This window comes from Anolis sagrei, chromosome 3, assembly GCF_037176765.1.
Source record: "Anolis sagrei isolate rAnoSag1 chromosome 3, rAnoSag1.mat, whole genome shotgun sequence".
In the NCBI taxonomy this organism is placed as follows: Eukaryota; Metazoa; Chordata; class Lepidosauria; order Squamata; family Dactyloidae; genus Anolis; species Anolis sagrei.
Window position 1 is genome coordinate 32,663,516 of NC_090023.1, and position 57,988 is coordinate 32,721,503.

The 57,988-nt window shown below is 40.4% G+C and overlaps 2 protein-coding genes and 2 non-coding genes across 6 annotated transcripts; 2 read left to right on the forward strand and 2 right to left on the reverse strand.

Moving 5' to 3' along the window:
• Positions 1-12,492: 12,492 nt before the first annotated feature.
• On the forward strand, positions 12,493-29,517 carry USPL1 (ubiquitin specific peptidase like 1). 3 transcript variants are annotated; one of them, XM_060770867.2, is made up of 9 exons: positions 12,493-12,618; positions 17,411-17,566; positions 18,029-18,154; positions 19,436-20,063; positions 20,295-20,408; positions 22,488-22,617; positions 23,814-23,939; positions 24,160-24,320; positions 26,702-29,517. In XM_060770867.2, exons 2-9 carry the CDS (start codon positions 17,480-17,482, stop codon positions 28,552-28,554), a joined length of 3,225 nt encoding a protein of 1,074 aa, XP_060626850.2. In that variant the 5' UTR covers positions 12,493-12,618; positions 17,411-17,479; the 3' UTR covers positions 28,555-29,517. The 3 variants fall into 3 exon arrangements, with proteins under 3 accessions (XP_060626850.2, XP_060626851.2, XP_067322693.1); XM_060770868.2 differs by having other exon boundaries at positions 17,411-17,548; XM_067466592.1 differs by lacking the exon at positions 17,411-17,566 and having other exon boundaries at positions 12,533-12,618.
• A 5,007-nt stretch (positions 29,518-34,524) lies between these two features.
• TRNAV-AAC (transfer RNA valine (anticodon AAC)) lies at positions 34,525-34,597 on the reverse strand. The gene has a single exon. It is a non-coding gene; the product is annotated as a tRNA-Val (tRNA).
• Positions 34,598-35,159: 562 nt separating this feature from the next.
• Positions 35,160-35,233, reverse strand: TRNAN-GUU (transfer RNA asparagine (anticodon GUU)). Its single transcript has one exon. It is a non-coding gene; the product is annotated as a tRNA-Asn (tRNA).
• Positions 35,234-41,681: 6,448 nt separating this feature from the next.
• On the forward strand, positions 41,682-55,549 carry ALOX5AP (arachidonate 5-lipoxygenase activating protein). Its single transcript, XM_060766939.2, has 5 exons — positions 41,682-41,810; positions 47,600-47,699; positions 50,967-51,037; positions 53,719-53,800; positions 54,854-55,549. The coding sequence occupies exons 1-5, from the start codon at positions 41,741-41,743 to the stop codon at positions 55,014-55,016; spliced, it is 486 nt and encodes a 161-aa protein (XP_060622922.2). The 5' UTR covers positions 41,682-41,740; the 3' UTR covers positions 55,017-55,549.
• The last annotated feature ends 2,439 nt before the right edge of the window (positions 55,550-57,988 follow it).

The window sequence follows — 57,988 nt, forward strand, 5'->3', positions numbered from 1 at the left end:
CTCCTCAAATTCTGCAGCACTGCTGGTCACAGCTGTCCTCCAGCTGGAGCGCTCAAGGGCCAGGGCTTCCCAGTTCTCAGTGTCTATGCCAGAGTTTTTAAGGTTGGCTTTGAGCCCATCTTTAAATCTCTTTTCCTGCCCACCAACGTTCCGTTTTCCGTTCTTAAGTTCGGAGTAGAGCAACTGCTTTGGGAGACGGTGGTCAGGCATCCGGACAACGTGGCTGGCCCAGCGGAGTTGATGTTGGAGGACCATCGCTTCAATGCTGGTGGTCTTTGCTTCTTCCAGCACGCTGACATTTGTCCGCTTGTCTTCCCAGGAGATTTGCAGGATTTTCCAGAGGCAGCGCTGATGGAAACGTTCCAGGAGCTGCATGTGACGTCTGTAGACAGTCCACGTCTCACAGGCATAGAGCAGGGTTGGGAGGACAATAGCTTTATAGACAAGCACCTTGGTCTCCCTACGGATGTCCCGGTCCTCAAACACTCTCTGCTTCATTCTGGAAAATGCTGCATTTGCAGAGCTCAGGCGGTGTTGTATTTCGGCGTCGATGTTGACTTTGGTGGAGAGGTGGCTGCCAAGGTAGCGGAAATGATCAACATTTTCTAATGTTACACCATTAAGCTGTATCACTGGCATTGGAGAGGGGTTGGCTGGTGCCTGCTGGAAAAGCACCTTGGTTTTTTCAATGTTCAATGACAGGCCGAGCTTCTCGTATGCTTCTGCGAAGGTGTTTAGAGTGGCTTGTAGATCTTCTTCTGAATGCGCACAGACGACATTGTCATCAACATACTGGAGTTCTATAACAGATGTTGTTGTAACCTTGGTTTTGGCTTTCAGTCTGCTGAGGTTGAATAGCTTGCCATCTGTCCGATAGATTATTTCCACTCCGGTGGGAAGCTTCCCATCAACAAGGTGAAGTATGTGATTTTACCGCTTCTTGGCAGTGGGTTGGACTGGATGGCCCACGAGGTCTCTTCCAACTCTATGATTCTATCTCTGCTTGGACATTTATTCTGTCCACTTGGGTCAGAGCCGCATGCAAGTGAAATCAATTTAAGTATTTTAAAACAATGCAAAGTATATTACAATGAAGAGTAAATTAAACAAACAAATGTAAAATTTTTCTGTTATCTACAAGAAGTTAAAAAGTGAAAACAGGCAAAATTGCCTACATTTTGAAATAAATCACACATTTTCCGGGAAAAAGCCACCATTTTCAAGAGCATTTCCTTACAATAATGTACGCAGCGATTTTGCATATACTCAGCACCTATAACAACAAAAAAATCACTACCATGTAAACTGTCACAGAGATGTCTAATTGGGAGAGCCTTTAACATAAATTCCACTACCAACAGAAAAATGTTTATTGAGGGGTGTATCTACATTGCAGAATTAATGCAGTTTGGCACTGCTTTAGTCATGGCTTAATGCTATAGAATGCCAGGAGATGTCGTTTGGTGAGGCACCAGCACTTTTTGGCAACACAAGAAACAGCTTCTCAATGGAAGGTCTCAATGTTCTGCCTTCAGACTTGGTTTCCAATAATGTAGAAAAGCTGCTGGATGTTTAGAAGATGTTGTCCTCTTCACATTACCATTCTCTATCCCATGTACAGAAAGTAATGATGGAGGCATAAGACCACCCTGCTCCCTCCTGTTACAGATTCAAATTAAATATATACTAAAGTCCTGGTTAAACCACTGAGCTGCTGAACTTGCTGACCAAAAGGCTGGCGGTTCGAATCCAGGGAGCAGGGCGAGCTCCCACTGTTAGCCCAAGCTTCTGCCAACCTAGCAGTTCGAAAACATGCAAATGTGAGATCAATAGGTAGCGCTTCTGCAGGAAGGCAATGGTGCTACATGCAGTCATGCTGACCACATGACCCTGGAGGTGTCTACGGACAACACTGGGTCTTCGGCTCAGAAATTGAGATGACTTACTTAGGCAATCTCTCGTAATCTGAGGATGATGGTGCTCCAAATGTAGCATCTTGACGGTAGGTCTGTAGGTGGTTGTGGAGTCCTATTCTTGATCCGCATGTTGTCTCACAGTGAAGACATTGGTTTCCAGGTGGAAGGTGATCCTGATCACAGTTGGTTTGATGCACCTTCCTCTTGGCACGTTTCTCCCTTTCTCCCTCCATTCATGCCTCTTCGAATTCTGTAGCACTGATGGTCATAGCTGACTTCCAGTTAGAGCACTCAAGGGCCACCCCCCAGAGTCGGGCACAACTAGACTTAATGTCAGGGGAAACCTTTACCTTTACCTTTTAAAGCCCAAATAGCGTTTATAGGCTTTCTCTGTATAGGATGCCTGCAATCTAAACCATGAGCCCATGCAAAGCCAGTCATAAGGAGACTAATGCAATATGTTAACGTGAGGGTTGTATTTCAGGTCTATATTTAATACTGGCGAGAATACATAAAGCACAAATGCAAAGGACAGACACTTCACAAAATACAGTCTTGAATTACAGAATGTGGTCAAGGTCACAAAACACTTGTAGAGGCTTGGGGGATAGAATGTATGACCTCTACCAAAAAAAGAAGAGAAATTCATGTTGATGACTACAGCTGTAAGTAACATGGTATGCACATATGAATATGCAGAGACAAGATCTCAAGCCACCCAATGGCAGAAGCAGGTAGTGCTGTTTTTTTTAAAGCAGAAATTCACTGCTGAAAAGGAGTCCATTGAGATATGAGTCACTGGAATATAAAAGAATAAATGGGTATAGGAGATACGTGTGTGTCCTCAATCAACATCCTCAGTAAGTAAAATATGTTCCTAGGTCACCCTGATATGGTCAGCAAAGGAGGAGGGGAGACAAGGCATCGATTCATGCAATAAACATTTGAAAACATTTTAACTGATCGATGCTGCAAAGTCTATAACAGTGGAATTGCCTCATCCTCAATGCCTGAAATACTGAATCGCTAAATTTTATTCTGTCCTGTAATTTATATTACGTGAAAAGTGTACACAGGATATGTGGCCAGGCAATTATCAGAGAATAGTCAAAATGGAAAAGGTTATTAATGAGGAAGAGCATATGAATAGGAGAGGCTGTAGCAATTTACAGTCAGCCCTCTCAGGATTGTGGAGGATTGAGTCCAGAACCATTCCAGATACCTAAAACTTGGATGGTCATGTCCCTTTATATTAAGCTAGAGAACTACCTAGAATCATAGAATTGGAAGAGACCACAAAGACCATCCAGTCCAACCCTATTCTGCCATGCAGGAATACACAATTAAAGCACTCCCAGCAGATGGTCATCCAGCTTTTGCTTTAAAACCTCCAGAGAAAGCGACACCACTACATTCCAAGGAGGCAGCATATTCCACTGCCAAACAACGCCTCTTACCATCGGGAAGTCCTTCCTAATGTTTAGGTGGATTCTTTTTCCTGCAATTTGACTCCATTGCTCCGTATCCTAGTCTCCAAAGCAGCAGAAAACAAGCTTGCCTCCTCCTCAATGTGACATCCTTTCAAATATTTAAACATGGCTGTCATGTCACATCTCAGCCTTCTTTTTCCCAACCTAAACATCCCTAGGTCCTTAAGCTGTTCCTCAATGGACTTGGCTTCCAAACCTTTGATCATTTGATTACCCTTCTCTGGACATGTTCCATCTTTCAATACCCTTATTGAATTGTGGCACCTAGAACTAGACACAGTATTTCTGGGCAGATTTAATTAAAGCAGGACAGAGTGGGACAATTACTTCCCTTGATCTAGAAATGATACCACTATTGATGTATCCTAGAATTATACTGGGTCTTTAAGCTACCGCATCACACTGTTGACTCACATTCAGCTTGTGGCCCATTGGCCATCTTGCCAATGGTTGTAAGAATATCACCAAAGTCAACATCGACACCGAAATACAACACCGCCTGAGCTCTGCGAATGCAGCGTTTTTCTGAATGAAGCAGAGAGTGTTTGAGGACCGTGACATCCGTAGGGATATCAAGGTGCTTGTTTATAAAGCTATTGTCCTCCCAACCCTGCTATATGCCTGCGAAACGTGGACTGTCTACAGATGTCACATGCAACTCCTGGAATGATTCCATCAGCGCTGCCTCTGGAAAATCCTGCAAATCTCTTGGGAAGACAAGCGGACAAATGTCAGCGTGCTGGAAGAAGCAAAGACCACTAGCATTGAAGCGATTGTCCTCCGCCATAAACTCTGCTGGATCGGCCACGCTGTCTGGATGCCTGACCACCGTCTCCCAAAGCCGTTGCTCTGCTCCGAACTCAAGAACGGAAAACGGAATGTTGGTGGGCAGGAAAAGAGATTTAAAGATGGGCTCAAAGCCAACCTTAAAAACTCTGGCATAGACCCTGAGAACTGGGAAGCCCTGGCCCTTGAGAGCTTCAGCTGGAGGTCAGCTGTGACCAGCAGTGCTGCAGAATTTGAAGAGGCACGAATAGAGGGCGAAAGAAAGAAACGTGCCAAAAGGAAGGCGTGTCAAGCCAACCCTGACGGAGACCACCTTGCACCTGGAAACCAATGCCCTCACTGTGGGAGATGATGCAGATCAAGAATAGGGCTCCATAGTCGCCTACGGACCCACCCAGGAGGATTATCCTACTTGGACAATGAGGGATTGCCTAAGTAAGTAAGTAAGTAAGTGTAAAAACATCTAGCGCCCTCATTTATTCTGAAGCCTATTCTGATGCCTTTGACTATTCTGAAGCCTTTCACTGCGTGGATCATAAAAAGTGTGGTAAGTTCTTGGTGTTATGGGGATACCAAGCCACCTTGTCTGTCTCCTGAGGAATCGGTATAACGACCAAGTAGCAACAGTAAGAACAGACCATGGAACAACAATCTTGTTCAAGATTGGGAAAGGAGTACAGCAGGGCTGTATACTCTTGCCCTACCTATTCAACTTGTATACAAAACACATCTTGTTCTTGTGCTGGGCTTGACAAATCCAAGGCTGGAGTTAAAATTACTGGAAGAAACATTAATAACCTCAGATATGCAGATGATACCACTTTGATGGCTGAAAGTGAGGAGGAGCTGAGGAGCCTTCTATCCAAGGTGAAAGAAGAATGTGCAAAAGCTGGGTTGCTGTTAAATATCAAAGAAACCAAGATTATGCCAACCAGACTGACTGATAACTGGCAAATAGAGGGAGAAAATGTGGAGGCAGTGACAGATTTTGTATTTCTAGGTGCAAAGATTACTGCAGACGTGGACTGCAGCCAGGAAATCAGAAGCCATTACTTCTTGGGAGGAGAGCAACGTCCTATCTCGATAAAATGGTGAAGAATAAAGACATCACACTGGCAACAAAGATCCACATAGTTAAAGCAATGGTATTCCCCGTAGTAACTTATGGATGTGAAAGCTGGACAATAAGGAAGGCTGAGCGAAGGAGGACAGATGCTTTTGAACTGTGGTGTTGGAGGAAAATTCTGAGAGTGCCTTGGACCGCAAGAAGATCCAACCAGTTCATACTCCAGGAAAAAAAAGCCCGAGTGCTCATTGGAGGGAAGGATAATAGAGGCAAAGATGAAGTCCTTTGGCCACATAATGAGAAGGCAGGAAAGCTTGGAGAAGACAATGATATTGGGGAAAATGGAATGAAAAAGGAAGAGGGGCTGACCAAGGGCAAGATGGATGGATGGTATTGAGGAGTGACTGGCTTGAGGAGCTGGGGTGGCAAAGGCTGACAGAGAGGTCTGAAGTGGGCTGGTCCATGAGGTCACAAAGTGTCGGAAGCAACTAAATGAATAAACAACGACACCCTTGACATTTAACAGAGTACTAAGTGATATCAACTAGATTTTTCAGAAAAAGTATTCTATTATCTTTACAATTGAGAATGCCTAGTTGGTTCTGATTAAACAAAGTGCTTATTAGAATATGTTACTATCTACCATGCTCACTTGTCCTTTAAGCCCGAGACCCTGTTATGTGTAATACAATATCCATCCCTTCCGAAGTATTTAGTAGACATGATAAGTAGCAGTGATAAGGTTCAGGAAGACCTTTGTCCAAAATTGCAAGCTTCCCTCTCCAATATCGTGTTTTGGCCATTCCTACCAGAACTGTTGGTTATCATTTGGCTGACAACCATCACTATTTTCATCCAGAAATCTATATGAATTACCTCCTACAGATCACAGTCCAAATATAAGCCACCAAGATTACTTTGAAGGTCTTCAAAGGTCCCTCTTTTGCCCCTCTGTTGCATAGCCAAACCCTATTGCACAAAAGTTGGTTCAATGCTGCCAGGAATGCAAGGACAAACTTCAACTTTAGATTTTACTGGGGCAATTAAGCAAGTAACTCTTTTCAAAATTGCTGTGCTTCATTTCCAACACAGCGATAATGCTATAAGCCTACTTTGAAATTATGTTGAGAGGTCAAATGCCATATGTTAACCCTTAAACCTTGAAAAACACAAGACAGTGTGTTTCACTATAGAGTACATGTGGTGAACTGGCCATTACAAGCCACATTAATGACATTGTGGCCACTATGACGAGCAACACTATTCCAGAAAGTGTTATAAATACAATTTTACATGCAAACATTTTCAAGGTCAATAATAGGTTACATAAGAAGATATTGGAAGTAATTAGTTAAAAGCCACATCGTTGTCTGTTAATGACAAATGGGGTTTTGTGCTAAAAGCTAAAAAAAAATAGAACAAATTCCTCTACTCAGGCCATATACTTAAGAGTACAGTGAACAAACATGGACAAGTTTATACATGAATGTTGTCAAAGAAGTGGAGGGAAATACCTTTTATGTTGCCTTAAGATTCATTTAGATTCATTTAAATTCTCTGTTGACAAGAGTATGAGTCAGTTAGGAGATCAATATAGAAGATGATTCAAAATCACTTTGGTTCTGAATCCTTCATCAAATACTTCATCATAAGTAAACATTTTCAAAGGCTGCATGCCCTAAAGGGGTGCATTTCCTAGAAGGGGAAGTACCTATCCAGATCTTCTGCATCATTAGCAAATGCAACAGAGTGTGGGACAGAATTCAAGAATCAAATACTTTTAGTGCTAATGTCTACAGCAACTTTTCTCAACCATTTTACCTGGATCAACCCTTGAAATAATGTTCAGGTCTTAGGAAATCCCTAGATAAAAATACTGTTATTTCTACACTTATGGCGCAGTGAGTTAAACTGCTGAGCTGCTGAACTTGCTGACCGAAAGGTTGACAGTTTGAATCTGGGAGCGGGGTGAGCTCCCGCTGTTAGGCCCAACTTCTGCCAACCTAGCAGTTCGAAAACATGCAAATGTTAGTAGATCAATAGGTAGCGCTTCTGCTGGAAGGTAACAGCACTCCATGCAGGTAGGTTCCGAAGTATCAATTTGTGACCTCATGGACCAGCCCACGCCAGAGCTCCCTGTCAGCTGTCACCACCCCCAGTTCCTTCAAGGTCAAGCCAGTCACTTCAAGGATACCATCCATCCATCTTGCCTTTGGTTGGCCCCTCTTCCTCTTTCCTTCCATTTCCCCCAGGATCACTGTCTTCTCCAAGCTTTCATGTATTCTCATTATGTGGCCAAAGTACTTCATCTTTGCCTCTAATATCCTTCCCTCCAATGAGCAGTTGGGCTTTATTTCCTGGATGATGGACTGGTTGGATCTTCTTGCGATACAAGGCACTATCAGAATTTTCCTCCAACACCACAGCCTTCCTTATGGTCCAGCTCTCAAATCCATAGGTTACTATGGGGAATACCATTGCTTTAACTATGCGGATCTTGGTTGCTAGTGTGATGTCTCTACTCTTCATTATTTTATCGAGATTGGTCATTGCTCTCCTCCCAAGAAGTAAGCGTCTTCTGATTTCCTAATCTGCAGACTGCAGATTATGGCTGCAGTCTGCGTCTACAGTAATCTTTGCACTTAGAAATACAAAATCTGTCACGACCTTCACATTGTCTCCCTCTTTTTGCCAGTTATCAATCAGTCTGGTTGCCATAATCTTGGTGGAAGGCAGTAGGAAAAGATGAAGACTGCATTCGAGATAAAGAGCCTCAATCAGAGAAGCAAGACCTGAGCAAGGAAGCCACAATCCTGAGTCTGCAAGACCTGAGCAGGGTCAATGTTGTGTAAGAGGAGACTTGGAGAGCATTTACATTGTAGAATTAATGCAATTTTGACACCGCTTGAACTGCCCTGGTTCAATGCTATGGAAATTCTGAGAGTTGTACTTTGGAGAGGCACCAGCCTTCTTAAGTAAAGAAGCTCTTATAATAAAACAACAGCATTGAGCCATCGCAGTTAAAGTGGTGTCAAACTGTATTAATTCCACAGTGCAGATGCACCTTCAAAAGAGAGAAGGGAGGAGGTTAACATATAGAGACCTGCTGAAAAAACAAGGAGAGGCAATATTGAAAACCCAAGAAGATATAAACCAATTGGATAAAGAAATCTCCTAGTTTCAATATAGACAAATCAGAGAATATTACATCAAAGGTAAGAAAATGGATTCATAGAAAAAGAAGTATTTTGGGACAAAGTTTTGATGACACAGAATAAATCAATAACTAAAATATTTTTTAAAAAACCACTAGAATGATCCACAGAAACCAAACAAACAAAGGAATGCATGATCAAATGGGCGGCAAATATTGGACATTCATTTAAGTTAGAGGTGTGAGAAAATATGTGAAATAAGAAATTAAAATGGACATATCCCTATGGTTTAAAGGAGAACTGGTTAAAAATTATATACAGATGGTACACCACCCCTCAGAAATTGGCAAGAAGTTATCCAAAAACGAATGATAAATGTTGGAAATGCGAGGAGAAGTGAGTTCCTTCTATCATATGTGGTGGACCTGCAAAACAGCTAAACAGTATTGGAAAGGCATTCAGGAAGAGACTCAGAAGATATTAAAAACAAGTATACAATTTAAGCAGAGCATTTCTTATTGGGAATGATAGACATGGGAATGGAAGAAAATAAAGAAAGACTCGTCAACTACCTGGTGACAACGGCTAGAATGAACTATGCACGCTATTAAAAGAAATACCGACAAAGGCGCAGTGGATTTTGAAAATTATGGATATAATGAAAATAGAAATTTTAACACAGATAATGAGCATTAACCAAGCAAAAAAAAAGAGAAAAATAACAGACTGGTCACTAATCAAAGAATACATGACTCAAGAAAACATCACTTTGCTAGTGAATATGTAAGAAGATTCACCAAGCAAGCAATGTCATCAAAGGAGAGAGAAGAAAGAGAGAAAGCAGAGCAAAGTTAAAATATTGGGAAACAAAGGAAGATGAAAACACTAGAGAAGATGGGAAGTCAAACTCTTCAACCGCCCCCCCACCCATTCCCAAGTTATCACCCCAACTTCCCCTTTATAAATCCTCCATAGCCCCTCTGTAGATCCCCCTCTAGTTGTAGTCTTTGAGGCAGTGTTTCACAACCTGGGAGTTGGGACACCTGGAGAGGTTGCCAGGAGGTGTCAGAGGGGTCGCCAAAGAGCATAAAGAAAACATAGTATTTTCTGTTGGTCATGGGGGTTCCATGTGGGAAATTTGGCCCAATTCTATCATTGGTGGGGTTCAGAATGCTCTTCTCATTGCAGGTGAACTATAAATCCCAGCAACTACATCTCCCAAATGTCAACTCTGTTTTCCCCAAACTTCACCAGTGTTCATGTTTGGGCATATTGAGTATTTGTGCCAAGTTTGATCCAGACCCATAATTATTTGAGTACACAGTGCTTTCTGGATGTAGGTGAACTACAACTTCAAAACTCAAGGTCAATGCCCACCAAACCCTTCCAGTGTTTTCTGTTGGTCATGGGAGTTCTGTGTGACATGTTTGGTCCAATTCCATCATTGGTAGAGTTCAGAATGCTCTTTGATTGTAGGTGAACTATAAATCCCAGCAACTGCAACTCCCAAAAGACAAAATCAACCCCCAACCCCCAACCCCACCAGTATTCAAATTTGGATGTATCGGGTATTTGTGTCAAATTTGGCCCAGTGAATGAAAATACATCCTGCATATCAGATATTTAGATTATGATTCATAACAGTAGCAAAATTAAAGTGATGAAGTAGCAATGAAAATAATTTTATGGTTGGGGGTCACCACAACATGAGAAACTGTATTAAGGGCTCGCAGCATTAGGAAGGTTGAGTAACACTGCTTTAAGGGGACATCTCTAGATACACCCCACCCATCTTGATGCCTACTCCACCAAGTTAACCTAACTCCCTCTTTTTTTAACCCATATTTCTGTACACATAATTCACTAATAAAATTATTTCAAGAGAGAGAGAGAGAAGGAGGAGAGACAAGAACAGCAATATGATAGCTTACTTACTTATTTACTTAGGCGATCCCTCGTTGTCTGAGTAAGATTGTCTTCCAAGATCGATGTATTGCCCGTGGGTCCGTAGGTGACTGTGGAGCCCTATTCTTTATCTGCATGTTCTACCGTAGTGAGGGCATTGGTTTCCAGGTGAAAGGCGGTCCCGGTCAGGGTTGGCTTGACACGCCTTCCTCTTGGAACGTTTCTCTTTCATCCTCCATTCATGCCTCTTCAAATTCTACAGTACTGCTGGTCACAGCTGACCTCCAGCTGGAGCGCTCAGGGCTTCCTCAGTGTCTATGCCAGAGTTTTTAAGGTTGGCTTTGAGCCCATCTTTAAATCTCTTTTCCTGTCCACCAATATTCCATTCCGTTTTCCATTCTTGAGTTCAGAGTAGAGCAACTGCTTTGGGAGATGGTGGTCGGGCATCCGGACAACGTGGCCGGTCCAGCGGAGTTGATGGCGGAGGACCATTGCTTCAATGCTGGTGGTCTTTGCTTCTTCCAGCACACTGACGTTTGTCCATTTGTCTTCCCAAGAGATTTGCAGGATGTTTTGGAGGCAGCGCTGATGGAATCGTTCCAGGAGTTGCATGTGACGTCTGTAGACTGCCCATGTCTCGTAGGCTTATAGCAGGGTTGGGAAAACAATAGCTTTATAAACAAGCCCCTCGGTCTCCCTACAGATGTCCCGGTCCTCAAACACTCTCTGCTTCATTCAGAAAAATGCTGCACTCGCAGAGCTCAGGCGATGTTGTATTTCAGTGTCAATGTTGACTTTTGCGGAGAGGTGGCTGCCAAGGTAGCGGAAAGTGTCAACATTTCCTAATGTTACATGATTAAGCTGTATTTCTCGTATTGCAGAGTGATTGGCTGGTGACTGCTAGAAGAGCACTTTAGTTTTCTCGATGTTCAATGACAGGCCGAGCTTCTCATATGCTTCTGCCAAGGTGTTTAGAGTGGTTTGTAGGTCTTCTTCTGAATGCGCACAGATGACGTTGTCATCAGCATACTGGAGTTCTATAACAGATGTTGTTGTAACCTCGGTTTTGGCTTCCAGTCTGCTGAAGTGAAATAGCTTGCCATCTGAGGAAGAGCACTTTGGTTTTCTCGATATTCAATGACAGGCCGAGCTTCTCGTATGCTTCTGCGAAGGTGTTTAGTGTGGCTTATATAGGTCTTCTTCTGATTGTGCGTAGACGACGTTGTCATCAACATACTGGAGTTCTATAACAGATGTTGTTGTAACCTTGGTTTTGGCTTCCAGTCTGCTGAAGTGAAATAGCTTGCCATCTGAGGAAGAGCACTTTGGTTTTCTCGATGTTCAATGACAGGCCGAGCTTCTCGTATGCTTCTGCGAAGGTGTTTAGAGTGGCTTGTATAGGTCTTCTTCTGAATGCGCACAGACAACATTGTCATCAGTATACTGGAGTTCTGTAACAGATGTTGTTGTAACCTCGGTTTTGGCTTCCAGTCTGCTGAAGTGAAATAGCTTGCCATCTGAGGAAGAGCACTTTGGTTTTCTCGATGTTCAATGACAAGCCGAGCTTCTCGTATGCTTCTGCAAAGGTGTTTAGAGTGGTCTTCTTCTGAATGTGCACAGACGACATTGTCATCAGCATACTGGAGTTCTATAACAGATGTTGTTGTAACCTCGGTTTTGGCTTTCAGTTTGCTGAAGTGAAATAGCTTGCCGTCTGTCCGATAGATGATTTCCACTCCGGCGGGAAGCTTCCCATCAACAAGATAAAGTACCATAGCAACGAAGACGGAGAATAAAATTGGGGCAACAACACATCCCTGTTTGACACCTGATTCCACCTTAAATGGGTCACTTTGGAAGCCATTGCTGTCCAAGACTGTTGCCACCAAATTAGCTTTACTTCCTCTTTTGTTTTGACCCATATTTCTGTACACATAATTCACTATTAAATGATTTCAAGAGAGAGAATGCAATATTCCTGCTTCTTGGCAGGGGGTTGGACTGGATGGCCCATGAGGTCTCTTTCAACTCTTTGATTCTATGATTCTATAAGAGAGAGAGAGAAGAGGGAGACAAGAACAGCAATATGATAGCAAAGAAAACCTCGCCTCAGGAAGAGAACAAGCAAATGAGAGCCCGGAACGCTTCTGCGCGGGGAGCGGTTTCCGGGGGGACTTGCCGGAAGTGGCGCACAGCCGCTGCCTTGAACGCGCGTACAACGCTACTGCTTGTTCCAAACGAGGAGGCACCTGGACCTGGAGCCACTTCCTCTGTCCGCGCGCTCTGCTGGGGTTCTGCAGGTGAGGAAAGGCCTAAGCCATTCGGCTGCAGTCTTCTAAGCAGAGAGAAGGCGGGAGAGGCTGCATTGAGGCATTTGGTGAAGAGGTGGGCGAAAGGTTTGGGATGGGAGTGTCTCTGCACCAGGCCTGGGCCAACTTCGGCCCTCCAGGGGTTTTGGACTTCAACTCCCACAATTCCTAACAGCCGGTAGGCTGTTAGGAATTGTGGAAGTTGAAGTCCAAAACCCCTGGAGGGCCCAAGTTGGCCCAGGCCTGTTATGTTTTGCTATCCTGTGTTCCCTGGTGGGGATTTTCCAACATATATTTATCCAGAGCACTCAGATGCTCATAGATAGGCAATGCCCATAATATAGGTATGTATATAAAGTCAGAAATGCTGCAGTAGCAAAAGCAAAGTATTTTTATAATATGTAATGTTTAGTTTAAGAGGCTATGGTCTAAAACAGGCACGGACAAACTTCGGCCCCCCAGGTGTTTTGGACTTCAGCTCCCACAATTCCTCAGCCTTTTTTTTTTCGTGTCAGGAGCGACTTGAGAAACTGCAAGTCGCTTCTGGTGTGAGAGAATTGGCCATCTGCAAGGATGTTGCCCAGGGGACACCCGGATGGTTTTTAAAAAATGTTTTACCATCCAGATGGTTTTTAAAAAATGTTTTACCATCCTTATGGGAGGCTTCTCTCATGTCCCTGCATGGGAAGCTGGAGCTGACAGAGGGAACTCATCCACACTCTCCTCCGAATTCAAACTTCCGACCTGTTGGTCTTCAGTCCTGCCGCTTCTGGTGTGAGAGAATTGGCCATCCGCAAGGATGTTGCCCAGGGGACACCCAGATGGTTTTTTAAAAAAATGTTTTACCATCCTTGTGGGAGCTGAAGTTCTCTCATGTTCCTGCATGGGGAGTTGGAGCTGACAGAGGGAGCTCATCCGCATTCTCCTCCAAATTCAAACCTCCGACCTGTTGGTATTCAGTCCTGCCGCTTCTGGTGTGAGAGAATTGGCCATCTGCAAGGACGCTGCCCAGGTGATGCCCAGATGGTTTTTAAAAAATGTTTTACCATCCTTGTGGGAGGCTTCTCTCATGTCCCTGCATCGGGAGCTAGAGTTGACAGAGGGAGCTCATCCGCACTCTCCCCCAAATTCAAACCTCCAACCTGTTGGTCTTCAGTCTTGCCACTTCTGGTGTGAGAGAATTGGCCATCTGCAAGGATGTTGCCCAGGGGGACACCCAGATGGTTTTTTAAAAAAATGTTTTACCATCCTTGTGGGAGGCTTCTCTCATGTCCCTGGATGGCGAGCTGGAGCTGACAGAGGGAGCTCATCAGCGCTCTCCCCCGAATTCAAACCTCCTACATACAATAAGTTCCAAAACTATTTTTTCCCAAGTTCTGCGCAGAAGTGCCCTAACTTTACTGTGAACAACTAGGGACAGATATGTTTAGCTACACTTAGAAATATGGACTATTGAATCTAAGTTTGATTTACCAAGATGATTATGATGTTCTTGAAATGCAATGGTTATGGTAACTTTGTGGCAGCCTGGACTTTGAAGCAAATATCTAGGCCCACCCAAATTAGAATGAACACAGCCATCCTCAAACACAATGCCAGTTTAATCATAGTTTGACATAAGTCTTATAAGACTATTTGAACAAAGCAGTATAGTGCACATTACCAGCCAAAGGGAGGACCTCTAGTATTTCTTTAATACTGTTAAATCCCCACAAACATTATCAGTGCTCACCACTATTGGAATACCTTTGAGGATGGGTTGAGAAAGGATGGCAGAGTCCCCATTTAGAGGAGCTGGCGATTCACACCAGTAGCACTTCAAAGGAAGCTTTCTTCAGTCCTTCTGGCACAAGGATTTAACCCATTGTGCCACCAAGGGATCCTTCTCACAGCCAGTAGGCTGTTAGGAATTGTGGGAGTTGAAGTACAAAACACACGGAGGGCCAAAATTTGCCCATGTCTGATCTGAATCCAGTTTTGTTCCCAATACCATTGATTAAAGGCTTCTGAATCAAAATCTAACAATCGGATTTAAGCATAAGCACTATTGAGGTTGTGTAAAGAATATTTTACTTATCTCTCCTACTTTATAGCATTTGCAACTCAACATTGATAATTAATATATTATGTATTAATATTTAATAATAAATAGTTTTCTGGGGTAAATTACTCAAATTATACATATGTCCAAGATATAGACTGTTCTATGGATTTGTAAATTAATATGTTTTTTAATAATAATAATATATTTCTACCTCACCACCATCTCCCTGAAGGGACTCGGGATGGCTCACAAAAGTACTGTGAGTACTGCATATAAAATGAACAATACATAAGTTTAGAAAACACCACATCATTCTATAAACAACAAACACACATAAGACCTCATCTAGTAAAATTGTAAGAATTCATAAAATGCAGTTTTAATGTTCAGATTTACACTATTATTTAAAAACAGTATTCTATCAACAATTTACCATATTTGTTAATTATTAAGATAGAGAGTAGGAGAAAAAAATCAGCAATTGACTAGAAGCAGTAGCAAAAAAAGTTATTTTTAAACAGAGCAGAACAATACACCAGCTGTGTACAAAGCAAATATGAACCTTAATCAAAATACCTTGCCCATGATTTAGAACTGTATGACAATTTGTTTCCCCTTTTTTGAAGTGCATGGTGTTTGTACACTTCATAAAGTACTCATTGGGTCAGAATCATGTACAGTCTGTATAGAACAATACTGTCATAACAGTGTTCTACAAAACTTTCTTGCTTGAATTCCTCAGTTAATAAACATGTCACAGAAAAATGCTTGTATTCAAAATTATTGAAGTTTGGTTAATTAGTATTGCCGCTGATTTACATCTCAAAGATGCCAACATTCCCAGCTCATTCAATTAGCTAGACTTTTAAGTAATCCTTACCATTAATTGACAGATGTTAAAGCAACACTGATTACATCCTCAAACAGAGATAGATGACCATGTTTGCTGTTATAATTTGTTATGAGTTATGTGCAAGACCATATCAGTGTTACTAATTTTTGTTGGTGCTGCCTTACTTGATAGTATTGTGTGTACTGTACTGTCTTCATCAAGGTATGTAAGATCCTAATTGCCAGATATTTCAAATGTCTTCAGCAGACCAACAATAACGTGAACTGTGATTTGTTTGTGGCATCAGTACAGGTGTATAGCAGTGTTAAAGTGATTAACCCTTCATACTGGATTATTTTTGTCTCATTAATTTTTGGCAGTCAAAAGTATGCTTTGTTCCTTGTGATATAGTTCTGCCTTACAGTGCAGCTTGTCTCCATCTAATATGTTTTCATCTTCATCCTGTTGACCACATGCATGAAGTAACAGTGTCTATCTGCCGATGACTGCACACATGTGTCTATATCACCTCTGGAGCTTTACTCAATATCTGTCAGTATCATTTCTGTCATTATAACTGTTTCTGTGTCCATATATTTGTGTCCCTGCAACCCTTTTAGAAACTCCAGTTCCAGATACTCTAGTATTATAATAAGGTATTAGGGATAATGCACAAAGGATCCCATTGCAAAGAAATAGTGCACTAATGGTTCTAATGTCCATAGCCATGAAAACTATTTTCAGGCATATACACATATAAAAATAAGTCCCCAGATCTCTTTGAAGAATACAAGTTTTTATTTATAGTAGTTAAAGATATTCTTGGGATTGTGCAAGGCCAAAATGTTTTATGTATTGTGTGACTATTGTTTTATAGTTTTATAATTTTAATAGTTTTGATATGTGTTGTTTTATACATGTAAGGCATTGAATTTTGCCATTGATTATGTTGTGAACTCTTTTGAGTCCCCCTAGGGGTGAGAGATGTGGTATATAAGTGAAATAACTGAATAAATAAAATATGAGGGGTGTTTTGTTTTTTGTTTTTGTTTAAAATTACCTTACTTGGTCAGATTCCAAAAGCAATTTATTAATACAAGTTAAAGTTCTTTTGAACACAATGTTGGTTGAGTTCTTAGCTGCCTACTATTAGGGATTCAGGACCACAACGTTGTTTGGTCACCTGTTCCTATTCTTTTCACCTTTGGTTTGTTCATTCTCCACCCTTCTCCAATATTAACTATTCTGTAGTATCTCTCACACGTTTGCTAACCAGGATACTAATTTTTAAAACAAAGGTTGAAAACAAAGTTTGAAAAAAATCCAAGTTTTTATCAGAATTAGAAGTATTACTGCTGCTCACTTAATGCTGCATTGTGATTAATACTGAAGGGGCAAATACATAAAATGTTGTAGTGTCATCTAGTTAGGAGTTCAGGTAGTGCTGCTTCTCTATACATAATGCATTTACTCAGTGGCCCATACACCACAGATAAAGTTTTCTGTCCAACATATATGACCCAGTATATTGGCAGTGCAGCCTACCTATTATGTTTAAAACTTGCAACCATATTGTCTTGTGTGTTTGAGCCAGAGCTGCTATGGAACATTTATATTTTCTCTCCACCCTTGCTTTTGGATATATGGCGTAATTCCTGTATGTGAGAGAGCAGCAGTTCTTTCTAACACCCATTGAGGTTGTTTATCCGTTTGACTAAAACAAACCATAGTTTGTTGCTTTACATCTTTGTGGTGACATGAGTGTTCTCATGCATTTCCTATTTCTTACAAATAGGAATTATCTCCTCCTGTTTCACTGAAAATGTCCCCCTTATTTCTATGTTTTCAAGAGTTGCTGTTGGAAAAAAAATGTATTTAACCTTTTCTATTCATTTCTTATTTTTCAGAGTGTGTGAAAAAAATCCTTAAGCCTATTGAAAATGTTTCAAGTGACAAAATTTAGCCAGTGCCTCTGAATGATGGAGAACCAGAAGATTGGAAATGGTTTGCAAGTGACTGATATAGGGACATCTGCACTCCACATGGTGGGGTATTTGGGGAAAGTCAGTTCAGTTCTCTTTCACATTGTGCAAAGTTCCTTTTTTTTCTCCTCAATTTTGAGAGAGTCTTTACATTTCCATTGGTCAGATTTTGTTATATTACAAAATTACTGCATCAATAATATTTTCGTAAAATGATTTTCCACGGAAATCTCACTGAAATGGCGAAAGATTTACAATTTCTAAATATTTTTAGCCGTTACAAACATATTTATGAAAACTTTTCATCGTGAGTTGGTTATCTTTTAGAATCCAGAATGATTATAAAGTTTGTTTTGTTTATTTAAATAGAATGCATGTTCAATCAGTATAAAAGTCCTATGATGTATTGCTGTGTTTCTTTGTGGTCAGATTTAACACTTGTCTCATATGAATAACTTATCTGGTATGATCATTGTTTTGCCATGTTTTAATATTTAACCTTTCAGGCATAACATCATTATTGCTTGTTTTCCATCATCCTAGGACTGTAGTCCTGAAGCAAGTCCAGATGAGTGCTGTCCAGTTTGCAGGAAGAAAGGCCTGATACAGTCTTTAAGAACATATCGTATCAATTTTAAGGAATCTATTTTCCTATGTGAAAATCCACAGGTACCTTTGCCATTTCTTGGGGTGCTGTGTTGGGATTTGTTCAGTATCCACACTCAGCCATTTTTTTATCTGACCACTTCTGATAAATTGCCAAATGCTTGCCATAACATTTTGTAACTGATGAGTTCTTTGGCATACAAAATAGTTGTCAGAAAGCCATTTTCTATTAAAACACAATAATAATATATCTAAATGTGCAAACTGTTGGGGACAACTGGATGTTACATAGGGAAGAAGACTTAGGAAGCAATGTAACTGAGAGTTGGGTTACAATTCTGGAGAACATGATCTTGAATCCACACTTGGGCATAAAACTTACTGAGTGAGTTGCTGTGAGTTTTCTGAGCTGTATGGCTATGTTCCAGAAGCATGCTCTCCTGCCGTTTCAACCACATCTATGGCAGGCATTCTCAGAGGTTGGGAGGAAACTAGGCAAGTGAGGTTTATATATCTGTGGAATGTCCAGGGTGGGAGAAAGAACTCTTGTCTGCTTGAAGCAAGTGTTAGCTAACATCTCCCAACAAAGAATTTCATCCAGGCAGCAACCAGCCAGGCTTTGAAGCTGCAAGGCCATTAAATGCTAATCAGGGTGGCCAGTTGCAACATTCACACTTGCCTCAAGCAGACTAGTTCTTTCTCCCACCCTGGACATTCCACAGATATATAAACACCACTTGCCTAGTTTCCAACAGACCCCACAACCTCTGAGGATGCCTGCCATAGATGTGGGCAAAACATCAGGAAAGAATGCTTCTGGAACATGGCCATACAGCCCGGAAAACTCACAAGAACCCATGAAAGCCTTTGACAACACTTACTGGGTGACTTTGTAAAGTCACATTTCTTAGTTTGAAGAAGGCAAACAGAAAAAAAAACTCTGAATAAGTCTTGTCAAGAAAACTATGTGAAAGATTCACTATAGAGTGTCTATTAATGGGAAACAACTTGAAGGTACAGAACAACAAAAATGTTGTGCAACTTGAAGGCACAAAATAATTTTGTTATCTACCTCAAGTCATTTCCATCTACTGTTGACCCTAAAGTGAATATTTCACAGGGTTTTCTTGGCAAGAGTCATTCAGAAGAGGTTTCATGGCTGACTGGGGTTTGAAGCCCTTTAAACATATCAGGATTCTATTATGTTTCAGTTGAATATGTATCTTCAATCATAATTTCCATTCTCTACTTCATTAAAAGAAATTAGAAATGTATCTGATTTTTTCAAATACTATATGTGGATCTGAAATTAGTTAAGTCTCTTAATCTCTCCCTCTTTTCCAGTGCATCTACCCTTTAGGATTTGAACCACTAAGCAACATTATTACTCCCATTGATCCAAAAGATTCTCAGTCTCAGGGAACCAACAGGAAAAGGAAGTTTTTTAGCACAAACCCTGTGACACCTTCTGTTGAACCACATTCAAAATGGACAAGGAGTGATAATTTGATAGACAATAAGCAAACATTGACTCCTAATCTTATTCCCAAGTGCAATGGCAGTCATCTGCTTAAGACCGACTTGGAGCAACCTGATTTTTCAGAAACCCATCAGCCAGACATTTGTAATGCTACTGAATCCATGGAGATGCAAATGGACTTGGAAATGTCAACTACAGAAAACTTACCTGGGATGTCCAGTGTGCAAACACAGTTTTTGTCGGTTCCTGAAAGCGGTTCATCACTGTCTCAGACTTTGCCTCAAGACAAACCATCTCTACCAGAACAATTGTGGCTTCAGTGGCGGAATGTGCATGCTCTCTGCTGGTTAGATTGTATTCTGTCAGCCCTTGTGCATTTAGAGACACTGAAAAAGATCCACAGTGAATCCAGCTCAGAAAGTACATCGGTAATCCATAGACTGTTCACAAAATATAACCAAGCAATTGCACTTGTGAATAATTGCCAAAGAGGTAAGCCATGTATAGGTTTTTCATTTTTGTTGTTAAAAATAATTTGAATAATCTTTATAGAATTCTAAGCCACTGACAATACAAATGATTCTATAATATTTAAGAAATTAAAATTATAGGGCTTCCATAGTCCTTTTTTCTAGAATCGTATGTATACATATACAGTATTGGATTCATATTATAAGATGACAGGCTTTCATGAACAATGTATTAATCAACTGTTTCGCGTAGGTGAAGCTATTTCAGAGGTTCCTTCAGAGGTTATGTCAAAAGCTGAATTGCATCTTAATGAAATCAGGAACATCATTTTTGGCCAGGTTCAGCCTCAACTTAAATGTAAATTGGGTAAGTATATGCTTAGAAAGTTAGAGGTTTCATGACATGCTGCATTCTGTATGCATATAACTTGTTCCCAATTATTGTTTTCCTTTCCTGTGAGCCCAGAGGAACTCATTTCTTAGAGTTATGTGTCAATATATTACTTTTGTGTCAATATATTACTTTTGCTGATCGTCTTCAGCTTGGTCTCCCATCAGCTAAAAAAAATCTTTTTTTCTCTGCCATTTTCTTCATATAACGTTCTGGTTCAATGATTAAGTGCCTTTGTATATCCTAGATGTTTTGTTACTATTTATTATGCTGGCATAAGAAGAAAACTGCAGAATCAGACAAAAGGTCCATCTAGTGTAACATTCTGCTTTCCACAGTGGCCAACCAGTTGCTTCTGGGAAGTCCCATTAGTTAGTACTGAGTACTGTAGTGCGTTTGAATTGTTTTTAATTACATTGTGAGCTTCTATTCCGATATTAGAAGAAAGATAGATTGTAAATAATGATAAAAAGATGATACCAAATAGTAGGAGAAGGCTGAGGAGAGGCAGTTTAAGGGCTGTGAGACTCAATGATGATTTATTTGGCTGAGCAAGAACAAACTTGTGGGCAGCTTTGCCTCTGTGTTGTTGAAGGCTTTCATGGCCAGAATCACTGGGTTGAGATCAGTTTTCCGTGCTGTATGGCCATGTTCCAGAAGCATTCTCTCCTGATGTTTCACCCACATCTATGGCAGGCATCTTCAGAGGTTGGGAGGGTTTTTTTGGAAACTAGGCAAGTGAGGTTTATATATCTGTGGAATAAAGAACAACACTCAAAAGCAGGAATTCCAGACTAGTAACAATCAGGGCCAGATAATCACCTCCCAACAAAAGGATTTCCTCCAGGCAGGAAGCAGCCAAGCTTTGAAGCTGCAAGGCTATTCAGTGCTAATTAAGGTGGCCAATTGCAGTATTCACACTTGCCTCAAACTGACAAGAGTTCTTTCTCCCACCCTGGATATATAAAGCCTACTTGCCTAGTTTCCAACAAACCTCACAACCTCTGAGGATGCCTTCCATAAATGTAGGTGAAATGTCAGGAGAGAATGCTTCTGGAACATGGCCATACAGCTCGGAAAACTCCCAGCCAGCCAGTATCTCATCTCTCTTTTGCTGGTTTGAGGAAAGCCATGGTTTGCAATTTTGACAGAGCTATTAAAGGTTTGCGAATATATCAACAATTCTCCTGCAGAAGAACACATTTGAACCTAGTTTGGAAAAGAGTTGTAGTCTATAGTTGGCTATTGGAATAAAATAGCAAATAAAGAAAATAGGGGGTTTTCTGTGTTCAAAGGAAGCAGGAGATGGCATTGGAAAACTTGAGGGCTAGTTCTCTTAGCACCAAATAATAGCTTCGCATCATATCTGCACCATCTGTAGACTTGTGGACAAAAGCTTTGTAGTTAAATGATTGTTTCTAAAAACCGTTTCTTGTTTATAATGAAAACACATGCTAATGAAAGAGTAACATAAATAATGCTTCAGTTAATTCTTTGTAGTTCCAGTAAACTTTGTAGTTCCAGTAAATTTGGATGAACAGCAGGAATTTGTTGAACATTGAGTAAACATGCATACTATTGTGCTGTCAGTTACTAAAAATGTTAATATGTATTTTAATTTATTAATGTAGGAAAAAATTAATGTATAATCTGAGAGTATCCTAATTTTTTATAGAGATTCAGATGAATACTTTGAAGGGCATATGAATTAGTGCAAGAACTTTCCTTTTCAAACCACTCTTCCACTAGATGGTTTTTATGCCAAATACACTTTTTACTGTAATCTGAATCTGGGTGTAAATACATGTGAGATTAAGAACTAGCCCTATGGCAGTATTTTTTGGAATCTTGAATAATCCTTTGATGAGCCACTAATTCTCAGCTATGTATGCATAAAAATGCTTATTTATCTATTTACTGCATTTATATACTGCTTTTCTCACCCTTGAGGGGACTCAACACGGTGCACAACAAATAATGTGCTTCATGATTTCTTGTATTGTAATAATAAATAGTCATGATTTCAGTTAATTTTTTTTCCATTTTGATTAAAAGGTGAGGAGGAAAGTCCAGTTTTTGCTTTTCCTCTACTTCTACGCAAAGACTCAAAAATAGAGAATTGCTTTCTCCATTCTTTTTCGTGGAATTTTGAATGCTTACAGTGTGGCCATCAAGTCTTTGACAGGTTGGTTTCTTTAGAATCTTAGAATTCATTATGAGATTATTTTGTTATGATAATAATTTTTTATTTTTGTTAAATAAATCAGTACGTTTATAATACAGCAGACATGTAATATCTAAAGAGCTTAAACTCCCCCCCCCCCAATTAATCTCATTGTATCTATTGTAAATTTCACCCTTTCTTCTATCAATCACTTCTGTTCTCCCCTCCTCCTAGCCACTTCTTTTTATATTCTTTGTCCAAAATTTCATTTCCTCTTGTGGAGGTAATTTTCCATACTTCTTTTTAAATCCTCTTTCAATAAATTTTCCCCAGGCTTCATCAAAATAATTTTTCCATATTCCTCTTTTAACTTACATGTTAACTTATTGTTTACTAGCCATCCCCTGCCATGCGTTGCTGTGGCCCAATCTGTGTAGATGTGTTTTGTGTGTATATATATGTGATTTTGCACATGTGTTGTAATGTATTTTTTCTTTTTTGGCTTTTTAAGTCCCTTTGGTTGTGTTTTTCAGTGTTTTTATGAGTGATGGTCACTCGCTGGCCTGATAAAGTGTATTGTATCCAAATTTGGTGTCAATTCACCCAGTGATTTTTGAATTGTGTTAATCTCACAAGCAAACATTATTTTTATTTATATAGATTGCCAATTTCCATAATTCCTTATACCACTCTTCAATTTGTATATTTATTTCCCTTTTTCAGTTCCTTGCTATAAGCAGTCTTGCTACTATTAATAGGTTGGATATTGTGTCTTTTTCTTCTTCTTTTTAACTGTTTGTTAATATACAATAATAACAAAGCAATGCTAGGACTTCTTTCCATTTTTATGTTCATAAGCTTGCCATAGATGCAGGCGAAACATCAGGAGAGAATGCCTCTAGAACATGGCCATATAGCCCGAAAAAACCTACAACAACCCATTCATGAATCTGCTCGTAAACTACCCACTTTGTCAGTTCCTAACACAAGGTTTTCCAGAATTGCATGAAAGTTTGAGTTAACCTCATTTTAATCTTTGCAAGGATTTTAGAATGAACTTGCCACTGGCTTCATCCTTTAGCCTTAACTTAATGGAACCCAAGCCTGTATACAGGCCATTTATTTGAATTGCTATTCCAGCTGTCTTCAATTGGTTCTAATCTGCTTTGCTGTAGGTTTGCAAACACTGTGCATCAGTTCCTATTTTTGTGTTTCAGGTGTAAGACAACGTTGGCAACCTTTACAAATATAATTCCAGAATGGCACCCCTTAAATGCTGTTCATATTGCTCCTTGTAATAACTGTAATCACAAATCTCAAAAAAGAAAAATGGTTTTGGAAAAGTAAGTATACGTCATTAATGCAATAGTGTAATTGTGTTTAAAAGAGGGAGGGAAATACTGAGTTGCAGTGAAGTACATCTTGTAGTGCTGAGTGTTTGAACTTGGTATCACTTTGCAAAGGAGTCTTGTAGCACCTTTGAGATACAGAGAAAGAAGTTAGTGGCATGGGTTTTCACATTCTAACTGTACATATAAAGTGAAAAATTGTGTTTTTTGGCAGTGTCCCCTCGGTACTTATGATGCATTTCGTCGAAGGTTTGCCACATAATAACTTAACAGCCTACTCATTTCAATTTCAAAATGATTTCTACCAAGTAAAAGCTGTTCTTCAATACCAGAAGTCAGAAAAACACTTCATAACGTGGGTCTTGAATTCTGATGGTAAGTACATTGAATTTTGTTATATTTTTATTCTTTTAAAAGTAGTATTCTGCCTGTACTTGCTAGTAGCTCTTATTTTTTTCTTCTTCCCAGAAATAAGAGACCAATTAGGATTAAATCAATCCTTCGTCCCAATAGCTAAATCATTCTGTGACTGCTGTGGTCACAAGATAGAGATTTCAAGAGGCATGGAAGCACACCAAAGTTTGTAGCAGTACAATAAGAGGGATCGGATGGAGAACTAGGCATCCTCATTAGGCACAGAGTTGAATGTAGAGTGAGAAGAAGGAGTGAGATTGAGTATCCTGAAAGGAGATTTAGCTGGTAGGAACCCTGTAATGCAGCGTTTCTCAACCTGGGGGTTGGGACCGGGGGGGGGGGTTATGAGGGGGTTCCAGAGGGGTTGCCAAAGACAATTGGAAAAAATATGTTTCTGATGGTCTTAGGAACATCTTTGGCAGAGAAGACTGAAGTTCTGTCCTTCTCTTCCTTTTTGGAAGCAAATGGCAAATCCTCCCCACAAAAGCTGTGTTCTCTGTGTTTGGCCGGCCTCTCAGCCAAAGGAAGGGCTGTTTCTGAGACTCCAAGTGGAGTGGGGAGAGCAGGCATGCTCGGCGCATGGCAGCGTGATGCATATGTGTGGGGTGAGGGAGAGTGTGTGAGGTGGAGGGAGGATCATGCCAGCAAGTCCCTTCAAGGCATGGAGGTTCTGTGTGGGAAGTTTGACCCAATTCTATTGTTGGTGGGGTTCAGAATGCTCTTTGATTGCAGGTGAACTATAAATCCCAGCAACTACAACTGTGTGCTTTTTTCTTGTTTGACTGGGGAGGGGATAGTACAGCTTGTGCTGAGGCCCCTCAAGCTCTCAATTAACCCCTCTGGGTTTTTTTAAAATAACAATTATTATTCCAGCATGTGTTTCTGTCTTGAAAAACAGGTAAACATTATGGTTTGACTTTCTCTAGCCCCTAATGTTTTTCCAGTTGGATTTTCAGCTGAAAATAATGACTGAAATGATGTGATAGCAGAATATCCTGCTAGCTCATGCAGAGATGTGGGAATAAAAAATGGTCCCTGTCATACTTGAGGTTCTTAGTGGGCCATAGGTGGATATTTCTGGGAAAACAGGATGAACAAAAAATAAGTTCTTCATTTTTATGAATATGATTATAAAGCTAGAAAGCTTGTAAATGCTGAAGCGTTCTACAAAAATGAATAGAATAATAATCACTCCTGGCTAAAGACGTGGATGTGGGACCAAGCATTCAGTTAGTAACCCACTAGAGAATTATGGACAAGTCCAATGACAATTTGGAATGGCAATGGATTATGATTTTGGATAATGTGATTTTAATAACTGTTTTAAGGGTTGATATGTTTTAATTATTGTTTTGATATACTGTTTATACTCAAGTAGAAGCCTAGTTTTTCAGCCCTTTTTTAGGCTGAAAAAGTCCCCCTCAGCTTATACTTGAGTCAAAGTTGTTTATTATTTTACTCTATTATTATTATTATTATTACTACATTTATTATTTTACTCTATTTATTATTATTATCATTATTACATTTATCATTTTACTCTATTATTGTTACTACATTTATTATTTCACTCTATTATTACTGTTATTATTACATTTGTTATTTTACTCTTTAATATTATTGGAAGGATACATAAGCACATTTACATTGAAGAAGGTTAGAATAATGGTTTAATCAGAGTTGGGCAGTCTTATCTTAAAAATTGTAGTTTTATGTACATGTTCAAAAACATTTAACTTATTGATGCCTCAATTAATGTAATTGTATTGGTATCTATTTTTATTTTGAATTTAACCTCCAGCTGCTGCATTTCCCACCCTTGGGTTATACGCAAGTAAAATTAAGTGTCTCTGGTTATATTCGAGTCGGCTTATACTCGAGTATATACGGTCTATGTTTATTTTATGCTTTGAATGCAATTTTCCTGCTTCTTGGCAGGGGGTTGGACTGAATTTATTTATTTATTATTTACTATGCTTCTATACCACCATTCTCAGCCCAAGGGCGACTCGCGGCGGTTTACAAAATGGCACAATTCGATGCCCACAACAGTACAAAAATAATTTAAACATTAAAAACATTTAACACAGGTAAAAATTCATTACAATTAACATCAGTGAATGGCCCACAAGGTCTCTTACAACTCTATGATTCTATGATTATAAATGTATGTTTACATGGCATCGAATCGTTGCCTAAATATGTTATCTACCTTGAATCCCCTGTGGGGTTGAGAAAGGCGGTGTATAAATAGGGAAAATAAGTAAAATAAATAAGTCTCTATAGAGCTGTTGATAATGAACTACACATTATAAAATTCTGAACTTTTCCTGTCTTTTCAGAAACATGGCTTGAATGTGATGACTTAAAGGGTTCGTACTGTAGAAGACACAAAAGCTTTACAGTTCCTCCAGGGGAGATTCACATTGTCATCTGGGAGAGATTGGCACCACAAAGGAGCAGTGATAGAGATCTGCAGTTGCAAAGTCAACAATCCACGAGTATTCCCCTTTTAAAGGGAGACCCAAAATCACCAGTGAAAAATCTGAACAAGCATCTTGAAAATCATTCTTTCATTAGTGATTGTGAGGATAGTCTGGATGCAAATATAAATAAGATGCAAACCTTAGATGGCAATAACCAAAGCAATTTTCTTTGGGGTTTTGAGAATCTGACTGACAATGATGTTATAACATTGAATCTTATAAGTGTCCCACTTGACTCAGAAGGCAAACCACTAGAAGAGAGACATATAGTGCAAAATAACCTGTTAGCCAATGCAGGAACACCACAGCTGCAAGATGTAGGTCAGATTAATACGCTTCCACTTACTTCTGAAGAAAACATTTCTCATAATGAGAGCATTCTGTCTGAACACAGGACTGTTCCCTTGCATCAAGAACAGCCAGGCAATGCAAGTAACCTATTTATTATGCCAACAGTTCTTCTAAGCACTGGCAGTAACTTACAAGCATTAGCAGTTCAGGAGGCAAAACCTGAAGCCAGCCTAGTTCCTGTTAAAGATAGCAGCTTGGCGAATGCCAAAAACGAAGCCAGTAAAACAAAATCCAAGAAAACTTGCCAGAGAGCACCTAATACGTTGGAGAACAAAAGAGAAATCACAGGAGATTGTCATGTTCCTGCTTCAAGTAATTCCTCTCAGTCACAACCTAAGAATGGAATGAAATCAGTCAGTTGGGTGAAGACTTTGCTTGGAAAATCTCCTTCTGTGCCTAAAAGTGCTTCAGCTTTTATAAACGAGGAAAAGCCCTCTCAAAAAGAAACTCCTTTATCTGGTAGGCATGCCCTTCACTTCCATGGCTTTGAAGCAAAGTCTTCAAGAAAACTAATCAGGAAGGATTCCCCACCTAAGAATCTGCTCCCACCTTCCACCACTTCTCTTTCCCATCCCACTATTAAAAAGCATGCTGCTGTTGCAAGTGAACGAACTGTAACTAACAAACCAGGCTCTTGGGTGACTTTGAATAAGCAAATTCAGCCAAATCTAAATAACAATGAAAATAAAAACTCTCCATCTCTCGAAAATGGCAAGTCAGGTGTTGATCAGACACAACAACTCCGCCTTGAACTTCTTCAGCAGCTTAAAGCTAAAAAGGCAAAACTGGCTTCTCTAGACAAACTAGCAAAAGCTCGAGTTAGAAAGAAAAGATCTTCCAAGAAAACAGAGAAGAACCAGTCACAACCTGGATCCCAGAAAGAAGGGGATTCCCTGCAGAGACTGTTAAGGGATCTGCAACACCAGATTGATGTTGAAGATAGTAAATCGATGAATTCTCCAACCACCACTGTGTCACAGTGCAGCAGTTCAAGTTACGATGACATTTTATCTGAGCTGCTGTCTCCAGCCACAACTATTGCGTCCTTGGAGCTTCCGCATGAAGAAGAATGTAGATACCTGGAAATGGGGGGCGGCAGTCCAACTTCTTCTATATTGAATGAGAACCCTAATGAGATTATAAGTCATGACCACAACTATTACAATCCAGAAAAGCAAAATGAAGGTGAGGATCACGCAGACTTGTTAGCAGTCAGGTCACCTCTGAAGAAACTTGACTTTGACAATCCCGAAAAACAAGATTTTCTGGATGATCTTTTCCCTGGTTCCATATTGAATTCAATAATGGCTGATGCTGAAGACTTGAATAATTTTGACGAAACACTATTAGCTTGGTAAATTGTGTTTTAACAATTGGACATGTTTTTATGAGTTGGCTTTGAAAGCAAACATTGACATTTTTGAGCAAATTTGCACATGGTTTAACGTTAATATGTGAAATAATAATAATAAATGTTATTTGTACCCCCACCATGATCTCTCCGAAGGGACTTGGAGTGGCTCACAAAGCACTTCGGAGTGTTGCATATACAATGAACAGTACATAAATCTAAAAATGAATAATAACATAAAGTTACAATCTCCCACAAATATAAAAGCACATAATAAAATATTAAAATTCATAAAACGCAGTTGTAACTGCAGATAAAACTGGTTGTTCTCAACAGTGAAACATTTTTATGGGTAAATGTTTCTTTCTTCATCTGTGAACACGTTTTTGTGAGTAAATGTATTTTTCTTGTGTGATGAATTGGGTCTTAGATGGGAGAGAGGGAAAGCTGAATTTTTATCCTGTTTCAAATATAATTGACAAAGTATGAAATTCTGAAATGCCAGAATTAAAAGACATTAAAGCCAATTATCATTTATCATTTCAATTATCAATTATCATTTCAAGATCACTTAAATCAAAGTACAGAATGTTGAACTGTAAAAAGATATAAGCTAGCACACATACAAAAGCTCAATTATTTCAGGTTGGTATGCTGTCAGAACTAACATATTTTGTACATTGGTCTAGCCAATAGGTTTTAAATGCATGCAGTTGAGAGCCAGCATAGTTTAGTGGTCAGGCATCAGACAAAGACTGGAAACCAGGTTGATTTTTCTCTCAGCTATGAAAACCTACTAGGAGGTCTTGGGGAAGTCACACAGTCTCAGCCCCAGAAAAAAAAACCCATGATAGGTTCACCTTAGAGTCACTATAAGTCAGAAATGAGTTGAGGAAGTGACATTCCAACTAAGATGGCTCTGATTTAAAAAAAATATTTTTATTAAATGCAAGGATGGCTCTGATGCAAACATGAAGGCAGTGCATTGTTGGCTAGAGAGGCAGGAAGGGAATGGGGTGAAGGGAACGCAAGGAGGGGTGCTAGTGAAAGGTGGACTGTCGAGGGAAAGAAGAATAAGAAGGGACCCTAATAGTAAGTTTGCAGCTGATATATTTGGCTGCTCCTTCTCTTTTGCCTCATGGGTTCATAAAAGGAGGCAGTTATAGTGCTCTGGTTTTCTCAGATCATTATGCCTGGTTGTTGCGTCCCTTCAAGCTGTTCCTTGACTTATGAGAAAGCTAAGGCAAACATCCAAGTTTTTCTTGAGATTCATTCAGCGGGTGTTTACCATAGTCTCTCTGAGGCTGAGAGTGTGGCTTGCTCAAGGTCACCTGGTTTATTACCATGGCTGAGCAGGGATTCGAACCCTGGTCTTCAGAGCTGTTGCCTGGTGCTCAAACCACTATCTTCCAAGGCAGGTTTCTTGCCTGGTCGAGCAGCAAATTCCTGTTATTACTGTAAGGCAGAGCAGGGCAGATTGTGGTGAGACTGGTGAAAGTGCTTTCTTTCCAGGGAAAGGAAAAGGATAGGACCATACACCAGTTTTTACTTCCTGTTTTATTATGAGACTTCTCACACCGTTGACACCACCCAGCCCCAATGATAACCAATGAGGAAAAAAAGTCCATGGATAGTTTACATGATATCACAGACAAGCAAAAATAATCCTCTCATAATCCTGTATTTGCTGCCCCATTCAGAGGTCTTTTAAAATTGTCGAGTAAGTCTTCTGTCAGAACTGTTTGCAATTATAATCCAGATTACTGATAATGCTCTGATATTTGTAGATGTAATATACTGTGATTATTTTATTACATTCTGTTGCCTACAAAGTTTGCACTTGAAAAGTACAATAAAATTCTTAAAAGGAAATCTAAAAGTTTATGATTTTTTGGGGGGCCCAAGGTTGGACAAGCCTGCTCTACAGTGAGCACAAAATAGGCACACATATAGATAATCACACCTTTGTGTGCCACTAACTGGATACCAGCCATTGTGAGTTCACACCTTAATTCTGCATCTTTTTGGTTTGCTGTCTTTTTCATGCTTCAGAGGGCGTAGAGTGGGAGTAAGATTCCCAAAAAACACTATCAAATGTGAGCTATCTGTAGTTTTGAGATCACGTTCAGCAATAACCCTACATTTGGGGCCTGGCTAAACTACGGTGCTGCAGAAAAATCCTGCCAATCGGAAGGTCAGCAGTTTGATCCCGGGCAGGGTGAACACCTACTATTAGCCCTAGCTCACCTGTCTACCTAGCAGGTTGAAAGGAATGCAAGTAGATAAAATAGGTACTGCTTTAAAGCAGGGAGGTAATAAAGGCACCCTTAAAAAGAACATTGATTGGAGGAAAGCTCCTCAGCATGGAAGATAGAACAACAGCACCTCTTGTGGTTGGAGTCGAGCACATCCTCCAAGATGCCAGAAATAAGATGGGAAAATTGCCTTTACCTCTGTTGTCTGTCCTTGTTAATTGTATAATTGGCATTGAATGTTTGCTGAATGTGTGTTCTGTAAGCCACTCTGAGTCCCCTTCAGGTTGAGAAGGGCAGGGTATAAATACTGTAAATAAATAACAATACATTTCAGTGATGTAGTTTAGAACAATTATCTTTAAGCTATCTGATGCAGGATTTTCCCACTGATGGCTATAAACCAGTAGGATATACAGATACAGTATAATTTATTATTTATTTATTTATTTATTTATTTATTTATTATTTGCACTTGTTAACCGCCACTCTCAGCCCGAAGGCGACTCGTATAATTACCTGTTCCTTACCGTATAATTACCTGTTCCTTTCTGTACTGGGGACGGGCAATTAAGGGCATACAGACTGGCACCTCTCCTTGTTCCATCATTTTGAGTATCATGGGCTTAGATGTAGGCAGACTTCCCTTATTTGAAGAAAGATTTCAAGAAACAGCCATTTCAGCTGATATCAATTGTGTCACTACTGTGATTTGACCTTTAATGATTCACATAATTTGATAGCATGCTTGGACTGACTTCATGAAGTTGATGGAGAGTAAAATTCCTCTCCCTAATATTTGCCTCCCAGGATAGGCAAGTGATCTACCAACAGTGCCTCTGGCATGTCAGGATTGAATTTCACCCAGTCTTTTACTGTTCCCAAATACTGTTGCAGCACTTCTCCTGACTCAGGTGGCAAAGATAACCTGCTGTTAGCATACTGACAACACCTAATTCCCAAACCACCATGAACTCTGTAAATATCGCATAACATCAAACTACTGCAGAGTCCATCGAGACAAGTGCCATCAGACTGAAGCACCTGTATTTATATTCCCTGCTTGAATCAATCCACCAGGAAGGATAACAGCTGCTTTTTAAAAAAATCTCATTGCCGAAGAGATAAAGTGAGATACTGTATGAAAAGATGCCCTGGACCCGGTAATTCATCCTCTCTGTATTAGCTCTAAGAAGCCATGGAATGTAACAGGCCAGCCTGACATTTCCAAGCGCACCAGACAACAAGAATCGGAAAGTCATGGTACAAATAACAGACTACCTGATTCACTCATTTTTCAAAAAGTCGTTTAAGGTGGATAGAAGTCATTATATCCCCAAATTGCTTAGCAAATATGTTACACTATGACCCAATAATTCCATATCTATACACATAATAAAAGTGAAAATACCATATGTGTGTATGTGGTTAATCAGACTAGCTCCTGCCTCCACAAACAGCTATAACTCCCACTACTCAGGAGACACCAATAGCCAATGACATTGCAGGTTATAGTAAGCGTTGTGAACAAGAGCCCTGCCAATGTCTTCCCCAAACACCATACTGCCCACCACCCAAGTGAAGGCTTTCATATAGGGACAATTTCATCCTAGATTTTGTGTGTTTCCTCCACCACAGACATCCCAGTGTTTCTGACTCTCTCCATTGGTGTGAAATTTGCATGACCCCGGCCATTGCCTCTCCCATAACCCTTTCCTATTCTTTCCTTTGGCACCTAGCAAACAGAGGAATTGATTAGCAACATACTAGAGAGGCTTGGGGCGAATTCACCATGATTTTTAGGAATTGTATGTACTGTGCTCTTAGATTGTAGGTGAACTATGCATCATAGTTACACCACTGTGCTGCAGAAAAATCCAGTCAGTTGGAAGGTCAACAGTTCAGGCACCCACCGTTAGTCCGGGCTCACCTGCCCACCTAGCAGGTCAAAAGCAGAAATGTGAGTAGACAAAATAGGTACCGCTTTTAGCAGGGAGGTAATAAAGGCACCCTTAAGGACATAGAAAAGCTCCTCGGCATGGAAGATGGAGTGATAGCATACAACCCCCCCCCCCCCCCCCCAATGGACGGAGTTGGTAGAGTTCAGAATTCTCTGGGATTGTAGGTGAACTATAAATCCCAGCAACTACAACTCCCAAATGACAAAATCAATCCACCCCCAACCCCATCAGTATTCAAACTTGGGCTCAGTGTGCTCTCTGGCTGCAGGGTGAACTACAACTCCCACTATGATGAGTCAGTCCCCTCAAACCCCTCCAGTATCGGGTATTTGTGCCAAATTTGGTCCAGTGAATGAAAATACATCCTGCATATCCAATATTTACATTATGATTCAATGAAAATAATATTACGGTTGGGGGGTCAGCACAACACGAGGAACTGTATTAAGGGATCACGGCATTAGGAAGGTTGAGACACACTGATATAACACCATCTCTCTCCTATATTACCTGGGTGAGTGTATATATGTCTAAGTGTGTATATGTGTGTGTGTGTCTATGTATTTTTTCAGAAGTCCAAAATTACCTCTGTGTGTGTATTTATGTTTCTCTCTCTCTCTCTCTCTCTCAATAAATAAATAAATAATCCCTCCCTTTTAATCCCTCCCTTCCCCTTATGATAGTGCATCTACACTATAGAATTAACGCAATTGATAAATAAATAAATAAATAAATAAATAAATGTAATATAATGTTTGTTTGTGGGATTAACATAACTCAAAAACCATTGAATGAATTGACACCAAATTTGGACACAATTCATTTATCAGGCCAATGAGTGTTCATCACCCCTAAAAATACACAAAAAAATAGCAGAATAGACTTAAACTCCCCAAAATAAACTATATACACATATGTATTGTCGAAGGCTTTCATGGCCAGAATCACTGGGTTGTTGTAGGTTTTTTCAGGCTGTATGGCCATGGTCTAGACAAAAGTTTGCTTCAAGCATAGTCAGCCCATTGTATGCTAATCAAGGTGGTCAGTTGAAACATTCACACGTAGCTCCAGCAGACAAGAGTCCTTTGTCCCACCCTGGTCATTCCACAGATATATAAACCCTTTTTCCTAGTTCCAACAGACCTCACTACCTCTGAGGATGCTTGCCATAGATGCAGGCGAAACGTCAGGAGAGAATGCCTCTAGACCATGGCCATACAGCCCGAAAAAACCTACAACAACCCTATATACACATACACTCATATACATATAAACATTCACACATACATACATACATACATACATACACAAGCACACACAAATATACACATGCACACATACATATAGACAGACATACACACATATATACACAATATATATATATATAAACACAGAAATACGCACATATATACACACATATGTAGATTTCCAGATAGAAAGCACCCAACTCTGTTAAGAGCTGTCTAGGCAGCAAAGTGTGCCCCCTCCCCAACTTTTAATCCCTCCCTTCCCCTTATGATAGTGCATCTACACTATAGAATTAACGCAATTGATACCTCTTTCAATGTCATGGAATCTTGGGAGTTGCCCTTTTCCAAAGTCTTGAGCTTTCTCTGCCACAGAGTGTTGGTTCCTCACCAAACTATTGATGCCATTGCATTGAGCATGCTGAAATGGTGTCGAGCTGCATTCATTCCTCAGTGTAGATGGAGTCATTAAACAAAGAGGAAAGCAACAAAGACAGAATTAGAGTAAACAAAAAACTGTTTCCGCCCGGTTTCGAACCGGGGACCTTTCGCGTGTTAGGCGAACGTGATAACCACTACACTACGGAAACTCGGGTTGGGAAACAGCTCCCCTTACAGGAGATGAAACAAATGCATGCCTGAATAATAGTAATCTATGTATAGATAGATACACTTTGATGGAGACTCAAGTCTATGAACTCTTATGCTACCTTCTTTTTCTTTGGGTGCATCTACACTGTAGAATTATTGCAGTTTGACACCACTGTAACTTCCAATGCCATAGAATTGTGGGATTTGTGAAGCAGAGGAGGCTAAAGACCTTGTCAAACTACAACTCCCATAATTTCATAGCACCAAAGCATGGCAGTAAATGTGGTATCAAACTGCATTGATTCTACAGTGCAGCAGATGCACCAGCTCCCTGTCTTTGAATTCTTGTGTTGGGTAAATTACTAAGATTCCTATGGAAGGAGAAGCAGAAAGAGAATGCTTTCCTTCAAGGCACAGCCCCAATTGCATTGGTTCAAACATAAAGAGATTGACATGAATCTGGTTAATATAAAAAGGAAAAATTCGTAAACAGAGTTATAAGGAAATTGAGTAAATATGGTTTTAAAGGAGGGGGAATTTTGGGGGGCCATAAAAGGGAAGCGTCCCTGGGTGGGCTCGAACCACCAACCTTTCGGTTAACAGCCGAACGCGCTAACCGATTGCGCCACAGAGACTCCGTTGGATACGCCTGCTTGCCAGCAAAGTACTAATGGATTGGAAACCCTAGTCCTGTGACTCAATGTGTTTTGGTGTGTAGTTCCTTTCCTGGAGAAGGAAAAGGAGAGACTGCAGAGAGACTGGGACTTTTCTTAATGTTCTTAACAGGGCAAAGAGTGAGCATTGTTATGCATTCTCTCTCTGAGCTGATCTCTTTATTTCTACAGGGAGTTCAAAAATGTATATCTATCTTATCTTATCTTATCTATCTTCTATCTTTCTTATCTTCTTATCTATCTATCAATCATCAATCTATCTATATAAAAATGTAATGTTTGTTTGTGGGATTAACATAACTCAAAAACCACTGAACGAATTGACACCAAATTTGGACACAATACACATAACAACCCAATGTATGTCCTTCACTCAAAAAAATCGATTTTGTTATTTGGGAGTTGTAGTTGCTGGGATTTATAGTTCACCTACAATCCAAGAGCATTCTGAACTCCACCAAAGAGGAATTGGACCAAATGTGGCACACAGGACTCCCATGACCAACAGAAAAGACTAGAAGGGTTTGGTGGGCACTGACCTTGAGTTTGGGAGTTGTAGTTACTGGGATTTATAGTTCATCTACAATCAAAGAACATTCTGAACTCCACCAGTGATAGAATTCAACCAAATATGGCACACAGGACTCCCATGACCAACAGAAAACACTACAAGGGTTTGGTGGGCACTGACCTTGAGTTTGGGAGTTGTAGTTACTGGGATTTATAGTTCATCTACAATCAAAGAACATTCTGAACTCCACCAGTGATAGAATTCAACCAAATATGGCACACAGGACTCCCATGACCAACAGAAAACACTAGAAGGCTTTAGTGGGCATTGACCTTGAGTTTGAGAGTTGTAGTTCACCTACATTCCGAGAGCACTGTGGACTCAAACAATGATGGCTCTGGACCAAACTTGGCACAAATATTCCATATGCCCAAATATGAATACAGATGGAGTTTGGGGGGAAATAGACCTTGACATTTCGGAGTTGTAGTTACTGGGATTTATAGTTCACCTACAATCAAAGACCATTCTGAACTCCACCAATGATGGAATTGGACCAAACGTGGCATACAGGACTCCCATGACCAACAGAAAACACTACAAGGGTTTGGTTGGCATTGACCTTGAGTTTGGGAGTTGTAGTTCACCTACATCCCGAGAGCACTGTGGACTCAAACAATGATGGATCTGGACCAAACTTGGGACGAATATTCCATACGCCCAAATATGGACACAGATGGAGTTTGGGGGGAAATAGACCTTGACATTTGGGAGTTGTAGTTACTGGGATTTATAGATCACCTACAATCAAAGGGCATTCTGAACTCCACCAATGATGGAATTGGACCAAACGTGGCATACAGGACCAACAGAAAAGACTAGAAGGGTTTGGTGGGCACTGACCTTGAGTTTGGGAGTTGTAGTTCACCTACATCCAGAGAGCACTGTGGACTCAAACAATGATGGATCTGGACCAAACTTGGCACAAATATTCCATATGCCCAAATATGAACACAGATGGAGTTTGGGGGAAATAGACCTTGACATTTGGGAGTTGTAGTTACTGGGATTTATAGTTCACCTACAATCAAAGAGCATTCTGAACCCCACCAATGACCGAATTGGGGCATACTTCCCACACAGAACCCCCATGACCAACAGAAAATACTTAAGGCTATCCAATCCAAATCTCTTCACCAGGGCAAGAAAATGTAATCAGAGCCCTCCCGACAAAGAGTCATCCAGTCAGAAATATAGATAGATATATATGATTCACACACACACACACACACACACACAGATATAGTATCATAGATTTGAAAGGGACCCCTAAAGAAGGACAATTATATATTCCATATTCCAGAGTAGGCAAACCAGACCATCTACACATCAACACTGACAAAGAAACAACAAGAAATTACATATATTAGAAACCCACACTTTCACATTACTTTATTTTCCAGATCACCAGACTGGGCCACAGCAATGCCTGGCAGGGACAGCTAGTCTATATAAATAAAAAGGTAATGTTTGTTTGTGGGATTAACATAACTCAAAAACCACTGGACGAATTGACACCAAATTTGGACACAATACACCTATCAGGCCAATGAGTGTCCATCACCCCTAAAAAAAAAAAAAAAACACACACACACACACACACACACAAACCCAGCAAAATGGACTTAAAGCCCCCCAAAATAAACTATATATTCATATACACATACACTCATATGAGAAGATTACCATGTCCCATAGCTTCTTGGTCTCGCCAGGTATGGATCCACAGGCGGCCTGCTGCCAATACCTATCCACTAACGAACATCGGTATCTGCACTTCGGGTTTCCACTAGCCACGGTCTGGGTCCCACTATCCACAACCCATTAAATCTGCTCAATTTCACATATATGTACATAATGACATATCTTGGTGGTGGGACCCAAGTCTAAACACAAATTCATTCATGTTTTCATGTTTCATATACATTATCTACACATAATCTGAAAGTAATCTTATACAAATTTAAAATGATTTTGTGCACAAAACAAAGTCTGTGTACATAGAACCATCACAAACCAAAGGCGTGACTACCTATTGGGCAATTTTTGTAGTATTTTAGTTTTCCAAGTAAGTGATATCCTAGTACTGGAAGATAAAGACAAGCATACAATATTGTTTTAAAATAACATACGGTACATAATCAGATATAATTTTGTACCAAGAACTGAACACACTTCCTCTTTTTTATGCTGATGCCAACATTCTGTTCAAAAAGAAAAGAAAAGAAAAAGGAAACCACATCCTTTGTGCACGTGTTAAAGATTAAGATGGAAAAAAATGTTTAAATGGGGGGGGGGGGGGTCCCTGAAACTAAGCAAACTAGGAAAAGTAGAAAAAGAATATTAATACAGCTATGTCCTGCTTTACTTTGGACTTGTATTTTTGCAGCTGTGAAAAGATATTATTTGGCCTCTGACTTTATAATATATGTGATAGACTCTCTGTTAATTGAAACTCTGCAGGCACACTTTAGCAACTGGCAAGGTTTCATTTGTGGAGAGTAAAAAAAACAGGGTATAAGTAAACATAATAATAATAATAATAATAATAATAATCACACTTATGTAGTGATATTGACAGACTTTAACCTGCCCAGAAAATCAGGAAGCAGAGGGTTTCTGCAAGTGAAACAAATGATAGAAGAAGAGAAACATGCACTGGCAGATTATGTGACAGGCAGTCAAGAACCAACATTGATGGAAGTCAATAGTAGAAAACTGCTTCAAGTGCAAAAGACAAAGAGTGAATACTGTAAAAACACAATCCAGAACAGAAGAGAAAACTGGCAAAAGAAGGCTCTCCACAGACAGTCCCTGGGAAACATTGAGAGCAAAATTGACAATGAAAAAACATGGCTGTGGCTCACAAATTGAACTTTGAAAAAGGAGACGGAGGGCTTGATCCTAGCAGCCCAAGAACAAGCCATTAGAACAAATGCCATCAAAGCCAGACTTGAAAATTCACCAACAAGTGTAGACTCTGCAAGGAAGGAGATGAAACGATGGATCACATCCTCAGTTGCTGCAAGAAGATCGTGCAGACAGACTACAAGCAGAGGCATAATACCATTGCTCAGATGATCCACTGGAACTTGTGCCACAAATACCATCTGCCTGTGATAAAGAACTGGTGGAATCAAAAGCCTGAAAAGTTACAGAAAATGAACACATCAAACTACTATGGGACTTCCGAATTCAGACTGACAGAGTATTGGAGCACAATACTCCTGACCTCACGATTGTGGGGGGAAACAAAGTATAGATCGCTGATGGTGCAATCCCAGGTGACAGCAGAATTGATGAGAAGCAACTGGAAAAGCTGACATGATACAAGGATTTAAAGATCAAACTGCAAAGACTCTGGCACAAGCCAGTCAAGGTGGTCCCAGTGGTGATCACACACTGGGTGCAATGTCTAAAGACCTTGACATGCACTTAAAAACAATTGGCACTGACAAAATTACCACCTGCAAAAGGCCACCCTATCCAGATCTGCACACATTATTCGCTGATACATCACACTGTGCTAGACACTTGGGAAGTGTCTGACATGTGATCCAATACAAAAGCCAGCATAGTGATCTAATTTGCTGTGTACTAATCTTGTTGTGTATTAAATAATAATAATAATAATAATAATAATAATGATAATGATAATAATAATGATAATAATAAAAAATACACTGACCATTCAGAGGCTGAAGCGGGGGGGGGGGGGGGGGCTGAGGCTGTTAGGAATACTGGGATTGGAGTCCCAAACACCCAGAGGGCCAAAGTTTAGGCTAATGGTGTGACCCAGTTTGAGTTTCCTACATGCCTTGATATTGCATCATATCTTGCATATCCCTGAAGCTGCACATGGATCTGAGGTTGATGACTTCTCTTTTCTCGCTATAAGAAGGTGGCATGAATATACAATGTATATATAGTCTACTTCTCTGTAAATTAGTCTCTTGGTTAGCTGTACTAAATGCAAGAGAAGACTCTCACAACTTTATACAGCCCTTTGTCAGTCTGAAAGACCCTTAACCAGTCCTTAAAGCTTGATAAGTGTCTGCAATTTTGTGTACGGATATTACAGATTATTTTCACACATCCTGCTGATTACAACATTGTCATCTCTAAAGTCATTTCATGTCCTGGGTTCCTCCTTTGTAAAACTGTATCTTTTCATGCAAAGCGGAAGCTCATTTTGTTCTACAGCAGTGCTTCTTAGGTTTATCTGATGTTGGGGAGAGAAAGTGGCTTTCCCCCTCAATGAATCATGGACTGACACACCATATTCGTGCTCAGTGACTACAACTTCATCTTTCTTTACTGGAAACTTCCAGTGTATGGGTAGCCAATAGCTCATGGACCAGGGCTACAACACACAAATACTTGAAGCTTTTGGCTGCAATCTCATGTGACCTTGAGCATCACATCACATAAGGGCATTTAGGATGTTTACAAGTAGGACTTAAATCCTGCAACCACTCTGCCTCTTCTATAGTTTTATTTGACAGACAGAGAGAGGTCTTGAAAGTCATTTGGAAGCTTCCAGTTTCTTCCAATGGCTTTTTTAAAATTACATACACATGCTAATGAAGAAGAAAAATAAATGGTTGCCCCGTGTATTTTGATTAGTAGCACTAGGTTACACAAGAGAAAATGTACATCATTGTGTTGTTAATGCAAATGTATGTCGGCTTCAACCTTATTTTCCATCTTTAACGCTATGATACTTTATCTTGTTAATGGGAAGCTTCCCACTGGAGTAGAAATCATCTATTGGGCAGATGGCAAGCTATTTAACCTCAGCAGACTGAAAGCCAAAGCCAAGGTTACAACAACATCTGTTATAGAACTCTAGTATGCTGATAACAACGTCATCTGTGCCCATTCAGAAGAAGACCTACAAGCCACTCTAAATACCTTTGCAGAAACATACGAGAAGTTCGGCCTATCATTGAACATTAAGAAAACCAAAGTCCTCTTCCAACAGTCACCTGTGTTTTTACGAGTTCCCTGCAAATAACTTGCTCCTATTTTTATCTCATTAGAGTCATTTAATCGTTTTATCCTGTACATGTGGCCCGCCCATTGTTATTATGCTTATTGTTGGAATGTTATTTTATGACTGTGTGTGTGTGTGTGTGTATCCCTTTGTGTAATTTTGATGATGTTGTTTGTTGGGTTGTTGTAGGTTTTTTCGGGCTATATGACCATGGTCTAGAGGCATTCTCTCCTGACATTTCGCCTGCATCTATGGCAAGCATCCTCAGAGGTAGTGAGGTCTGTTGGAACTAGGAAAAGGGGTTTATATATCTGTGGAATGACCAGGGTGGGACAAAGGACTCTTGTCTGCTGGAGGTAGGTGTGAATGTTTCAACTGACCACCTTGATTAGCAATATAATGGCCTGACAGTGCCTGGAGCAAACTGAAGAGGGACTCAGGACGGCAACCAACTGGCACTATTCAGTGCCAAAACAGAATAAAACATAGCATAAAATACAATTAACACAAGTAAAACAATTATAAATATAAATTAAAGCAATTCACGGGTTTAAAGATACAATCCCACTTTCCATTTCAAGCAACAAGACAATCTTGGGTTAGTTCTGGCTTATCATAATCAACCTGCAATCTCTGCTTTTAATTTGCGGGAAGCTTTTCAGATTGTGAAAAGCTACCTCCATGCACCAAGACAGATAAAAAGGTGTGGTCTGCAGCTGATATCAAACCAACACATCTGATTATATTAATGTCCCGTCATGCTTCAGCTTAGCTGTGAGGCCATCAGAAATGTTCCATGCTGCAATCTAAAGGGAAACGATCACTTCCTCTCTTTGCGGTTTGTCTGGCCGTATTACTAGAAAAAAGTTGAGCAGAACATCCTGACAGTCCTGTCGCCAACATGGACCAAGAAATTGTGGCGCACATTGTCCTTCTGGTCATTGTCACTCTTTTAAGTGTCATCCAAAATGGTAAGTGTATATTTGAAACTTCGGGAAGCAAGAGCGAAATGCCTTTTCATTCCGCATCAAAGAAGGAAAGACAAATCACTCTTCTTTCATGCATTTATTTTTGAGTCATGAGTTTGTGAACAACATCTAATTTCAGAATTTCTCTCATAATGCTTTCTCTATGACTTGATTAGTTAGCGTTGAATCTGGTGCTTTTTGTGTCCGTCTCCAAACATTTCAGTTTGGACTAATGGTTTTTAACCTTAAATTAATGTAAAACAGAAAGGGGGCCAATCTGTTTCCATTTTTTTGGCTGAAACCGGCTAATATTGCTAGTTCTTTAAAAACTACTTCAATTTATTGCAAGAGAATCACAGTGAGAAGAGCTGGTATATGACTGTTAACAGAAATGGTTGTTCCAGTAAGTTGAGATTAATTGAATGATCTATAAAAGCTAATCCAGCGCAAATACTTAGGTTTTCAAATAGGTAATTTTACCACCATGTCATCTGCTGCATTCCAACATTATTTACATCAGCGTTTGAGATAGTGAACAACTTTTAGGGGAGAAGTCAGCAGGCAGGGCTGATACTTTACCTAGCATCAGTAAAGTTGACCATCAGAAGATCATCATAGGAAGCTCACTTAAGGAAAGGTTTTTACCTGACATTAAGTCTAGTTGTTTCCGACTCCTGAGGGTGCTGCTCATCTCCATTTCTAAGCTGAAGAGCCGGTGTTGTCCATAGACACATCCAAGGTCATGTGGCTGGCATGACTTCATGGAGCGCCGTTACCTTCCCACCTAAGGAGCCCCCAGTGGCACAATGATTTAAACCCTTGTGCCGGCAGGACTGAAGACTGACAGGTTGGAGGTTCGAATCCAGGGAGAACGTAGATGAACTCCTTCTGTCAGCTCCAGCTCTCCATGCAGGGACATGAGAGAAGCCTCCTACAAGGATGGTAAAATATCAAAACATCTGGGTGTCCCCTGGGCAACGTCCTTGCAGATTACCAATTTTCTCACACCAGAAGCGATTTGCAGTTTCTCAAGTCGCTCCTGACACACACACACACACAAAACTCAGCTGAGCGTTGATCTACTCACATTTGCATGTTTTCGAACTGCTAGGTTGGCATAAGCTACCTTAGACTAGCTCAAACATTTATGACTTTTCTGAACTGATTGCCAACAAGTCATCTGGTTTCAGGCATATCCAGCCCTATGTGGATATGACAGGGACTAAATCTAGATAGGACTTTTATCTTGATTGATCAAACTAATACTATGGTTACAGAATAAAAATGCATTATAAATTTGAGGAGTTTATAAATAACTTGTTAATGTACAATACTCTTTTGCTTATATCATGCGCTGGGTAACAGAGTACTGCTTTGAAATGTGGTCGACTCTGTTTCCTTGGAGATTTTAAAAGAGAAATTGAATTGCCATCTTTCAGGGATGCTTTAGCCAAGGACTTCTCATTGTTACATAGGTGTAATACTCTGAGGAAGAACATGGGAGAGAGATTTCTTTGCTGCAGAACACTAGGCACAGTATATCTTCCCCTTAGTAAAGGTAAAGGTAGTCCCCTGACATTAAGTCCAGTCATGTCTAACTCTGGGGTGTGGTGCTCATCTCCATTTCTAAGCCGAAGAGCCAGCGTTGTCCGTAGACACCTCCAAGGTCATGTGGCCGGCATGACTGCATGGAGCACCGTTACCTTCCCACCGGAGCGGTACCTATTGATCTACTCACATTTGCATGTTTTCGAACTGCTAGGTTGGCAGAAGCTAGGGCTGACAGCGGAAGCTCACGCCGCTCCCTGGAATCGAACCTGCGACCTTTCGATCAACAAGCTCAGCAGCTCAGTGCTTTAACCCACTGCGCCACCGGGGGCTCTTACAGGACCAATATTAGTGTCATTCTGACACAAAGTCAAAACTTTCATACTATAGATTTTGGGGTCAAATTGATGTCATCCAAATTTGTGCATGTATAATATTTTTTAATTCTTTTAAATGGTCTTGTTTTAATTGGTTAATGATTTAATATGCTTTCATTATTCCTATTGTTCTATACTTTTCTAAATTGTATGCCATCTTGAGACCCTTGGATATAGGGCAGGATAAATACCGTGATGAGGGCCCCTGGTGGCACAGTGGGCTAAACCACAGAGCTGCTGAACTTGCTGACCGAAAGGTGGACGGTTCAAATCTGAAGACTGGGGTGAGCTCCCACTGTTAGCCCCAGCTTCTGCCAAACTAACAGTTCGAAAACATGTAAATGTGAGTAGATCTATAGGTACCGCTTCTGCAGGAAGGTAACGGTGCTGCATGCAGTCATGCTGGCCACATGATCTGGAAGTGTCTACGGACAATGCCAGCTCTTCGGCTTAGAAATGGAGATGAGCACCATCCCCCATAGTCGGACATGACAAGACTTAATGTCAGGGGAAACCTTCAACTTTACTTATATGCAATTATAGAATCATAGAGTTGGAAGAGATCACAATTGCTGCTGCCTGTATCCTTTCCCCTACCCCAATTTTCCCATCCCAGAATATAAACCCACCTTTGGCTCTTAAATGGTATAGATGTTTCCTACAAGATAGTTCTCCGTCTGGTATAATCTGGGATCTCCAATCAAGCCAGATTCTTACAGGCTGGATATTAAATTATTTTGTATGTGCCAATTTCAGGACTAATATAGGAAACAGAACTGTGCTTGCTATACACACTCAGTGACTTGCTCTTCATAAGTTCCCAAGAAATGTCAAGGTTTTATTCGGAACTGTTAGAAAACCGCTGTGTATGGGTTTTTGTAAGATTGTTTTTCGTCTCACAGGGAAGTGTTAATCTTCTAGCTATGTCAGAAGTTAGCTCTCAGAATCATTTATCAGATGTAGTGGCTGGGACTTCCGAGTGCAAAATATCTGGAGGACCAAATATTTCCTAAACCTCAGCAGGTGCACATAATGCAACAATGCATGCAATGTGTGACCCACATGAGCTAGAAATCACAAAATCTGCCCACTGCACTATTTGATTGATTTCCCTGAGACTGAAGTTGCCATAAACAAAGGGTGTTGGGCAATATGAATCAGGTAAAGACTCTAAAGCAGTGTTTCTCAACCTGGGTGTTGGGACCCTTGGGAGGGTCACAAGGGGGTGTCAGGGGGGTCGCCCAAGATCATCAGAAAACACAGTATTTTCTGTTGGTCATGGGGGTTCTCTGTGGGAAGTTTGGCCCAATTTGGCCCAATTCTATCATTGGTGGGGCTCAGAATTGTAGGTGAACTATAAATCCCAGCAACTAGAACTTCTAAATGTCAAGGTCTATTTTCCCCAAACTCCACCAGTGTTCACATTTGAGCATATTGAGTATTCGTACCAAGTTTGATCCAGATCCATCATTTTTTGAGTCCACAGTGCTCTCCAGATGTAGGTGAACTACAACTCCAAAACTCAAGGTCAATGCCCACCAAACCTTCCAGTAGTTCTGTGTGCCAAGTCTGATTCAATTCCATTTTGGTGGAGTTCAGAGTGCTCTGTGATTGCAGATTAGCTATAAATCCCAGCAAACTACAAGTCCCAAATGACAAAATCAATTCTCTCCCAACCCCACTAATATTCAAATTTGGGCATATCAGGTATTTGTGCTAAATTTGGTACAGTGAATGAAAATACATCCTGCATATCACAGATTTACATGACAATTCATAACAGTAGCAGAATTACAGTTATGAAGTAGCAACGAAAATAATTTTATGGTTGGGGGTCACCACAACATGAGGAACTGTATTAAGGGGTCGCAGCAATAGGAAGGTTGAGAATCACGGCTCTAAATGCATCAGATCCATCTCATCTTAGAAGCAAAGTAGAGTCAGTCCTGGTTAGTACTTGGATATTTTTTTCCGTGTCAGGAGCAACTTGAGAAACTTGAATAGGAGACCTCCAATGAAAACCAAGTGCTGTAACCTATATTTCTAAGGAAGGACCAAGGTCCTGTATGTTCTCATATGGGAGGAAGTTCATGGGCTAATAACATGAGTAACAACGTTAGTAATATTGCCTAATGACAGCGCTGATGGCAATTTCTGAGAAATCTTTGGGAATATGTGACATGCCACAGGATGGCAGAAGGGCAAACACTGTCACAGTAGAAAAAACCAGGAAACTACAGACCAGTCAGCCTGACCTCAATATCAGGATAACTGTTATAACGGCATACACAGGAATCTCTATCTTGTATCTTGATGACAACGCTGCAATCGGTAGGAGCCAGCATGGGTTTCTTGAGAACAAAGCCTGCCAAAGTCATTTCATTTTTTTTTCAATCAGTTTACTAGTTTAGTAGATGGTGGGAATGCTGTCATTTACCTGGATTTCAGCAAAGCATTAACGTATTATATAATACATAATACATATTTTGATAAGCAAACTGAACACAGCCAGGTGATTTTATAAAGGAATCACCATCATCATGGTTGAACTTCATGCCGGCAGGAGGTCTCAAAAGGAGAACTTCACTGTTCTGTCTCAGGGCCATTATTGTTTAACACAGTGGTTCTTAAAGTGTGCTCCACAGTGCCCTTGGGGCTCCGTGAAGCATACTGAGGGGCTCTGCACTTACCTCCTCACGCCTTCAAGCTTTTCTTCCTCTTTCCTGCTTCACCTCCTCCCTCGCCCTCCAAAGTCTATTTTCCTCACCTCCCTTAGACCCATCACAAACTAGCCTCCTGCGGGAGCAAACTGTGCCAGCACGTCCCTGACATCATGGGACTCTGCCTCTCTCCCCGCCCCTTTCTCCACCTCTTTCTCCAGGCCGAGTGGTTTTTCCTTTGCTAGGGCAGCATTGCCAGCGTACTCTCGTTGTTGAATTCTGCCAACAACGAGAGTACGCTGGCAATGCTGCCCTAGCAAAGGAAAAACCACACTGGCACGGAGAAAGAGGCGGAGAAAGGGGCGGAGAGAGAGGCGCAGTCTCATGACGTCAGGGACGTGCTGGCACAGTTTGCTCCCGCAGGAGGCTAGTTTGCGGCAGCTCTTAGTGCCCAGATCCTTTCCCCTTGCCTTCCTTGCTTCCCTCCCACAACTCAGGGGGTGTTTAGATTGTGCTTTTCCTGCTTGGCAGAAGGGTGTTGAATTGGATAGTTCATAGAGCTTCTGCTGCAGTTGTTGTTGTTGTTGTTGTTACAAAGTCTGGGTGGTCATCTGTGGGTGGCGCTTTGACTGTGCTTTTCCTGCATGGCAGAAGAGGGTTGGACTGGATGGCCCCTGGAGTCTTCCACTGAAATACTGTTAAGTTTATGTTGGTTAAAATTGTTCTTCATTTCAAACATTGGAATCTCAACATTGATTACAGGGGTGGGTGAATGTATGTTGAAGGCCCATAATATAAGAGTAATTCAATTATATCCTAGTTCAGCTGTTTTGATATATAGGTGTGATTTTTAGTTTATTGCATTTTATCTTTCTTGTACTTAACCACTCCCTGCCTGATTCAATTAGTTCTGATATTTATTAAAAATGAAATATTTCTTCATCACTTAGAGTTATTACTGACAGCATGTGAGGCAGTTAACTGTTATTATGTTACTGAAATATTTTCATTTATTATTCAACAGTTCTGCTACACTAATTTCAGTTTTGTCAGCTGATGGAAAGATTTGTGTTGCTATTTAGTATGTCAGGGTTTTGGGTTTTTTTGCTTATGTTTATTAGTAACTATGGATTTTCCAAAGAAAGGAAAAGTAGGATACCAATATTAAAATAACATGAAAAGCTAAGGGTTGCTTTTTCTTTAACAGTCTTTTTTGCACACAAAGTCGAAGAGGAAAACAAGAACAGAACAGGCAAAATTACCCAGCGAGTGTCTTCAGCCGCCTTTGAGCGTATCTTTAATGCCAAGTGAGTATTCCTGCATTTTCTACAGATTGAGTATCCAGTATTCAAAATAATTGGGACAAGAAGCATTTTAGAATTCAGATTTTTTGGGGGGGATTTTGGAATGCCTTCATTTGCATATAAATACGTCATGAGATGTCTTCGAGATGGAACACATCTAATTTGCATGTGTTTCATATATACCTTTAAAAGTAGTTTTATGCACAATATTTTAATAACTTTGTGTACATTGAATTGCCAGAAAGTAAAGGAGTCACTTTCTCAGCTGCTTAGGTGGACATTTTCAGATTTTAGAGTATTTTGGATTTCTGGATCAGAGAATTCAACCTGTATTAGAGATGAACATAGATACAAAAAAAGAGATTGCTACACATATACGAATTGCTGTACATTAAGAGGCATTCTGGATTGCAGGCTACAATCCTGAAGACAGTTACTGGCAAGTTAAGTGAAGTTCATTTGAACACAATGGCTAAGATCCTATATCAAGCAGGAAGAGTGTAATAGTTTCCTGCACTGTTCCATGTTCTGTCCACCGGCTACATACATTTTTGTGGAAAGATAGAAAGCCAGGGCAATTCTCCAGCCTTTTGTGCCCTGTCCTCAGCTGTCAAAATCCAGAAAAGGTCATTGCTGTTGTTGTTGCTGCTGCTGTTGTTGTTGTTGCTCCTGCTGCTTACAAGAAGATAAGCTATTCAGCGAATCAGTTAGTCTTGAAACCAATTCCTCTTGGTTTAGGCCAGTGGTTCTCAACCGGTGGGTCCCCAGGTTTTTGGCCTACAACTCCCAGAAATCCCAGCCAGTTTACCAGCTGTGGTGATTTCTGGGAGTTGAAGGCCAAAATATCTGGGGATCCATAGGATAAGAACCTGGTTTAGAGGGAGAACGGTTTGGGTGGTCCACTTGTAGACAAAGTGCAACCTCTTGTCCCATTCCCTTCGAACTACACCAATTGAATAGCCTCACTGCTCTCTTCCTTCTACACCAGTGGTTCTCAACCTGTGGGTCCCCAGGTGTTTTGGCCTACAGCTCCCAGAAATCCCAGTGAGTTTACCAGCTGTTAGGATTTCTGGGAGTTGAAGGCCATAACATCTGGGTACCTACAGGCTGTGAACCATGGTTCTACACAATTTTGATGGTGGAGCTTGAAAGAGAAAGGGTGAGGGGAGATTTGGACGCTGCACAAAAGACTACAGAAGACAACCTTGCACTCCATCCAGAAATGTAAATAAAAAGTATCTGGTGTACCATCATTGCACAGTGGTGTGAGTGTTGGAGTCTGGAGACCAAAGTGTGAGTCACCGCTCAGTCATGAAAAGCCACTATTCCATCTTCTGTCCTTTTTAAGAAGGAAGGAAGGAAAAGAGATTGGGGCGGGGAGGGGGGGGAGAGGAAGATGAAGAAGATAGAGAGAAGGAGGAGGAAACACGATTTATAGAGAACAATAATGTCTGAAACCCATTATATAATTAGTGAATGAGGCAAGGATAATGATGGTATGATAAATGTCTCATCTGAAATCATTCTTAAAGTCAAGGTCTACAAATCAACAGAGACCAAGGTGATAGCAAACTGCGATTTCAATTTGCAGGAGTAGTAGTGGAGGTGGATATCTTTCTAAAGGAATCCATTTATATGTTGCACAACTTCACTACAGACTTTAGGATAAGACTGATCTTTTTTGTAACTATATATCTTCAGGCCCACCCAACACATATGCCTTGGAAGGGAAAAACTGGTCCAAGATGTCAATTCCTTGGTGATAAGGGCTTCAGCAAGGACAGGAATCTACAATGCCCTCTGCATTTTGCAGTGCTGGGATCTGGGATATATTTGGATCTTCTGCAGCTCATTAAAGGGCTTAACATAGAATGCCATGCAACATTATTTAATGCACTGACTATACTTGCAAAATAATTTACATATTTTCACTAGTGTATTGGTGTTTAATACACCAATACCGGTTGGTATTAAACACAATATTAAACACAACATTGGTGTTTAATACACTAATACCGGTAGCGCAGTGAATTAAAGCGCTGAGGTTGTTAACTGAAAGGTTGCAGGTTCAAATCCGGGGAGTGGTGTGAGCTTCCGCTGTCAGCCCCAGCTTCTGCCAACCTAGCAGTTCAAAAACATGCAAATGTGAGTAGATTACCTTCCGGCCCGAGCGGGATGGTAATGGCGCTCCATGCAGTCATGCCGGCCACATGACCTTGGAGGTGTCTATGGACAACGCTGGCTCTTCGGCTTAGAAATGGAGATGAGCACCACACCCCAGAGTTGGACACGACTGGACTTAATGTCAGGGGAAAACCTTTACCTATAGCCTCTACAGAGCCCTCTGGTGGTGCAGCGAGTTAAACTGCTGAGCTGCTGATCTAGCTGACCAAAAGGTTGGCGGTTCGAATCTGGGGAGCGGGGTGAGCTCCTGCTGTTAGGCCCAACTTCTGCCAACCTAGTAGTTTGAAAACATGCAAATGTGAGTAGATCAATATGTACCACTTTGGCAGGATGGTAACAGCTCTCCATGCAGTCATGCTGGCAACATGACCTTGGAGGTGTGTACGGACAACGCTGGCTCTTTGGCTTAAAAATGGAAATGAGCACCACTGCCCAGAGTCAGACTCTACTAGACTTAATGTCAGGGGAAACCTTTATCTTTGTAGCCTTTAGAGCCGTGTGCATTTTGTGGTCATCATGGTTCAAAGTCAGCTAGGGGACACATTAAATGGTCAGTGAAGATGTGGTCAAACTTCTAAACTGTCAACTACAGCATTCTTAAATTTGTTGAAGCAAGGCAGTTTTGCAATCCATGGTTTGAGGCTGTCTTGTTTCTAGAAAGAGGAAGAAGAAGCTAGAATAATGTTACAACTATTATTTCATGTTCCACCGAAGTGTTATGACAAAAATACTAGCTGCCTTGAAAAAACTTTTCATTTTTTGAACCACTGGGAAGACAGGTAAAAGCATTAATTAATGTACAGATCATATATTCCAGGACTGAGTCTGGAGACATAACTCAGATTAAGCCCTGCATAATTAATACATGTGCTGAGAAATTGTAGATAAGGGGATTAACAGTTGTAATGAGATGTAAGGAGGGATTGATTTTTATGCCCAGCATGCTGTTGAGATCCCTGTCGTACCTTACTACTGTTTTGAGGGGCCCACTTATTCATATGCAACCTGTCCATCATTTTTAATTTTCAGCTGTGTGTATATATTTTTCTTGATCTCAATATGATGCTATCCCCTTTTTTCCCCTAGCCAAAACTGTAAAGATGCATATCCTACGTTTCTTGCCTTACTCTGGTGTGCTGGCTTGCTGTGCAGCCAAGGTAATGTACTCAGATCACTTTCCAAAGCTGTTCTTCTAGTTTTTGTGTTAATCTTGTTGAAGTTTGGAGCAAACAAGTAGGCTGGTTTGGGAGAATGGGAGTTGCTGTGTGACTCTAATGCATCTGGAAGGTGCTGAGAAGAGAAGGAATTAGATTGCACTCTTAACAGCAAAGTGACAGGGATGAGAACACTTCCAAGCTCCTCAGTAAGATCTACTTATGGTAATATTTTACTAGAAATCCAAATCCAGCCATCGGTGCCAGTTGCAAAAGACATTTCTATCAATTGAAGAACTCAAAACACATTTTTTCAGCATCAGAAATGAACTGGCCTCACAGCCCCTTTGTACAAATGCCATGCTTTCCAACTCATATCATTGCTGCTGTCGTGAGAGGTGTGGCGGAATAAAAATCACGCGTGGTTCACGTCTTTACCAATCCACACGCTGTCTTGTTAGAGAAAAGATCTGCCACACAAATGAGCTGCAAAGAATAGTTTACTCATTGTTAAAGAGCAACATACAGTGTTCTCTCACTACTTCGTGATTCACTTACCATGGACTTGCTATTTCGCGCTTTTAAATATATATATATGGCGGCAAGAGGACCTGGTGGCAACAAAGAAGAGGAAAGTAAAGAGGTTGAGGGGGAGGCTCTTCTTCCCTCCTCTCCCTCTTTACCTTCCTCGTCCTCCTCCTCATCACCGTCTGAGCCTCTTGCCACTGCTTGGGCCCCACGACACCTCCACTGCTTCCTCGATTGCAGGGCCCAAGCGGCGGCAAGAAGCCCAAGCGGCGACAAGGAGAAGGAAGAGGAAGGTAAAGAGGGAGAGGATGGAAGGGGAGGGGGCATCCCTACTTCATGATTTTTCACTTATCGTGGGTGGTCCTGGAATGTAACCCCTGCAATAAGTGAGGGAACACTGTATATATAGTCATGTGAACAGTTGCATTAACCCACACAATGTCCTTTGAGAGAGATTTAAATGGTCCTTGGGTGTCCATATGAGAGATCTTCCAGCAGCCAAGAAGCAAAAATACTGTCTTGGCAAGCTTCTGCACAGAGAACTCAAACATGTAACTGTTGGGAAAACTCCCAGGCTCAGCTAGCTTCTGGGTGTGGCCCAACCAGTCAGCTTCGTTCTTTGAATTTTTTTTAGTCAACACAATCACCAACTGATTTTTATATGCTCCAACAAGAGGTAGCTGCCAAAATACATGCTGATCTCAAGGAAATCACCCAAAGATCCAACATTCAACCCCAGTTTACCTTTTGTTTATGTTTTAAAGAAAATCCAGCAGCATGGCAGTGGAACATATCCTTTGAATACCCTTTTTGCCAAGATTTGTGTTATTCCAGCCACACAGGAAACCACTTCACACCCAAAGCCTGATGGCTAGTAGAGCCCTCTGCTCTCAGCCTGCAATTTGAGTCTCAGGTTTCAGCTGACTGCTTGTTGAACTGGGACTTGGTTTACCATTAAATGCAGGCTTGAATCAGACATTTACAAGAAGGAAAAATGCCTGATGCTGAAGCTTTTGCACTCTTTGCAAATTAGGCAAGGCATACAAGTATATGCTTATCTGTACACAAAATATCCTGTAACTGTAGTCCCTGTGGGTCTGCATCACAATCTGTGCACCTTGTGAACTGTAGTTTTGTAGTTCCCAGAATTCTGTTATTAATACTCAACTTGGGACCAGAATACATAAAAAAAATTTTCATATATAAATCTGCCTGAATTTCAAGGTGTTTTTTTTTTGGGGGGGGGGGGGGGGGTGTCTTGGTCCCGTCACATTTGGTCAGGAGCAAATCCCAGATTGTGGCACTCCCATCCACAAGAGGCTCATTGAAAGAGTTAAAAGAGACAAGGGTCATCTAGTCCATCCCGTGACATACAGGAAAATACAACCAAAGCACTCCTGACAGATGGCCATCCAAGCCCCTTCTACACTGCCATATAAAATCCAGATTATCTGCTTTGGACTGGACTATATGGCAATGTAGACTCTTTTAATGTTTTATTGCATTTATTGTTTATTTCTATTATTGTTTTTTGATAAGGCATCGGATTGTTGCCTATTGTAAAGCTGCTCTCAGTCCCCTTCGGGGTGAGAAGGTGGGGTATAAATACGGTAAATAAATATAATCCAGTTCAAAACAGAAAATGTTAATTATCTGCTTTGATAATCTGGACTATGTGGCAGTGTAGAAGGGGCCATAGTCCCTCCTTGGGTTTCTTTCTGCCAGCAGGCAAAGAACATCATCCCACAAGGAGGGTGGGAGGGGTGGGGCAAGGGAAATTGCCTTCTTTCTCAGTTTGCTTCTGGCACGATAAATAAATGAATGCAGAAAGTTGTTTTAAAGTGGTATGTTCCGCTTTTATCTTTTTCTATTGTATTCTAAATGTGTTTAATTTTTTAAATTAATGGTGTGTTTTAAAATAATTGGTTCTTTAAAAAAAGATTTTATCTACATTTCTCTTTTAATCTATTCTATACCCCTGTGGGTCCCATGCCAGGAGAAAGGGGGATGGTGGGCACAAACTTCATTAAACAAGACAACATATAATGTCCTCGTTTCATCAAGATAGTGTTCTTTTTTCTTCAATCTCAACAAATTTGAATTTGATTTAGATAAGTAACAGTGTTCATAATGCCTTCCGTTTTCTTCCTCTTTAGTTCCTGCAGCATTTTCTGGACTGCTGTACCTGTATGTGAGACAGAAGTACTTTGTTGGCTACATGGGCGAAAGGACTCAGAGGTAATTCTTCCGTTTCATCTTCTCTAGACCTGTCATGTATGGATTCACTTACATGCTTGCTTCTACTACATATAATAGAAAGCCCTTCTACTCCAATTGTGGGGTTAATTTTGATATTTGTTCTCACAATATGTAGAAAATGCTATTTGGAAGTGTCCGACGTGTGATCCAATACAACAACCAGCGTAGTGATCTTGTTTGCTGTGTTCTAATCTTGTTGTTTTTCAAATAATAATAATAATAATAATAATAATAATGCTATTTATTCATTCAGTCACTTCCGACTCTTTGTGACCTCATGGACCAGCCCATGGAGCTCCCTGTCAGCTGTGGCCACCCCCAGTTCCTTTATATAATAATGATAATACACTTAATAATAATAATAATAATAATAATAATAATAATACTATATGGCAGCGTAGACTCTTCCTGATGAACTTGGTCACGCTCTCTCAACCTCAAGGGAAGGTAGTGGCACACCCCTTCTGAGGAACTCTTACCAAGAAAACCCATCAATAGGATTACAATAGGTCAGAAACAAGTTGAAGCCACATGATAACAGCAACTATAACCTCTGACTCTCAGATAATAAAAGTATTTTTTCCCTATCTCCTTAATCTTCTCATCTATTATGGGGAAACTTCATATTGGCATTCAGTATCTTCCCTTCATTGATATATGCTGCTTAGTTTATACATAGCATTTATTGAAAATGTATCTAAAATGTGAAGCTATTCAAGCTGGTTTCATATATAATCATTCTCTATCATTTTAATAGTCAGAATAAGTTATCTATGTCTCTTAAACGGAGCACTCTTTATTATCAAGATGCATGTATTTTGCACCATGAACTATCTTCCCAGTGATTTACCATGTGTGGCTCATACGAAATTAAATGTGCCGCAGAAACACAGATCAGTGCCATTAACTTGAACATCCGAGCACTATTTAGCTTAAGCTTGACCTTGATGACAGAGAAATTGAGCTCTTTTGTTTTCTTCTAAGTGAATCAATATATTCTCATGTGTTGTCTTTTCCTTTCTCTCCTTCTAGCATTCCTGGTTACATGCTGGGCAAACGCCTGATATTTTTCCTCTTTCTCATGTCAATCGCTGGCGTCCTCAACTATTACTTGGTTGTCTTTTTGGGAAGCGACTTTCAAGCGTATATAAAAACTGTCTCCAATACCATCTCCCCGCTGCTGCTCATTCCTTGACTCTCTGGAGAGAGGAAGGAGGCGAGAGAGAATGGAAGAGGTCAGCAGCATGCTTCGCCAATCAATATCCAGAAGCAGATGTTTGAAATGAACCTACAAAGCCCCTTTTAGATGGCCATAAATCGAACGCTCCCAGGGACTTTGTAGTTTTGATTTAACACAGCCTTCCCCTCCTTCCTACAAGAAGATGATTTATTGTGTGCAGTTGACATGTCTTTGCGTAGAAGGGTAATATGTTCCTGTAAATTATTGGGTCCCCTTTTATAAATGCATTTGGTCATTGGATTCTTAAGTGCAAGGGATTTTTTTTAATTACAAAGACTAAGTGCCTGATTTTGCAGTCTTCGTGCTTTTTTAATTTCTAGGACAGTCAGCTCCCATTCGGGTAGCTATAGAGGAATATACTTGTCAGTTACTATTATTATTGCATTAGTTTAATAGACATAAAAATAAAGGATATAGTATATCACTTCTTTCTGGCTTGTTTCAGAGCATTGCTGGCATTTTAAATAAAAGATTTTACAATGATGAAATTATTTCCTGGGTGATACTTTTGCAGAAACTTGAAACATAGACTGCGACCATGGTGTCTATTAGACCTAATGATGTTAGAATTAATATAAGCAACATGTTGACGCTGAATTGTTTTTCAGACATGAACTTTTAGGGGGAAAATATATAAATGTGTTAAATGGTACATAATGGAAATTTTGGTGATTTGTAATTGCAAATTCAGAATTAATAATAATCATAATAATAATACTTTATTTATACCCCGCCACCATCTCCCCAAGGGGACTCGGGGCGGCTTACATGAGGCTAAGCCCAACAATACAGCAATACAAATATACAACATAGGAATACAACAGTAAAATATAAAGGGAAAAAATAAAATACAAAAACAATATAAATAAGAATAAAAAACAATATAAAATCACAATAATTGAACACAAAAAAAATTGAAGTGACCGGCTTGACTCTGAAGGAGCTGGGGGTGGTGACGGCCAACAGGGAGCTCTGGCGTGGGCTGATCCATGAGGTCATGAAGAGTCGGACACGACTGAACAAATGAACAAAAACATATTCTATTGATATGTATTTAATCACACAATAGCCAACTGTTCACGCATTTCCAATTTTGTTTAATTATGTGAAATGATGGATTCTTATTGACAAGGACAATTGTGGAGTAATTCATGAAAAACTAGACAGTTTTTGTGGTCTCTTCTAACTCTATAACTGTGTGTACATCAGGTGAAATAAGATGGAGAACAGCTTACTCTGTGTTGAACTCTAGCTGTGGAACACCTCTTCACCCAACACCACACAAGAGTCCAGAAGTAGCTGGACTCTTGTGTGGTGTTTATTTACAAATGTGTTTACTGAAAAGGAAATGGCAATTCCCCAAAAAGCAGTGGAAAGGCAGTAGTAATAGCAGTAGTCCAAAATACAAGGATCAATAGTGCAAGGTAGCAAAATACAAGTAATCCATGAATACAAGGTAGATGAAATCCATAAAGTCAAGAGCATAGACATCAATCCCTAAGCATGAGACAGAGACATAGACATTAATCCATAGGCATGAAAACAGGAACTTATCCAAGGCAACATAGGCAACTTGAGTACTAAAGATGAACTTGATTTTAAGGCAACATTGTCTCCTCTGAAGAGACCAGGAAACCAGCTCATAATTTAAGCTCAAACCTGACCAAAAAGTCATGAGATAATTCCTTCTGGACCTGGGTTTCAAGGACTGTTTCTCACGACGTCTTTCTGACCTTCTAATTAACCTTTCCTTTGCTCTCTCTGAGCAGAGACCTAATCTCACATTGTGGGGCAACTCCCCATCCTCTTAAGGACGAAAAGTCCATGAAGGCCAGTTCACAAGAGAAACAGAATCCCAAACATCTTCTATCGCTTCTGCAGCTGTTGGCTCTTCACTCCGATCTATGGCCTGCATTTCTGTCTGTGATTTGGCCTGATCACACAGACTCAGTGAAAAATCCATCATTCCCCTCATCCTCTGAGGCAGGATCCCCAGCATCTTGCTGCTGAGCCCCAACACTCCGGATCTACCCTGGAGACACCGTGGGAGGTCCACATATACTGTTGAGGAAGCATCTCAAAGCCATTTTGTAGTTCAGATTGTTGACTGGGCTTTGTCTTCCTGGGGACCACTGCTGCCATTTTCCAGCCAAAAGAAACACTCTCGAAGAACCTTTCTGATGATGTTGCTTCTGGTGAGATAACATGAGGCAGAAGTAGAGCTCGGCACCTGTTGGGCACCCTGTTGTGACCTCGTCAGAAGCATTATTTCCAGAAAGGTGCTGCCAGGGAGTCCAGATAAATGGCAGACTGCTCTGAATTCAGCCCCATCCAGCTGTCCATGTCAAAAATGCCAGGAATTTTTCTGGTTTCCTGGAAACCCTGGAGTAACCTGTGCTTTTTCTTGCGATGGATTCAAGGCTGGAAGAAGCACTTCCGCTTCGGAACTGGCTGTACATCATCTCACTGCTCCCAGCAGGTCCAAGATGAGAATATTTCATTTGGTCCATGTAAAAAGGGGGTATGTTTCTATGACTCTATGAAAATGGTAAAAATGGCAACACAGTCCTCTTAATGATGTCTACTCTGCCGAACTTAATAGGATACATATAGCCGAGCTTTTGCTTCCTTATTTTCTAGAGACCTACCTTTTCCTCAAATACAGATTGAGCATCTCTTATCTAAGATATATGAGCGGCTAAAATAGCAACACTTTTGTTTTCTGATGGTTCAATGTACACAAACATTGTTTCATGCACAAAATTATTTTAAATTGTTCTATAAAATTATCTTCAAACTTATGAATTAAGTATATATAAAACATCAATGGATTTTGTGTTTAGACTTGTGTGTGTGTGTGTGTGTATATATACATACAGTAGAGTTTCGCTTATCCAACCTTCGCCCATCCAACGTTCTGTATTATC

Excerpts from the sequence above, each read along its gene's own strand:
- ALOX5AP (XM_060766939.2), top strand. The coding sequence starts at position 41,741 with ATGGACCAAGAAATTGTGGCGCACATTGTCCTTCTGGTCATTGTCACT. Across the intron at positions 41,811-47,599 it reads TTTAAGTGTCATCCAAAATG|TCTTTTTTGCACACAAAGTC; the intron begins GTAAGTGTATAT and ends TTTCTTTAACAG. Across the intron at positions 53,801-54,853 it reads ATGGGCGAAAGGACTCAGAG|CATTCCTGGTTACATGCTGG; the intron begins GTAATTCTTCCG and ends CTCTCCTTCTAG.
- USPL1 (XM_060770867.2), top strand. The coding sequence starts at position 17,480 with ATGATGGAGAACCAGAAGATTGGAAATGGTTTGCAAGTGACTGATATA. Across the intron at positions 23,940-24,159 it reads AGAAAAATGGTTTTGGAAAA|TGTCCCCTCGGTACTTATGA; the intron begins GTAAGTATACGT and ends GTTTTTTGGCAG. Across the intron at positions 24,321-26,701 it reads GTGGGTCTTGAATTCTGATG|AAACATGGCTTGAATGTGAT; the intron begins GTAAGTACATTG and ends CTGTCTTTTCAG.